Source organism: Impatiens glandulifera, chromosome 7 (assembly GCF_907164915.1).
Source record: "Impatiens glandulifera chromosome 7, dImpGla2.1, whole genome shotgun sequence".
NCBI classification, from domain to species: Eukaryota; Viridiplantae; Streptophyta; class Magnoliopsida; order Ericales; family Balsaminaceae; genus Impatiens; species Impatiens glandulifera.
In genome coordinates, this window is record NC_061868.1 from 10244680 (window position 1) to 10316768 (window position 72089).

A 72089-nucleotide genomic window follows, 5' to 3' on the forward strand; every position below is an offset into this window, starting at 1 on the left:
TGTCGGTCAGTAGCTCCTTGTTTCCGGTCATATGCCTTGAGCATCCACTGTCCAAATACCATTCAGAATTCTTTAACCGGTTGCTCCTCCTAACCTGCAACAAACAATTATTTACACCTTTTTGTTACCCACATTTAGTTGGGTCCATGGTTGATTAGTCCCTTTGGGATCCAGACTTGAATGAGTCGGATCACTTTCCTGGTTATTGTTTTGATAATATTTGGCTTAACTTCTTGACCGTTGCTCAAGAATGCCTTATGTGGTGATGGGCTTCTTTGATGTCGAGTTTTATTTGTTTTACTTGGTTTCCGGTTGGCTTTCCTTCTCTCAGGATGAAGCCATTTTTCAGATTCGTTAGGACCTACATACTTAAGCGTTTCTTTCGGTTTTAGGTCATTTTCGGTTTGTGAACTTTTGACAAATTTTATAAATGGAAGATTATTTTTCGTTAGTTTCATCCCGTTAGGTTGTTTTGTTTCATTTTGTTTACTTGGTTCATAGACGATACCATATCTACACTTCGGATGTCTTTTATAGTTACACATTTGCTTCACTGCTTGACGTGATCTCTCCCACGCAGCCGTGACGTACATTGCTCGTTCATCGGTTTCGGTTACCGGTTGAACTGTCTTCTCATTATCTGAGAATAGTTCATCCGGTTCATACGTTTCGATTTCACATGTTTTATCATATACATATTTTGTTTGTTCGGTTTTAGGTTCTACAGGAGTTGGTATATACGCAAATATATTTCTGAACTCAGCAACCATTTGGTTGAGTGCAGAAACTAGATCTTCTTTAGTAAACTCATCAGAAGAGAAATCAAATACCTCTTCATCGTTTGCCATGAAGCAGGTTACTTTCTCTTCACCATCTTCATTATCAGAGTATGCCCACTCGCTTCCACCGTCGGATGCAATAAGTGCTTTTTGAATCTCTTTTCCTTCATCAGCATGTTGATCATCGTTTCTTCGGTAGTCATTTCGTTGGTTATTGTTGTTTCCCCGATAATTGTTTCCTTGATAATTGTTTCCCTGATACCGGTTGCCTTGATAGTTATTCCCTTGATAATTGTTTCCTTGATAGTTTCCTTCCGGTTTTCTATCGTCTCTTCTTGGTTTTCTACACTCTGACCTGAAATGTCCAAAACCATCACAGTTATAACATCTCTTGTTTGATTTATCTACATAGTTATAATTAAAATCATTATTAGATGGTGGCTGGCTCTTCTTCAAGAATTTCCCGAATTTCTGGGCTAGCATCGCCATCACATCGTCGGTTATTTGATCAGTGTTTTTGACTGGAGCCGGTGCGGTTGATACTGGAGCCGCCGGTTCCACCGATGTGACCAAAGCTCTTGTTGCGGTTGATGTGGATGCTTCATCTTCGATCCGAGACTTGATCTCGAATTCGTAGGCTTTCAAGTCCTCAAACACATCATGCAGCTTCATCTGCCCAAGGGTACTTGATTCCCTCATCACCATGGTCTTGATATCCCACGTGCTTGGCAAAGATCTTAGAGCTTTGATGATCACTTCTCGGTTGTCATACTTCTTTCCGAGTGTCTGAAGCTCGTTTACTACGCTGGTGAACCGGTTGCTAAATTTCTTCATGTTTTCTCCCTGTTTCATCCTTATGTTTTCATACTTCTGCGTAGCCACCAAGATTTTGTTCTCCTTGGTTCTTTCGTTTCCTTCGTGGATCTGAATGATCGTTTCCCAGGCTTCCTTTGCATTTTCGCACTCTGATATTTTGTTCAAAGTGTTGTTATCTATAGCCTTATAGATATGCCTCATGCAGTGGTTGTCCAGGTTACTTCTTCTCCGATCTTCACTCGTCCATTGGCTTTCCTCCTTGTTGATCTTGATCGGTCCCTCTTTCAGGACTCGGCTCATCTCATCATCTAACGTAATCAGATGTAGATACATCTGTTTCTTCCAACTGCTAAACGCTTCGTTGTTTAGCATTGGCGGCTTGTCGCTGTGGGTCATGCTTCCCATCTTCTTAGGTTGCTTGAGTGCTAAGATCCTCGCTCTGATACCACTTGTTAGGATCGGGGACGCCCTTGGAGGACCGGGGTGTTTTCCGGTTTCGGTAAGGGTGGCCGCTTACAACACACAACTCTTTTGGTGATAGTCCGGTTATAGACTAAAACCTTTCTCAGCACTACACAACCTGTCACAGACTCTTGAACCGGGTTCAAGGGCGGAAATGTCTATTTCAGGTTGAAGCAACGTTTGCGACTGTAGATGATGTTTTTAGGAGGATTTGGTTTTATGGATGTGAGTTACCGGTTTTAGAAGTATGATTGGCTTTGAGGTTAAGGTTTAAGTAAACAAGAAATGAAAGCAAGAGAAAGAACACGAGACAAGAGTTTGTTTATGGATGTTCGGAGCAAACCCTCCTACGTCACCCCTTCTTCTCAGGTTATGAGAAGGATCTCCACTAACTCTTTAGAGTTACAATTACACTTCCGGTCGAGCCTAACTTCGCTACTCGCCGGTTACACCAAACTCACACTTTTGATGTAATACAACAACACAACACAATAACACACAAAGAACTTCCGGTTTTAGACACACCGGTTTTGGAATACAGGACTTTATCTCTCTAGAATTTAATGCTTTATGACTTTCAGAATTTATGATGCTCACAACTACAACTACCGAACTGCATTGAATGAAGACGTTTCGACTTCCTTTTATAGCTGAAAGTAGCCAACGGTTACTTTCTTCTCTCTCTTGCGGATTGGTCGATCATTATCACGCCTGTTTGCAGAGAGGTTGCTTGCACGCTTCAACTTCCTCAACACCTGGCATTCATGCAGGTGACTCTGAGCATAGGATGACATAGCCGTTTTTTCAGATTGAGACACGTGTTGAACATCCACTACCAGTTGTCAGCATCGGATCAACAAAGCATCATTGCTTTCCTCGCATGCTTCTGATCGGATCTGATCTTCTTTTATTCTTTCAAGACACGTTTCTTCCGTCATGGTACGTCACTCTTGAATTTGAATCTTCTGACTTTTGTTCTGAACCATCCGGTTTTTGTGTCTTGTGCAGTGTCATCCGGTTGGAGAGTATAATCTTTCTTCTTCGTTAACCGGTCGCTTGAGAAGGTAGAACCGGTTCCTCTGATCTTTAACTTGATCACTTGAGGCTGGTTTCTTTGAAGTAGTAGCAACCGGTTTTTGATGCCCCAATCGGTTCATACGGTTTTAGAAGTACCTGCACATGAAGATTAACCTCTGTTTAGTTCGTCTGGCCGGTTCCAAAATTAATCTACTTAATTTTTCTATCAATTTCTCCCTTTTTGATTATTTAGAATAAATATTCAAAAATTGTAATGTATGGCCGGTTCCAAAATTAATCTTCTTAATTTTCTATCAATTTCTCCCTTTTTGATTATTTAGAATAAATATTCAAAACATGTAATGTATGGCCGGTTTAAAAATTTGCTTAGTAGCCAGTTTAGAAAAATTAATTTACTTAATTTTTCTGTCAATAGGTTTACTAAACAAATTATCTAGGATAAACAAGAATGCAACAAAGATTATAAGCCAATTGTTGTTAAAAATTCTGAAGAAAACGTCGTAGAAAAATAGGGGAAGAAAGAAAATTTTTGGAAGGTTAGTTACATTGAAAGAGCAAATCTCTTTGGATTGGAAACTCAAATCACAATGTTTCTAATGCACTCAAAAAAAGAAGAGATTGTGCTCAACAAAGATAAAATAAGCAAATCACAATTTGGTGTTCTTTATTGCTAAAGTTATACAACCGTCCAATTGAATATAAACTATCTTAAAGACTAAAATTTACTAAAGAAGGAAGAGTAAGAAAATATAGTAAATTGGTATGTTGAAACAATAAGGGAGTTGATGAAGTCTTCTAAATCAAAGACATATATATCAGGAGAAATTCCAGCTAGAGGGTAAACGAAGTCTGAATAAATAATGTAGGAAAGAAAGCAAGTGATAATGCTTATAAAAGAAAAATCTACTTGGGCGATGTTAAAACAAAAGTGGAGGTACTCAATTCTCTTTTGGAATATAAACTGTCAACTGAAGTAGAAGAAATGTGTTAAGAAATGGAAAAATAAAGCGGTTAGAAACTACATAGAAAAGAACAGATTATCCTTCTTAGTCACCAAGGAAGCCTTAATGAAACAATGTGAGTAAAGGGATTGAAGAATGATTTCTGCAAACATACATGATCTCTATTTTCTGCAGTTTAAGAAGTGATCAAACTTGAATAATATTCTGAAACATGAGTATACTTATTGGATCAAACTGTTAGATTAAAATAGCTAATTAACTTAGGATAATTAACAACGATTATAAAATCACTATGTTTGAATACTTAGTTTAAATAATAAAAAATGGAGAAATTGTTAAGTCAAAATAGTTAATCAACTGTTAGTATTAATTAACTATTAGCATATAAATAATAAATTAATTGTGTTAATTTAATCACATGCAGATTAAAGAAAACCGGAAAGAAAAAGATGTCCGGTATTTTGTAAACTCCAGCTTTATAAAAGAGACGCGTCCGATAGTTTAAATAATAGGTTTTATATAAACACGCGTTCGGTATTTTGCATAATCGGTTTTATACTGAATCGTAACCTGTAGTTTGGATTTCGGTATTATATTAAATCGTAACCGGTTATTTATGCATCGACTTTATATTAAGGGACGCGTCCGGTATTTTGCAAATCGGTATTTTATGGGGACGCGTACGGCTTTATCTTCTGGTAATTTATAGAAACACGTCCGGTTTTATCTTCCGATATTTTTTGGGGATGCGTCCATCTTTATCTTCCGGTAATTTACAGAAACGCATCTAGTTTTATCTTTCGGTAATTTACAAAAACGCGTCCGGTTTTATCTTCCAGTATTTCGTGGAAACGCGTCCGACTTTATGTTCCGGTATTTTATAGAAATGCGTCCGATTTTATCTTCCGGTATTTTGTGGAAACGTGTCCGGTTTTATCCTCCGGTATTATATAACTTCGGTTATATAAGAAGCGTGTCCGGTATTTTTTTGAAATCGATGTTTTCAAGAAAATCGGTATTATATTGGAGCGCTTCTGGTCTTTTCTATTTCTTATAATTTACCAGCCTCGGTACCATATAAGGACGCTTTCGGTAATTGCAGACGTCAGATTTACACGTCCTAGATACTTGTTTCTATTTTTGTTTAAAGACTAATGAAGATATTTTGGCAGCGGAAGAGCTATGCCAAAAGAACCAAACACAAGTAAAACTTTTTGAGATATATGTTCCTCGTTTACCACATCCCATAAAAGATATTTTGGCACTATCTCCATTCAGTACATCCTCGTACATTGCAATCACATTAATGGATATCTTGGCTTATTATTATCCAAGTACAGACAAGATAAAAAAATATCTCATCTGATGTACTCTTAGAACTCAACCAATCAAGATTGAGACAAATGTTATATGATGTAGATATAATCGTTGAGCAGCAAATATGTCCGATGACATATGCATACTTAAGAAGAAAGAGGGTAACTTACTTAAGAAGAAAGAGGGTAACTTATTTGAATACCTTCTTTACACGAGTCATAAAACAAGGTTTAAGAATCCTTGAACTATCAATTGTATTCACAACTTTCTCAAGTTCCAAAAGTCCTATAAGCTTTCAAGTTTGTTAAAGTTGTAAATTTATATTACATACTACTCATTCTGTGTGAGTTGGTTAGCATTGTAAGTTGACAGAATTTGTTTCTGCTCAACAGAGTGAGTGTGTTAGAAGTTCGAAAATAGTGAGTAACTAAGTCCTGGTTGTTCGACTGAGTTTGTACAAGTGTTGTATTTAACAAAATCTTCTAGTGAATATCCTTCTCAAGGTTGAGAAGAAGGGGTGACGTAGGAGCTTTTACTCCGAACATCCATAAACATCCTTTGTGTCTTGTGTTCTTTTTTATCGCATCATCCTAATCCTGTTGTATTGCTTTAAGTCGAAACAAACATTTCCGCACTTGAACTTCTTTCAAGAGTTTGTGACGATTTGCGAAGAGTAAAAATAGATATTAACTTCTAACAAAGTTAATATCAAACGAAGTGTGTGTAAACATTCAACGTAAGCAGACCCTTCTCTCTATCGTTGATCCCGATCCTAACACTATATGAAGTTGGAGAGATGGTTTGAAAATTGAACATGCTAAACAAACCAAAGGAAACAACCCAAATATGGTTTAAGCTTTGGAAAATCCCATCACACATATAAAATGCAGAAGCTCTAAATCACTTTGCAAGTTTATTGAGAAATTATTATACATTGACTCAATTATAGATGAAGGAGAGCAACTTATCTTTGCTATAATAAGTATTGAAGTGCATCCTCAAAGTACGCTGCCAAAAAACATGACATTAGTTGACAGGTAAGATAAGTCTACAGTTATCGAAATCTCATATGAATGGAGACCACACAAGTGTGCTTTCTACAATATTTTCCAACATGTTATCACTAAATGTGGAAAAACAATTGAGGAAGAGTAGAAAATCTTGAAAGCGCAAGAAGAAGAAAAACAAAAAAATGAAACAGAAGAACTAAGGATTAAAGAACATATTGGGGAAGTTAAAAACAATTAATAAGGAAAAAATGCAGAGAAAGAAATCAATGAAGAATCGGAAAAGGAATAAAACAATTTGTTATAACTGATGCGAGAACAATGATAATAATAATAATAATAAAAGACGGAATGAAAGCGACACCCGATTTAACGTGGTATCCGGCAAAAGTGCTGACTAATCCACGGGCAGAGCCACTGAAAATATTCCACTATAATCGTTAACACGAATTACAGATACTGATAGTGCAAGAAAAAACTAACACACAAGGCCTTTATTTATAGGGCCAGGTCAAGACATTTTTCTTACTCACTTCCTATGTGGGACAAACACCAAAAAAGAATATTCTAGGCAAAGAAACCAACAAATCTCCACCTTGACTTGAATATTTCCCAGATAGCCAGATGCACCAGATGTACATTAAGTACCAGATGTGCCAGATGCATTACACTGAATGCCCAGATAAAAAACAGATGCATTACACCGAATGCCCAGATGTGACCTGCTCTGCCTCAGGCCTTGCCCCTTCAAGGGCAATCAACAGCTTCTAACATTGAGCAAGTTCAAACAGTGTTGAAACTTGCTCTGCAGAACCGGCTTGGTAAACATATCAGCTGGATTGTCTGCAGTACCCACTTTGTTTACCTTGATCCTCTTCTCACTTCTCAAAAAATGGTACCTCACATCAATGTGTTTTGTTCTCTCATGGTGAACTTGATCCTTGGTTAAGCATATTGCACTCAAACTGTCGCAGTACACTAAAGCCTGATCGTGGTGTAGACCCAAGTTACTAACCAATCCTTTCAACCAGATTCCCTCCTTAGCAGCTTCTGTCAAAGCCATATATTCTGCCTCTATAGTAGACAAAGTTACTGTCGGCTGCAGAGTAGCCTTCCAACTCACAACAGAACCACCAAGCGTGAATACATAACCAATCATTGATCTTCTACTGTCTACATCTCCAGCATAGTCAGAATCTGAGTAACCAGATACTAGACACTGACTATCACCACCATAACTGAGACCAATATCAGATGTACCCCTGAGATAGCGGAAAATCCTCTTCACTGCTTGCCAGTGTTCCTTACCAGGGTCTCCCATGAACCTACTGACAACACTAACAGCATGTGCAAGATCCGGTCTAGTGCAGACCATAGCATACATCAAGCTTCCCACTGCACTAGCATAAGGAACATGTGACATGTATTCCTTCTCCTGAGATGATTTAGGTGCAAATGCTACAGACAAATGTGCATTTGAAGCACTAGGAGTATCAATGGGCTTAGTAGTAGCCATTCCAAATCTCGATAGAACTTTCTGAATATATCTCTTCTGTGACAAGAATAGCTTCTTATGACTTCTATCTCTGTAGATCTCCATTCCCAAAATTTTCTTAGCAGCACCCAAATCCTTCATTTCGAATTCTATATTGAGTAGCCCCTTCAACTTTTGAATGTCAGACTTCTTCTCAGCAGCTAGCAACATATCATCTACATACAATACCAAATAGATGAAGGAACCATCTTTGAGCTTGTTGTAGTAGACACAATTGTCATACGGACTCCTTGAATAGCCAATCTCAAACATGTAGCTATCGAACCGCTTATACCACTGCCTCGGAGACTGTTTCAATCCATATAAGGACTTCTTCAACTTGCAAACATAGTCTTCTTTTCCAGGTTCCTGAAAACCATCTGGCTGAGTCATGTATATCTCTTCTTCCAACTCTCCATGTAAGAAAGCTGTCTTCACGTCTAGCTGTTCGAGTTCCAGGTCCTGATGTGCAGCTATAGCAAGTAGCACCCTGATGGAAGTATATCTGACTACTGGTGAGAATATCTCATTATAGTCCACTCCCTCTTTCTAACTGAACCCTCTAGCAACTAACCTAGCTTTATACTTGACCCCCTCAGCTGGTGACAACCCTTCCTTCTTCTTGAACAACCATTTACAAGTGACAACCTTTCTCTCTGGTGGTCTTCTAGCTAATTCCCAAGTCTGATTCTTTTGAAGTGACGCCATCTCATCTCCCATGGCAGCAAGCCATTGGACAGACTCAGTACCTGTAACAGCTTCCTTGTAGGTGGATGGCTCATGAGGATCCACTTCCTCTGCAACCTGTAAAGCATAGGCAACCATGTCCTCATAGCCATACATTATAGGAGGTACTCCAAAATTAGCTCTTCTAGGGCGATTAAGAGCCAGATTATGATGTTCTACAGATGATGATGGAGCAACTGGAAAATCTGCCTCTGAAAGTGGTTGAGAAAAACTCTCATCTGCTTCACAACTAGCCTCAGTCTTTTCCTGCTCCACCTGTTTCTTGACACCACAATCTACCGGAATGGTGAACTTCACAGTTGGGTTAACCATGGAATTTTCATCAAAGACAACATTCCTACTCAGAATAACCCTCCTCTCAGAAGGGGACCAGATCCTATATCCTTTCACACCATCCCCATAGCCTACAAATACTCCCTTCTTTGCTCTTGGCTCCAACTTCCCCTCATTGACATGATAGTAGACCGTGCAACCAAAAGTTCTCAAATTAGAGTAATCAGCAAGCTTCCCAGACCACAGTTCATAAGGAGTTTTTAGATTTATACCTGTGTGAGGTCCACGATTAATCAGATAGCATGCTGTGTTAACTGCTTCAGCCCAAAACATTCTTGTTAACCCAGCATTTGAGAGCATACACCGAGCTCTCTCCAGTAGTGTCTGATTCATACGTTCTGCTACACCATTCTGCTGAGGTGTATTCCTAACCGTATGATGTCTGGCAATCCCCTCAGTCTTGAAAAACTCATTAAACTCAGACCAACAGAATTCCAAACCATTATCAGTTCGCAACCTCTTGACCTTCTTCCCAGTTTGATTCTCCACTAATGCCTTCCACTGCTTGAAGTTCTTGAAAGCATCACTCTTATGCTTCATTATGAATATCCAGGTCATCCTTGAATAATCATCAATCAACGAAAGAAAATACCTGTGACCCCCCAAAGACTCTACACGTGACGGCCCCCAACAATCAGAGTGGATGTAATCAAGTGTGCCTTTTGTTCTATGAATCGCTTTGGGGAACTTGCTGCGATGTAGTTTCCCAAAAACACAATGTTCACAAAACCCAAGATCCTTTATCTTATGCCCACACAGAAGATCATCTTTAGCCAAAATTTGCATCCCCCTCTCACTCATATGCCCAAGCCTCATGTGCCACAACTTTGTCATGTCTCCTTGGTCAATCTCGGAGGAAGCAACAGCAGCAGAATCAGATAGCGTAGTACCTTGTAGAAGATACAAAGTGCCCCGCTTCACACCTTTCAGAATCACACCTGAACCATTGTAAACATGTAAAGCTCCACTTTCACCTTTGAAACTAAACCCCTTCTTGTCCAAAAGACTTAGAGATATGAGATTCTTCGTCATGTGTGGAACATGTCTAACTTCGTTCAGTGTACAGAATTTTCCATCATGAGTCCTAATCTTGATCGAGCCCATCCCAACCACCTTGCAGGTAGAGCTATTGGCCATAGAAATATTTCCACCATCCACCTGCTCATAGGTTGAAAACCATTCTCTCCTAGGACAAATATGGTAAGATGCTCCAAAATCCAGAACCCACACATCAGTGTAATGTGTGCGACCATCAGCAACTAAGGCAATATCCTCTTCGGAGTTTGTACCATTTTCAGCAACTGCAACAGTACCTGGTGCCTTCTCATGTTGTCTTTGTCTCTTCTTTGGACATTCATTCTTCCAATGTCCCTTCTCCTTACAGTAATTGCACACATCTGTTAGTTTCGGACCCCTACTGACTGGTTTCTTGGGGAACTTCTTTTTCCCCAGTTTACCATATCCCTGATGGTTGTTTGCTACTAGCCCAACAGCCTGACTATCCGAAACAGTGCCACTGCAGCTATGTCGCAATTCTCTACTGTGAAGGGCAGATCTAACTTCTTCTAGAGCCAATGAATCTTTACCACTAATGAAAGACTCCCTAAAGTTTTCATATGATATTGGTAAAGAAACTAACAGAATCAAGGCAGCATCCTCATCATCTATCTTAATATCAATATTACGCAGATCTAATAATATTGCATTTAATTGATCTAGATGGTCTCTAAGAGGTGTACCTTCCTGCATACGCAGACTGAACAGACGTTGCTTCAGAAGCAACTTGTTGGTTAAGCTCTTCTTCATGTATAAAGTCTCCAGCTTAGACCACAAACCATCAGCGGTTTCCTCCTCAGCCACCTCAGTAATGATATCGTCTGCCAGAGCCAAGAGCAATGTCGAGTGTGCCTTCTCTTCCAAAGACTCCATATCAGCAGGTGGTGGGACAGGTGCAGGCTTCATCAAGGGAGCCCATAAGCCGTGTTGTTTCAACAATGCCCGAACCTTGATCTGCCACAGACTGAAGCTATTCCTCCCAGTAAACTTGTCGGCTTTCAAACTTTTACTTCCAACCATCGTTCTTGCCTGAGCAGATCTGAACAACCAAGCTCTGATACCAGTTTGTTATAACTGATGCGAGAACAATGATAATAATAATAATAATAATAAAAGACGGAATGAAAGCGACACCCGATTTAACGTGGTATCCAGCAAAAGTGCTGACTAATCCACGGGCAGAGCCACTGAAAATATTCCACTATAATCGTTAACACGAATTACAGATACTGATAGTGCAAGAAAAAACTAACACACAAGGCCTTTATTTATAGGGCCAGGTCAAGACATTTTTCTTACTCACTTCCTATGTGGGACAAATACCAAAAAAGAATATTCTAGGCAAAGAAACCAACACAATTATGTAGATGTAGAAAGTAAGGTAGAATCAGATAATAAAGAAAACAATGAAATTGTTAAAACAGAGGATGTTGAAGAAGATAAACTGAAAGACGAGGATGAAGAAGATGCAGAAGATGAAAGTAAAGATATAGTAGAGGAGAAAGCGAAGAAGAAACTAATGTTGTTGATTCTCAAACATGTAAAACTGAAGTAGAGAAAAATAGTGACAAAAGCTCTGAAATCCTGAAGAAGAATACCTTTTATCATATTAGTTTTCTGAAAAATGTTAACTTTTATTAATAAGAGCGCAAGATGTGTTCAAACGTTACAAAAAAGAAAGAAAAAATAAAAACAATAAATAAGAAAACAACATAAAAATTTTAAATACTAATAAGATCAAAAAAATTTCATCTCGTACAAGCCCCTCTTTTTTGAATTAAGGCGAACGCGTGTAACATAAATCTTTAGAGACACTCGTATCTATAACTTTTCTTTCGAAAACTCTTCTATTTATTTTTTTCCAGATTGTCCACCACATGATGAGGGAAATTAATTTACAGTCGTCCGCGATTTTGTTGCTAGAACACAATTCAATGCATTTGACCCAGAAGTCAACGACTTTTGATGGTGTATCATATTTAAATTAAAGGAGGTTCTGCAGAAGAGCCCACATGCTCTTGGCAATGTTACAATGAAGAATAATGTGATTAATGGATTCTTCACTCTTCAAACAAATGTTGCATCTACTAGCGAGATGAAATCATTTCTTTTTTAGTTTGTTAGATGTCAAGACTCCTTCATTGATAACTTCTCAACCAACAAACGAGATTTTTTATGTAATTTTTTATTTCTTCACCTCTTTCCAAGGAAACCGGGTTGGAATTTTTTGGAGAGACGCATATTAAATGTAGCTAGTTTTAAAATTGAAAGAGCCGGATAGAGAAAACTTGTCGTTAGTCTCTAGTCAATCGAAACGTTGATAAGAGCATCTATGAGGAGATCTCGTCTCCCCTCCTCTTCGGTGAAAAGTCCTATATTTAAAGGAATTCTTCAAAAAGGAATGATAGAGAGCGCAACTGGGAGACAGCGACTGGGAGAGCGATGGTCTACGTGGCCGACAGGTGGAATTAATAAATAAATAAAAATATAATAATAATTAAAACACGTTGGTAGAATATTCTCTCTCCTTTTATTAATCAATTTCTCTCTCCTCTTATTAAATAATTTTTCTCTCTATCTCTACAAATTAATTTATCTCATTTATCCATATTCTCACAATTATTATTTTACTCAGATATTTATTATCTCTCATTTAACGGTTAAAATAACTCAATAATTTACAACAAACTCTCACATTAAATATTTTAATAATATGTTTAAATAAATTCTAAACTCTAAACCTTAAACCCTGAACTCTAAACCCTAAACTCTAAATCTTAAACCATATACTCTAAATCCTAAATACTAAATTCTAAACCCTAAACCCTAATTAATATCTATGAATTTATCTCTTTTATTTTTATTTTATTTTTATGACTTTTTAATTCATTTATTTATCAAATATTTTTTATAGCCTCTTTTTTCTTTTTTTTTTATTATTTTATAGAATAGAAATTATTTAATAAGAAGAAAGAGAAAATAATTAATAATAGGAGAGAGAATATTCTATCTGTCAATCCACGTAGGCATCGCTGGATCATTCGCTGTCTCAAGTTGCGCTCTCTATCATTTGTCTAGTTTTGGTTATTGACTCTCCCACTTTTAGGATTTCTTAATAAAATTGTATTAAACCGTTTTAAAAAAATAATATAATTGATGGATAAATTTTAATTTATTATAAAAAATTATTTAAATAATATAATTCAAATGTGAAAAGTTTATTTTTTCAACTATGACCTTATTCCATAAGAATTATTTGAATAATTATAGAGTTATTCAAATAATCTATCACATTTTCTCATAATTCTTTTTATTAATCAAATTAATCAATTTATAAATTAAAATATTTATTTATTTTGTAAAACAAATATTATTTTTCCAAAATATTAGTACATTTTTAATCTTTTCACTAATAACTCAATTTTACATTACTCATACTAAATAAGATTAAAGGCCTAAGCTTTTTGGAATGTTAATAAAATGTTGTTTTACCTTGATTAGACAAATCTTTCTAATTTTGTTAAAGTTTATTGTTCAAACCAAGATTCAACCTCTATAAAAAGCAAATATCTCTAAGCGAGCCATCTCATCCAAATACGAGGTTTTTGAATCCACATTAAGTATTCAAATTTTTTCAGAAAAAAAAAATCGATAATATTAATGTGTATATGTTTTGGACGTACAACCGAAATTGAAATCTTAAAATATCCTATAAAAGCGAATGTTTAAGTGAATGATTTTCATCAACAATGGTGTTGTTGCTGGCAAAAGAGACCGAAGAACCAATCCAAGGGCTGTCTAATGACATGGTCCTTCGGTCTCGAAATGATTGGGACAACGACAAAGAGACATGTGTTTGGCTGTCGTGCGAAAGCCTCTCAAAGGTCTTAAACCTCAGGTCTTCCTCGACCGAGTGTTTCTTCATTTGTGGTACCTCAATGAGACTCTTTCCTTCAAGCATGCTCACTACCGAAGACATCGATGGCCTCAAGGTGGGAGAGAAATTGCTACATAAAAGGGCAATGTTCAACATTGTAGTAACTTCTTCCTTTGGATAGTTTGGACCAAGATTATCATCCACAATCTCCAATAGATTACCTTTCTCTTGTAGGACATAAGCCTTCATTTCATGAAAAAAGACACAATTAAATCTACAATAATAACCTTAAACTATTACTTTTTTTTATTTATTTTTGTAAGAGCCACATAGAATGGGGATATAAATATGATCAAATAAGTGAAAACATACCATGACTTCCTCATCTCAAAAACACAAAACATTGTTGGATTGAGGTTATTTAGATAACCAAGAATAAGATTATGAAAACACAATTTGAGTAAAGAGACTTATAATTATTCAGAAAAAATCAACTAAAAGTATTGTAATAGTAAATGTGATTAATGAATGGAAGGATGAAAAATGATTCAAATAACTCAACCCAACAGTCAAAGGATGGTCTCATAATTAAGGACTATTGAAGCTCTCATGATATAAGCAAGAGAAAAAAATACCATTTTTGTTTACTCTTTATAAGTTAAATAAGTGTTAACATGAAATGGCCCAGGTAGGAAAACAAAAGATCTTTAAGTTATAATCTTTTTTTTTTAAAGTTAATGGTTATATTAAAGGAAATATAGATAGAAAGGATGAAACTCATTACCCAATCAAGAAGGTAAACACACTCCTCCTTAGGCAAGTAATTGGTGTTGCTTTTCCCACTAACAAGCTCTAGTGCTACCACTCCAAAACTGTACACATCTGCCTTCTCAGTTAAGTAACCTCTCATTGCATATTCTGGTGCCATGTACCCCCTAAAAGAAAGGGATAAACATAGTTTAGATATTACTCAACTCTAATTCTTCAACTAAAACATGTTATTCCATTCAAATCATTTTCAAATGATAAGTTCATGGAGATGAAAAGAGAGATGCTTACATTGTTCCAGCTATTCGTGTGCTAATGTGAGTGTTATCTTCTTCGTCCAGTTTGGCCAAACCAAAGTCCGATATCTTAGCATTCAGATCCTTATCTAGCAATACATTAGTAGCCTTAATATCTCTGTGAACAATTTTTAGCCTCGATTCTTCATGAAGATATGCCAACCCCTTGGCTATCCCTATGCAAATCTTCATTCTTGTTCCCCAGTCCAAATTCAATCTGTTTTCTTCTCTACCTGGATCATGTCATGACTTTAATCAGAAAAATAAATGATGGAACAAAGAAATTAAAATTAAAATAAAAGAGAGGCAAATCTGTTACCAAAGAGTGCTCTTGCAAGACAGTTGTTTTCCATGTATTCATATACTAGCAATAATTGGTTTCCTTCAATGCAGCAGCCATAGAGTGTGACTAGATTTGGGTGCTGCAAGGCAGATATCATTCCTATTTCATTTACAAACTCGCGATTTCCTTGCTTTGATTTGGAGGATAATTGCTTAACAGCGATTGTTCCACCATCAGAGAGCACACCCTAAAATCAAACATAAAATGTCGAAATGATCTTTTTAAGCAGTTCAAAAAGTAAGAGATCGAGCGTTAAAGGTCTTCAGATAAATACCTTATAAACAGGACCAAATCCACCTTCACCAATTTTGTTTGAAATATCAAAATTACCTGTGGCTGCTTTGATCTGTCTCAAAGTAAAATAACCTGTCTGCAGATCATGCAGCTGAAGTTCTGTAAAATAACAGGTACAAGCTATAAGAAAAAAACCAATCATGAAGGTCATAATCACTATCTCTTGAAGGAAAACTCACCTTTTTCTTCAGTCTGTTTCCCTTTAAAGCACCATTTCATCCAGAGAGCAGTCAATACCATCATAACGAGTGAAATTGAAGCGATAACAATACCAACAATATAGCCAGCTGATATTCCTGAGTCAATTTCAAAGTCTGCCAGCAAAAAATGGTACAAAAGAAAGAAAGTTTATGGCTAATGAAACTATGAAAGTTCTGTGTTCCAAAATTTAAAATATAAAGGCGCGAAACTTACTTGGTGTTATCGAGATAGCTGATATAAGAGGTCCATACACTCCCCTTTGAGGTATGGCATTTGTCCCTTTCCCTGACCAATATAAATGGATTTCTAGAGTGCTTCCATTTACATAAATATCATTTGATTCCACAATTATGACCTTCCCAACTCCTCCAGCTTCCTTAGCAATGTTAAAATCCTTTCGAATAACATTTCCCTGAAGAAGAAAAAGATGACAGATGACAGAAAACTCGATTACTAATACAAACATTGAAGATTTTAACCAAATAAATACTCAATTGTGATTTCTCACTTGGATTGAGATATCAAAAACTCGCTGACCAAGGCTGCTGAAAGTCTGATCATCAGAAAACATAATTTCGGCAAAATGGAGGCGAACTCTATAACTTCCCTTGCGCAAACAAAGTCCATAATACCGAAGAGAATTAGGGGCGAGACGAGCTGATTGGTAGAACTCAGGACCAGTAATGTTTAGCGAAAATAAATTTTTCCTTAAGTATAGGGCTTTATCTTCATTTATGAATGTTCCTCCACTGCTAAAAGCCCATTTTTGTCCAGAAGCAAAGAAATAAGAAGGTCCTTCTGTGGACAAGTCTTGTTCATATCTATTCCCCCCAAAACTCATCTCTTTCCCTCCACAATTGATGAACAAGGAATTATCTGCACAGACCAAACAAATTCACTAAAAAATTTGATTTTAAACTGACTAGCATGCAATAACAATGTGTAAAAAGGCTATAGTTATTACATTGAGCTTTCTTGGAACAAGGGAGATCTTTCCTCAAGCACCAAGCAACTCTACAGCATGAATCAAACATAAGAAGAGAGGACAAATGCTTTTTCTAAGAACATACCTTAAACAAAGATTAGGAAACTTACGAGTTGTTTGATGCTTCTGAATGGCTTGAAGCTAAGTTCCTGTTGAGTAAACAAGTGAGTATTTGGTTTTTAAAAAATTAATATGTAAATAGGACCTTGTTTGATGTGGGTTAGTTGAGATTAATTTCAAATAACCATATCAAAAGACCTTTTTTCTCAAAAAAAGGTAGCAACATACTGATGTATTTTTTTCATTATATATTTATACCACTAATGTCTTTTTTTACCAAAATTAACATGATTTTCAATAACCTGCGTCAACTAAGGTTATTTGAAATAATCCACCATCAAACAAGGCCTAGAACTAAATTGATAGAGAGGGACTTACACGCTTGATGACTGACAACCTGCTTGTGATGGGCCGGTAAAGTCGTTATAAGATAGATCACTGCAAAGAAAAAAATAGGAGTAATTGAACTCTTCGCTAATTGCCAATTTAAAGAAATTTAAAGTTTAAGGTTTGAGAATCACTAACATTTTATCATTGCTGCTCAACAACCACTCTGGTACGGTTCCGGTCAGGGAATTGTTGGCTAGAAGCCTACATCAAAAGTGCCAAAACCATATCCCTCAAATGAACAAAGAAAACATTAAATTGCTAGAAAGGAAACACAATGGTCCCAATCATATGATATCATAGTCATACATAAATTCATAAACTTATAGGTAGTTTCTCATTTGAATCTGGATTCAGATCCAAAAATATGAAGTGTCTTCAAACGGCCCTTGAAAAACAGGGGGTGGGGTAGAGCAATTTCCTACTCTTCTCACTTTTTTGTATATTTCAAAATGATTACATAAACGTCCTTTCTTATTTAAAGGATTGTAAACATAATATTTGAAGATTAACATGACTTCCTAAAACATATTCTTAGTTTGATATTTGCAGCATCAAAAGGAATATGCAAGCCTTCAAGAGATTTCCTATCTTGGCTTAAGTAATATTCTTCGTTTAGCTTTGACTAGTTGTAATTGCCTTGTTCAGATTTGACTGAGTTTGTATTTTCCTTGTTTAGCTTTGACTGAGTTAATTGAGTCAGTAGTTTCATTAACATTGTTAACATTTGATGTCAGTGAAGTTGCATATTTGTACTTACAAAAAATTAAATTTCAGATTTTGAAATGTTGCTGGAATTGGGCCTGACAAGTTGTTAAATCCCAGATCTCTGCAGAATTAAAGGAAATACTGAGAATGATGAAACTAGTAAATCAGACTTCATATTAGTTCAAATATAGGTCAAGTTGCACTTACAAGGTCTTTAGAGATGGAAATTCACTAATGTAATCAGGAATTGGACCATTAATTAGGCAATTTCGCAGCAACCTATTCCATAAAAAAAACAACAGAAACAACTTAATGAGATTATTGGTGTCGTCAGAAACATGTTGTCATGGTTAAATCTGTTTTCAACTCACAATATTTTCAGTTGCATCATGCCCATCAGATTAGGGAACGATTGGCTAGGTCCGTTCAGATTAGACAATCTCCTGAAAGAGTTCCATATATTTAAAAACTAATGTCCAAATAAAAATGTAAGCAATTCAGACAAAGAGTGATTGTCAAAAGCAAGTCTTTACAGCTCTTTTAAGTTTGTCAACTGAGAGATTCCAGACGGAATAGGACCACTTATCCCTGAGCCTTGCATATACCTGCAAGAGATATGAATCTTTTAATATGCAACAAATCAAATGAGGAAATGTACTAGGCATTGTTTGATATGGGTTATTTGAGATTAATTTCAAATAACCCATTATCCAATCAACAATCTACTCATCAATCACATCATTCATATCATCCACCCCAAATAACCTAATCTTCTTTGACCTACATTAAACAAAGTTATTTGCATATAAAAAGTCCTTACAGTTTTTTCAAATTTGTCCAATTTCCAATCAGATCAGGTATCTGCCCAGATAGGCTGTTGCCATCTATCCTACTGCAGTCAGCAAAATAAATCATGTTTATTATGTGATTTGAGATTCAATAGAATCCAAACAAATAGCTACTAAGAACTTACAATTCTTCTAAGTTCTTCAAATTGCCATAACTTTCAGGTATTCTTCCTGTGAAATTATTGGAAGAAAGCAGGCTGCAGAAGATCTTACATTATCAGTCTTTTTCTTGCATAATGAATACATCAAAAATGAATTTCCAATTGCATGCAAGGAATTTTTAGATGGTCACTTGATAAAAGAATGCTGTATTCTAAGGAGAGACATAAATAAAAGTACAGCAAAGAAAATGCAAAAAACAGAAACAAGCTGTATCCTAAGTATTTTTTAGAAGTTTGACATAAACATAAAATGTAAGGGACTTTTGCAATCTTACAGCCTCTTCAACTGACTTAAACTTCCAAGGTTTTCAGGAAGAGATCCTTCAAGCTGGTTATTTTCAAGGATCCTGAATAATGTAGACCATGTCAGAATCACTAATAGAGACTTATCAAACAATATCAAAAGCAGAGGATTTGTCCCAACTCCCAATACTTACAGATCCTCAAGTGTTGGAATATTTCCAATTTCCCTGGGAATTGAACCACTTATGCGGTTTCCTAAAAGAGACCTGCACATTGAAGATGTTTTTCAGCCAATCTATGATATCAAAAATTTAAATTATATGTCACAGATCCAAAAGCACAGATTCGTGAGAACTCACAGGTTTCTGAGAGGGAGTTGAGAAAAAACTGTGGGAATAGATCCATTTAGATAATTGCGACTAAGATCACTGCATGTGAAGAGATAAGGCTTCATCAGGAACTTTGAAAATCATAAATAGGTTGCATATACCGGAAGAACTAGTATCATTTGTAAATGCTTAACTTACATATCCTGCAAATGAGGGAGATTAATGAATTCGGTTGGTATATCTCCTGTTGAGTTTTGACCCTTCAACAGTCTGCAGTACATGAATTGAATAAGTTGAACTAATCATAATGAATAAGCAGAAAGTAGCACTATTGAATCTGTATTCAAAAATCAATGTGGCAAAAGTTTAAGGTACATCTGCAGATTGAAAAAGTAAAATAAAATTATATTTTCAATATGGCATCTTTACATTGAAAAAATTATTTTGCACTACAAATATAATAGCTTTTCATTCTATAATGGTGAACATAATAAAAGAGGACAGAGAATTGGAACCCACATGCGAGTAACATGGCAAACTGTATTGTTGCAGTTGCATATGATGTTGATAACAATCATATTTCTGATGGTCTCATTCAGGAAACTACTTTCACTATTACTGCAGAGGCTCTGGTTGATAATCAAGTTCTTGATCTGAAGCTTTGATGATATTGCTTGAAGAGCTTGAACTGGTGTTGCACGAGTAAGGATAGAGTTGTTCAGCACAAAATCAGTACAGAGAAAAGTAAGAAAATGAAATAAATTAATCAGTAAAGAAGGGTACTACAATCAACAATAATCTAGAAAATAATCTTAATCATGATCTAAAAATAATCTGATCATGATTCAAATATTCATATAACAAATGAAGCAAAAGATTACATTAAGTAATTTGTATACCAAACACATTATAATTTGCATCATGATTTACAAAGTAATTTGTATACCAAATGAAGCAACTAAAATCAAATTATAATCTGATTATGATCCAAAAAAAAACCAAGAATTTAAAATTTGATTGTGATTGGAACAAAAATTGTGACAAAATACAAGTTTTCAAATAGGCTCAAAACGGTTAAGCCACCGTAAAATCACATGGATGCTTCTTGCCCTGAACTCGATAAGATGTGAAAACATATTCCCTTCACCAAAGGTATGTTGTTCCTTTCCATTCAAATAGACCAAATAATACAAATAAACATAGTTATACTTCCTCATCTTCAGTTTTATACGATTATCAATAGTCTCAAAGTACAAAAAGAAAAGAGAAAGAAACAAACTAAACAAGTGCCAAATGTAGGACGGCATATAGAAAATCATGTTCGTGACATTTCTCAAAGAAGTATACTAACATTTCTTGATCTAAATCCCGAATTATACACAGGAAGGAATTCATATTCTCCTGTTGATCAAAGACTTATAACTTTGAGCTGAATTTAAGAAATTCATAATTTCAATGGTAGAAGAACCGAAACAGCCAATCATTATTTGCAACTTATACTGAAATTATAGTAATCGATTTTCCGTACCTTCACTTTCTGGAATAAGTTGAGCGGTCAATCTCAAATAACTGAAGCAACTGAAAACTATAGGAATGAAGAGAAACAGATTCATCATCATCATCATCCTCTTCTTCGCAGTCGCGGTCGCGAAAAGAAGTTCGATCCAGTATCGACGATTCCTACTGCTGATCAATTGAACAAGTGAATCACGTCTTCACACACAAATACGCTACAGGATGAAGGCCGGACGGCGAACGAAGAAGGCCGGACGGCGAACGAAGATGGCCGGACGGCGAGCGAAGAAGGTTGAAATACCAGCGGTTATTTTGACTACCAGAGAGAAGAAGAGAGAGGCGGGAAAGGAAATATCAGACTTTAAAGAGACAAAATAAATAAATAACAGAATCTATATTTTAATTTTTATGATATTTTATTACCTGAATAATACACTTAATTACCAATTAAGTTTATAATTTAATTATTTCTAAATAAACAATTGAAAAACAAATAGAATTCATTAGCCATAAAAATATACTTAAACAAACACACCCAAGAAGACCAAAAGTGAGTAAGAATACAAAGAATCATTAAATATATATAAATATGTAGAAGAAGTTATTTGTATTCCATTAACCTTATTATATATTTAGAAAAGTTAATTACTTCTTGAATTATTATTATTTTTTTGCTAGAAATTTCTTGAAAAATTTAGAGAATGGTTAAAACTTAACAATATAAATTACAAGATATCACAGTATATCATTTTTTTTTCTCAAATTAAATTAAAAAAAAGCCTATTATAACCACTTTAATTTAAATTAAGATGTATTTAAGTAGAAATTTAATTAATGATCTTTCATATTTTTTTTTGAATTAAAGAAGAACTAGTATAACACATTCCGTCGTGATTTCCCACTTAAACTCAAAACGTTTTCAAATGAAATCGAACTCTTTCATATTTTAAATAATATTTTTTCTATTTTAAATTGTCTTTATTTATAAAAGGTTAAAAATATTACTTCCATGAGAAATGTATTTCAAATGTAAAATCAAATTTATTTAATAGATTTAAAATATTTTAAATTAAAGAAAAAATTAAAATGGAGTTAATTGATATGATGTTAACAATATAATTGAAATTGGAATTGAATTGTTTAATTCAAAATTTTATTTTGGTTATACATTTAAAACTAAAAATTAAAAATGCAAATTCAAATGGAGTTTTAGTTAAAGTAATTTTGTAATTTTCAATTCTACTTTTTATTTTTATTTTTTTAGATTGAAATTATAATTATAATATATTTTTTCAAATAATATATTTTATTAATTTATCATTTACATATGGTCAACATGTCCAAATAATATATATATTTGACATTCTAAACTTAGACACAATTTTTGTAATTTGAAGTACTATAATATCAATATGTTTGTGGGATTTTTCTTTTGCTTTTGTTTTCATTTTTCAACTCCACTAATATTTTTTGGTAATGACATTAATTTTTTTTAGTTATTGATTGAAAGTTTATAAAAAAAATACCATAACATCCTAAATGATATCTTAATAACATGAATAATATTTAAACATAGATAATATAATTTTTAAGTATAATTTATACTTTTTCCAAATATAAGAAATTCAAAGTCAACCCTTATAGAATTGATAATAAAATTCAATTATAGTCATCCAAAAATGCACTAATAAAAACAAATTATATACATCCAAATTTTATGCCCTATTTTATAACTAAAATTTTGGTCTAATTTAAATAAAATAAAACTGATACAAATAATTAGGGGTGAGCATTTGAAGCATTCATCTGAAATCCAATCCGATTTAATTCAAAATACTAGTTCGAATCCAATTGATATCAGGTCAGATTATGTTCAGATTGAATTAAGATTATCCAAATTTTCCAAATAAAAATATATTTTTTAATATATTTTTCTCTAAATTATATTTCACAAATATAATATATTGTATTTATTTTCATATTATTTGTCAATATTTATTTTTAAAATTTTAATTAGTTAATTGAAATATTCGAAAAGTAACAAATTAGAGGTTTTAACAAAATTAATAAAATATTATTATAAATAAACAAAATTAATTATAATACTAAATATTAAATAATATTTTTTTATAATTAAATTAATTAAACATTAAATAATAAAATAAATTGAAATTTATTTATTGGAGTTTTCCATTTTATGTCATTGTAGGTAGGTAAAATTAATTATGATTAATAAAATTGAAGAGTATACATACATTCGAAATAAATAAAAAACACAAGGGTGAAATTTGTGTTGAAACGAAGTTGACGAGATAATCTTTTCGAAACATTAAAAAAATAATAGACCACTCGATTTAATTCATACAGACGTGTGTGATTTAAAACGAACACCAACACATTGTTGAAGCAAATATTTCATTAATTTTATTGACGATAATACAAAATATTGTTATGTGTATATTCTTAAAAGTAAGATGAAGCCATAGAGAAATTCACATTGTATAAAAATGTGGTTGAAAACCAATTTAGTAAAAAGATAAAGGTGTTATGAAGTGGTAGAGGATGTGAATATGAATCACCTTTTGTCGAGTTATGTGTTCAACATGGTATAATCCATAAGACGACAACACCTTATTCTCCTCGACAAATTGATACGGCTGAGAGAAAAAAATAAACATTAAAAGAAATAATGAATTTACTTATATTAAGTTTTTGTCTACCACAAAACATGTGGGAATAAACTATTTTGATGGATAATTATTCTTTAAATAAGATTTCACGAAAGAAGCTAGATAAGTGTCAATATGAGTTATGACATGAAAAAAAAACCATCATATACTTACGAATGTGGGGGTGTCTAGCTAAAGAAGCTCTACCATTACCTAAAAAGGTAAAAATTGGACAAAAAACTATTGATTGTATATTTATTGGATATGCACATAACAATAGTGCTTGATTCATTTTCTTGTGTTTAAATCGGACATTCCGAATATTCATAAGAATACAATAATGAAATCGAGAAATACATTTTTCTTTGAACATGTATTTCAATATAAGTATAATGAAAAACAACGTTCCCCAAAAAGATTTCTTGAACTAGATGAAGAAGAAAAAGAAAATGAAGTTGATGTTGAACTTAGACGAAGTAAACAAGCTAGAACGAAAAAGTCATTTGGTCCAGATTTTATTACTTTCATGATGGAAAGTGAACCTCAAACGTATAATGAGACAATTACCTCGTCTAAAGGGCCTCAATGAAAAGAGGCAATTAATAGTGAGATATAATCTATCTTGCAAAACCATACGTGGGAAACTAGTGGAAATAATGGAATCGAGAAATGAATTGTTCTTTGAACATGTATTTCAATATAAGTATAATGAAGAACAACGTTCTCCAAAGAGATTTCTTGAACTAGATGAAGAAGAAAAAGAAAATGAAGTTGATGTTGAACTTAGACGAAGTAAACAAGCTAGAACGAAAAAGTCATTTGGTCCAGATTTTATTACTTTCATGATGGAAAGTGAACCTCAAACGTATAATGAGGCAATTACCTCGTCTTAAGGGCCTCAATTAAAAGAGACAATTAATAGTGAGATATAATCTATCTTGCAAAACCATACGTGGAAACTAGTGGATCTACCTTCGGAAAATAAACCACTAGGTTGCTGAAGAATTTTCAAAAGGAAATGAAAGTTGATGGATCAATTGATAAATATAAGGCAAGACTGGTGATAAAAGAATATCACCAACGAGAAGGTCTTGATTATTTTGATACATATTTTTCGGTTATAATAATAACTTCTACTCGATTGATTCTTGTGATTGCTTCTTTGCGCAATCTAGAAGTTCATCACATGGACATAAAAATAACTTTCTTAAATGGAGACTTGGAAGAAGAAATTTACATAGATCAATCTTAAGGGTTTTCTGCTCAAGGGCAAGAACATAAAGTTTGTAAATTGGTTAAGTCATTGTATGGCCTAAAATAAGTTTCAAAACAATGGCATGAGAAATTTGATCATGCTATGATCTCAAGTGGATTCAAGATCAATGAATGAGACAAATGTATTTATATTAAAAACAAAAAAAAATGGTTACGTCATTTTATGTTTTTATGTAGATAACATACTTATCATTGGAAGTAATGATAAAATGGTTAGATTCACTAAAGATATGTTAAATTTAAAATTTGATATGAAATATATGGGATTGGCTGACATGATTCCTGGAATCAAAGTGATTAGAACATCATAAGGGATAATTCTAAGTCAATCGTATTATGTGGATAAGATTATTGAAAATTTTAACAAGGATGATTCTGCGTTGGCTAAGACTTCGATTGATACGAGTCAACATCTATCTAAAAAGCGTGGAGAGAGTGTTTCTCAATTAAAATATTCTCGAATAATTGAGAGTCAAATTTATTTAATAAGTTATACAATATCAAGCATAGCCTATACAGTAAGTAATTAAACTAAGTAGATACACGACTAATTCAGGTAATAAATACTGGAAATTCATTGTACGACTTAGATATTTGAGAGATACTCGTGATTATAGTCTTCACTACACGAGACATCCTGTAGTTATCGAAGGATACACTAATGCTAATTGGATTTCAGATATGAATGACTTTAAGTCACAAGTGGATATGTATTTATACTTGAAGGTGCAACTATATCATGGAAATATTCCAAACAAGCTTTTATTGCCATATCCACGATAAAATCTGAATTTATAGTTATTGACAAGTGTGGTGAAAAAGATGAATGGCTACGTCTATTCTTAGAAGATATTCTAATTTGGTATAAGCCCATACCGACAATTTCTATTCACTATGATAGTCAACCTGCGATCGAACGAGCTAAGAGCCATATGTATAATGGTAAGTCTAGACATATACGTTGTAGACATAATACCATTAGACAACTACTCTCTACTAGAATTATCTCAATTGATTACGTAAAATCAAAAGATAATATTGCGGATTCGTTAACCAAATGTTAAACAGAGAGTTGGTGTCCTCATAAGGAATGAGACTTAAGCCTATAATAAGTTAGTATGAAGGGAAACTCCACCTATGATGACTAGAGATCTCAAGAACTAGGTTCAATGGGACAACTTAACTATTATAAACTTGGTATATTACTATGGGTAAAAAATCCTACGATAAAATAGTATTTTGAGAAAAGATAAGCATAGAAGTTTTTAATGATTCTTTGTGAATAAGGAGATCACCAATGTGAGAGAGAAGTGGGGCCGCTTCGAAAGAATTGCACGGTTCAATTCTAAACACGCTCATTGAACTAGACGAGTGTATCAAGAACTAACATGTATCAAGAATAATTCTATGTGATAGTATACACAAAAGGTATAATAATTTAACGATATCGAGTCTACTAATCAGCTAGTAAAATTATATACTTTCATAAGGGAATGTTCAAAATGTTACACATACCTATCCTATGTAGGATGCAACTATTGAACCTTTCACCAGGTTAATATTTCAATTTTTATTAATGTGGGAGATTGTTGGAATCTATATATATATATATATAATGATGCTTAATTTTTAAAGTGTCCGGATTGCCGGATTGAGAGTTGTGGTTAATTTGGATATATGTGAGAGTAAATGAATACTTGGGTCGGATTGTGGGTTGACCCGCCCATAAACTTAAAACGGTTAAAAATAAAATTAAAAATGTTATAGGTATGGTTCGAACTTGCAACCTAACAAAACAAGTTCAACCTTTTAACTAACTAGGCTAATAACACTTTATATTTTAAATTCAACCCAAAATTTGATAAACGCGTGACATTTTAACAATATAAGTTCAACTTTTTAACTAACTAATATATATATATATAAAATGATGCTTAATTTTTAAAGTGTCCGGATTGCCGGGTCGAGAGCTGTGGTTAATTTGGATATATGTGAGAGTAAATGGATATTTGGGTCGGATTGTGGGTTGACCCGCCCATAAAAATTTTACCGTAATATTTTTTCACGGTTTTTTATATTATTAATCGTGCAAATGCACGAGATACATGCTAGTTAAACTAATTTCATAAATTAAATGGAAATGGTGATTTGGGCAAAATAAAATTCACACCAAATTCAAATGTAAGTTAAGGTGAAATTTAATCCAAATGAAATTCACACTAAATTCAATGTGAATTAAAGTGAAATTTAATCCAAATAGAAATGAATTTATTAATTGTTACAATTAACATTAATTTCTTGAATGAGACAATTAACAAATGTTGTTAATTGCTATTGTAACTACAAAATACTTATTGCTGGATGTAACTTGAATTCTTTTAATGAAGATGAAATGTCTATGTAATGAACATGAATGCAAGAATAATCATTGGATGGATGAATTAGTGACCATTGGATTAAAGAATTGATAAATAATTTTAGGATTTAATTTTCAAAATATATATATATATATATATATATATATATATATATATATATATATATATTCACTCTAATTCCTTTCTACACATCATCTTATTATTTCTCACTAAAATAGCCTTAGAAACAGTATATCTTTCACATAAAAAATTTGAACAATGTCACAATTTCATATATGATGGTTACACTACTAGTTCAGATTGCATGGCATCAACTATTTTAAAATTTTCAGATGAAAAATAAAAGGTTCATGTATAAATTCACTTGGGAGACATTTTTTATTTTTATCTTAAACGCAAAAGGCTGATATACTCTTACTCTTTGGGTTACCCTATTACATTAGAAGATTGAAACAAAATTTGCTCATTCCAAAACAGTTATATTCCTATTCAATTATAAATGTGAAAAGATAAATTAATAACTTCCAAAAGGCTTAGAGAAAATAAATTAACTACCTCAAAAATACATAATGAAAACTATTTATTCATACATTGTAAAAAAGCACACAAACTGAAATACTAGTAAGTACTTCTCATGTCAAAAAAAACATTGCACTAATACATAATATTATACATACCAAGACCAAAAATTAAATTGGTTTATGACTTCTTCATTAGTACTATTTTCACATTTTCGAACCACTCTGATAACGACGGAGGGGAAAGGAAACTAGATCTGGTACAAATGCTGCAGCTTCGGCTATTTTTTTATGCTTCTTTGGCCAGTACATACCCGATGATGTAGGTGGAGAAGAAAGGGTTTAAGGCACAACCATCCATGAAGCATCTCCAACATGACCAAGACATGTTTCTCAGTCTAGTTTATCCTCCAACAAAGATCATAAGCTTAACAAACAATCTGAGTCACTGCCTATACAACCAGTGTCAGCCTCCATTTTCAAAAAATCAAAATCCCACTAATATGAACTAATCAAACAAAATGTGTAAAGATTGTCTATAATATGAGCAAGGCCTTGTTAATTTGATGTGAGTTAGTTAAAATTTATTTCAAATAACCCACTGTCCAATCAAAAATACCAAAATACATAAAGAAAAATAAAAATTATTTGAATTATATATTTATACACTCAGTGTTTTTTATTTCACTAAAATAACATGAGTTTCATCAACATCAAAGAAGATCATTTGGAAATAGTCACTTGGTTAATCAAATAACTCTTGATCAAACAAGGCTAACTTGAGTTTATTTAGGCCTTGATTGATGTTGGGATTATTTGAGATTAATTTTTATATAACCCACTATTCAATCAACAATTTATTCCAAAAAGCATCTATTTTTATTCTACTTTTAAAAATAATTACATTTACACAATTAATGTCTTTTTACCCCCACTAACATATGTTTCAATAACCTAAATCAAATAAGGTTATTTGTATTCAAATCAATTCAAGATCAAACAAGACACTAATATATTTTTATCCAAATAACCTGAACTCTTCAATAATTACATAAAAACCATATTTGAAAATAACACGGTGGTTATTGAAATAACCCAAGATCATTAAAGCAAGTCAAACCCAATAAGTTAACATGATAGTTGGGCATGACTAAATCCATCAAAAGCAAGTAAAGCAACTAGGTAACAAAATCTGATACTTAAATCAACCTAGCTTTGTAATAACTCATAATTAAAAAACAAGTAAAAAAATTTAAGCAAACATGAAACTATAACCGGGTTGTCAACATGGTACCTTATAGGGCAATATAGGATTATACATTGGACAAGCTATTATAACCCATAAATCCATAAGTCTCATTGAATTCAACAGGTTGAAGATATTCATCCAACCATTCAGTGTCAATTTGAGATCCTCCATCTGATGGCAAAATCATTGGTGTAGAACTCCCACCAGCAACATCATCAACAAGAGTGGATATCGGGTTTGGCTGATTAGCCACTAGAGCTTGTGGTGTCCTCATATTAGATGGACCAACTTCAACAGAACCTACTTTCACTCCTGTCATTAGATACCTCTGATGAGATGACACTAAACTATTTACAGAGTGTATGGCAACATCACATTTTCGACAGAAGAGTGCTCGATCCTCCATACAAAAGAAATGGCCAACAGTTTCCTGTAAGTGACAAAGGAATTGACACCGTTGTTCTAAATTTAAGAATTGAACATAAACCTTAACAAATGAATAGATAATTGTACTCAAAATTATATGAAGTACCTGACATATATCGCAATTGGGCATCACAGATGATGAATCGGTGAGAGGCACTCTGTGATGGTTACTTGCGAGATTATTGAGGGAGTGAACATTATTGTCACAAGACCAACACAAGGCAGCATTGTCGGCACAACAAAGTACGTTTGCCTCAGCAAACTCGCATATATTGCACTGAATCTTCATAATCCTCTGATTTTGCATCATCGATTGCTTTCTCCTTTTACTTAAATTCACTGTAATTCTTGTTGTAAATGATAGAAGCTTTTGAGTTTTGATGAAAAATAAGGCGGTGAGGCGGTGATATGATATGTTCTAAAGAAAGACCGATTGAATAAAAATTTATTTCTTATTATGAAGGAAATTACACGTGGAGAATTCAACTTTGACTCACGGTCAATCCTCAATATGCTTTATTTGTACCACAATTTCTTATATATAAATAACTTATTGTCTAATTATTTTGGTTTATTTAATAAGATACAGAGATAATTCAAATTATTTGTTGTTAAGGAAATTTCAGACATTTTCTTTTAAATACCTATCTTCTAGGATTTTTTATTATTAAAATTATACAAAATAAAATTTTAATTAAAATAAATTAATGATAATGTCAATTACAAACACGGCTAATTTATTATTTACGTGACATTTATAAATTAATGATAATGTCATCCATCTAATTATAGAATTTTAGCGAATCGATAATTTTGCTACCGATTTTCTTAATTTCGATAGTTAAAATTCTCGGTTCGATAGTTAAATTAGTGAAATTAATATTTTATTTATTTATAAATGATACATAAATAATAAGTTAACGACTTTTAATACTGTTAGGATAAAAATTCGTTTGGTAAAATTTTAACAATAAATATCCAAAATTTTGAATTTTAAAATAAAATGTCTGAAATTCTCATTTACACAGATAAATTCAACACTTATTTATAGTTAAAGTTTAGACAACTTATGCAAAGTTACATTGTTTATGTCATGAAACAAACACATAAAATAAAATGTAAAATATACAAGTTTATTTGTTTTTATTATATAAGATTATAGTTTAGAAAATAATTCTTAGGAAGTGCAAACATTATTTTTTGTGTACTTAGATCTAATATTTATTTTCACTCTTTATTGTTTTTAATAAATTTTAACTTGGTTGTTCGTTTTGTTTAAACAACTCTCATTTTTTTTAAATATTTTTGAGTATTCTCAGAAACAAAAATTAAGAAAAATTAAAATATTGATAAAAAGAATAATCTTTATAATAAATAATGTCAAATATACAATTTTCTTGATGTAATCTAAATTAAGAAAAAAATATCAAGAATTAAATAATTATTTAGAAAATAGTAATACACCAAACAAATTAATATATCATTTTCAATTCTAACATTTGATCAGTTTTGATCGTGATTATTTGAAAGATTATGACAATGTTATATAATTATTTCCAAATATATATTATAATATTCAAATGATAAATAAATAATAGGTCTAACCGACTACAAATTCTTACTTATTTTGTTGTAGAGTGGGTCATGCTTAACTCATGCCGACCTCAACATTTATCATAAATAATCTGAAATTCAAATGTAATCTTATGCGAATTAATAATTTGGATGTTATTTCAGTTGGGTTGAAATTGAGTGGAAATAGGATTATTTAAATTAACTAAATAATATATAACCCAAATAATAATATATTTTAGCTTTATATGAGACAATCATTAATAATTTAATTTTTTAATTTTAAATATAAAACAACAATAAGTTTTTATTGTTAGATTATTATAGATATATTTAGCTTGTTTTAATTGTTGTTTAGTAAATGATTAATTAGTTGTGAGTTGAGTATGTTTAGTGTTATTTTGAACCTCGTGTTTTTTTAATTATTTTTGTTAGCAGACTTAAGCTAGTTTCATGTATATCATATTATATTGACTATTTAAAAATAAATAAATAATGATTAAAAAAAATTATAATAAAATGTCACTCCTACTATTTTGTTATCTTGATGAGTTAAAAAAAAGTGTGATTACTAATTAACTTATAAAAAAAATATAATAAAAGTTTAGCAGCCTAAAAAATTGACTAATATATGCATTTATTTATATAGTATAACTGAGATTCACTAGGTGAATACTTAAATTTGTTGTACCATAAATAATTATATCATAATAATATATTAATTTTATATTATCATAATTTTTTTTTAACTATCTAGATTAAGAGAAATCATTAACTTTCAGTTATTGTAATTGTTCAATGCGTATTATTCATAAAACTATTATTATGACGTTTTCTATTATTTGTTCTAAAAAATCAATGAAATTATTCGTTTTTTCTTTGAAAATCTATGAGTTCGATAACCTTTTGACTAACATGTTTTTTTTAATGTTTTGTGATTTTTTTAATGTCATGCTTTTGTTGATAAAAAGAACCTCAGAATTAGTAATGAGGAAAATATTAATTTTATTTTAGTGCTCCGTTTATAACCTATCAATCTTCAATCAACCAAACAGAATATAAAAGAGACGCGAGCTTTAACGTGTAAAAATTCTTCAACAAAAGTAAAAATCACAGTACCTTTAGGCCGGTTAAACCATCCATTATAATATCGCTTATAATGAGTTACACAATATTCTTACAAAATAAGGTGTTTATAATCTAAGAGATTACATAAATCTTCAAGAATAATATCATCATTAAAGATGACCGACACATATAAAATGAATCAATGTTAGTTTAATCTCCTAATTTAATTAGATAACGTTTAAAATAATTAATAAAGTGGTCCACATGTCATATCATATTTTAGTAGTAGGATCAAACATATCCCTACTTAGCCAAATGTCCACTTGTCCAAACGTGGAAATAACACATTGCAATAACTTTTTTTTGATGAAAAATTTCTAGATTACTTCCACCGTTTGGATATAAAAGGTTCATAGAATCATTTTTCAGTAAGGCTCATACACCATTTAAGAGCTAAAAACAAGAGCATAGAAGTATCAAAGATAAATTATATAAGAAGGTTTACAGGGATTAAGCAATGACTAGAGGTATGTAACTTAATCCGTTTTTTGTTTCCGCATTAATTGTATGATCTCCAAACTGTTACTCACATTTGGTATGAAAGTCTGATTTGCACTTCTCCAAGATATAGCTCCATTGCTAAGCATGAAAACATAACCAGATGTTGATTTTCTAGAATCAATACAACCAGCAAAGTCTAAATCGGAGGAGTCAATCACCTCCAAATTATCAGTTTGTCTGTATATGAGCATGTAGTTTTTTGTCCCTTGAAGGTATCTCAATACCTCTTTGCAACTCTCCTGTGGTCAAGACCTGAATTACTCTGATATCTTCCTAACATTCCAACAACAAATGCAATTTCTGGTCTAGTGCAGACCTAGCATACATAAGGCTTCCAACAACTGAAGCATATGTAATGTTTTTATTTGTTCCCGTTCAAGCTCATTTTTTGGACATTGGTTTAAATTCAACTTGTCACCCTTCACTATCGGTGCTATACTTAGTGAAGAATCCTTCATACATAATCTCTCAAGAAATTTATTTATGTAGGTCTCCTAAGACAAACCTAAAATGCCTCGAGATCTATCCCTATGAATTTTAATCCCGATAACATAAGATGCCTCACCCATTTTATTCATATCAAAGTTTTTGAGAGAAATTGTTCCACCTAATATAACAAATATTTATCATCAGTAGTAAATAATATGTCATCCACATATAGCACTAGAAAACAAATATGACTCCCTGAAATGATAACTTCATGGAAATTGAAAAACCACTTACGAGAAGCCTGTTTTAGTCCATATATGGATTTATCAAGATTGCAAACCAAAGAAGTTTAAGGATCATGTAGTGAGAATGGGACTTGGTCCCGTATTGTAATTTTCAAGTGTACGTACGTTTATTGTTTTTGTTAAAACTCTTATCCAATTGATATTTTCTTATTTGGTTTTGTATATAAATTTTTGTCCTGAAAAATATCATTAAAGTTTGGACCTATAATAAACATGGAGTTTATTCATTAAGTAATAAAGTGGTAATTAAGAATTAAAGTATATTGTAATACATGGAAGATAATACTCGTTCTAGAGGACCTATCGCCATGATTCATTTGCTATGTTTCTTGCGGTAATTATTTTGATGACATATGGACCAAGAAGGACAATGTTAATTTTATCTCTTAATTTAATTAGATAAGGTTTAAATTAATTAATAAAGTGGTCCATATGTCATATTTGAGTAGTAGGATCAAGCATATCCCTACTTAGCCAAATATCCATTTGCTAAATGTCCACTTGTCCAAAAGTGGAAATAACACATTGCAATAATTTCTTTTATGGAGTGAAGTTTCTAGATTCCTTCCACCGTTTGGATATAAAAGATCCTTATGCTTATATTTCAGTAAGGTGCATATACCATCTTATATTTCAGTAAGGTGCATAAAAGAATTTGTTAGATAAATTAGATAGTTAATTAATAAGTAATTAACTATCTAAAGAATTTAATTAAATTCAACCTTTGGTGCATGAAAAAGCTTGGAGCGGTCACATCTTTAAGATTGGTCGGTCGAACCGATATCATAGAAGCGGCACAAACCAGAACTCCCAAAATTAATCCATCCTATAAGTTTAATTAGAAGACTGGTTCGGCTCAAATTCGGGATCGGAGAACTTTCTCTTGAAGATCGGTTTCCCTTCCTCGGCGGTAGAATCAGTCAACCGGTCAAAGCAGCAAACCGATATGTTGTCCGATCGACTCAAAACATTCGCTCAATCTTAAATGACCGTACAATCCTAACGGGAAGATTAATCAAGATCAAATCAAAGATATGGAACTGCTCAAAGTTTCTATTTTGATGCAACAAGTTTTCTTTGAGAATAGGAAGAAAGAGATTTTCAAATATGCAGATTGTGCTATTTCCTATTTGATACAAGTCTGTTGATAGATTGTAAACTGCAGAAAACTGTCAAAGGATCAAATATACCTATTTTGGTATAAGTCCAAAAGCAGCCTCCAAGGAGCAGAGATCTGTCCAACCGACCAGTAGTTAAAGTCAAGTGAAGACAAAACTAGTCGGATGCATTGTTTCTTGGGAAGCATCAACCGCATTTAATGCATTGCAGATTCTTTTGACCAACCAATCAGATTCAAGGATTACCTTGCAGGTATTCGTTGAAAGAGAAATATGGTCGTTGTCATATTTCCATTATAAAAGGAGAAGCTGAAGAATAGAAGCAGAGGCTGAACAGTTACGAGAGTTGAAGTTACATACATACGCATACAACTACACAAGCTAAGAGAGTTAAAGTTACAATACAAACTTATTGTTATTACAATCTGTGTATAACAATCTCAGTGATTCTGTGTGAGTAGTGAAATTTTGTAAGTTGACAGAAGTTTTTTGTTCAACAGAGTGCTATTGTTGAGAGGTCAAGAACGAGCAGTAAATCAGTCTCGGGTCTTAGACGTAAGCATTGTAAAGTGTGATTGAATATTCTTAGTGAATATCCTTCTCAAGGTTTGAGAAGAAGGGGTGACGTAGGAGTCTTTATCTCCGAACATCCATAAAATCCTTGTGTCTTGTGTTCTTTCTCCATTCCGGTTATTCCTATCATCCGAACGATTACTCTCTATTCCAACCGATTCTTTCTTTATTTCATTCATTCTTATTGCTGACCGAGTTGTGTGTGTTGCTTTAAGCTGAAACAAACATTTCCACACTTGAACTCGGTTCAAGAGTTTGTGACGGTTTGTGTAGTGTTGAGACCGGTATTAATTTCTAACCGGATTAGTACCAACCGTTGTGAGTGTGTAAGCGTTCTCCTTTAGCTGGACCCTGGTCCCCTATCGGCGATCCCGACCCCCTATCGGCGATCCCGATCCTATCAAAGTATGATACTTACATTTGGTATCATGGTGAAAATACTTAAACCTATAGATCTAGAAAGTGAAGTAAAAAGTAGTTTTTCTTTGTTACCCTTCCTTTGTCTTCCCCTCTATGTCTAGTTTTTTTTTTCTGACTTCTTAATTAATTAAAAACTCATGCTTTAATGTCTATTATATAATATATAATAACAACTTTGTGAATAATCAATTCTTATTATTTTTAAATTAATCATTTTTAAAATAAAATAATTTATATAATAAATTGGATAAATTTAATACAAACTAAATTAAATGATATTTTTCAACACTAAGAAGGAGAATGGATCGATATCTAGGAAGCACGGATACGGGTGCGTGAGTGCGGGTGCACAGTGCGGGAATACGCCGATTCGGCAAAATTTAAAAAACAAGGATTTGAGTGCGGGGATACGTCATATAAAATATAATTATATAATTATATAAATTATAAGTACACAAAGTTACAATCTGACTTCCATATTGCCAACAGTCTTAATCATCTTGTAAAAACATTACTTCAAACTCCAGCTCATCTAGTACTTGAAGATGAGTTAGAGGAAGCCATTGATTCCATCTGCTATAATCTCTCTCTCTCTCACAGAAGAAGAAGAAGAACTAACCTGATAGTGGAAAAATGGTAGTGAAAGACAGACAGTCGAGAGAGAAGCATCGTAGAGATTAAGATTTTTAATTTGGGGGCTAGGGGCTCATAGTTATATTTAATATTTGGGGGGTTTTTTAATTTGGGTTTTTTTTAATATTTTGGAACTCATATTTACTGAATATGCCATTCCCGCACCCCTCACCTTCGATTCTGGGATACGCCACGTGGAGCACCCCGTACGCACTCCCAGCCGCACTCCCACACCTCCGAAGCACCCAGTGCGCTACAGAAACGAAGCACCCATGCTTCCTAGATCGATATACATGGTTTTCACCTTTTATGCACGAGTTACCCAACCCTTACAGTTGGTTTCTAAATAATAAATTTTTTATTTTAATATACTTTTGTGTTTTTTTAAGAAAATATTGAGATATATAATCTTAATTTTAGTCGAGTTCAAGCCGGATCATTTAAGCCGAATTCGAGCTCATATAATTTGTTCAAACTTTTTCAAACCAAACAATATATAATGCCCCGACATCATAACGCTTATTTGGTTTTATCGTCAAAACTAATTCCAAGACCCTAATTCTCTTTGCAGTCATCTTTGTCTATAACATTCTTTTAAATCATACTATATCAATCCATCTCTTTTTATTGTCACATTTACATGCTCTCATATTTACCAAATTAATTAAAAAAGATAATTTATTTAAAAAAATGTAAATTCACTTTTATGTAAGTTATATAAAAAAAAATAAAATAAAAAAAATTTAAATTTTTATACAGATTTAACTTAGTTTATCTAAATCAAATTCATTACATTCTTCATATAGTATTGTAATTTTCTAGAATAAAAAATTATTTCAGGAATTCTTTAATATATACAAAAATAATTCATTTTCATACTAATTCTCTTTAATTTAAAAATAAAATTAATTTTGTGCAGATGTTGCTCTCTAGTCTAGGGATATAAATGAGTCGAGTCGCTCGGTCAAAGTTCGATTCGAGCTCGGTCGAAATCGAATTCAATCCGAGCTCGAGCTGGTTCGTTTAAGATTCGAGCCGAATTCAAGTTTAAGTAAGACTCGTTTGATAGCTCGTCGAGCTTTTTAGAGCCTAATCATATAATTTATTTTTATTATATTTTACTTTTTAATCAAAATTTAACACATATCCATAAGACTATCTATGGGCTTATTGTTTATGGATCTCCCAAAATTCAGTTATTCACATGACTCTATTTTCTATCTTATTTTTCAAATTCCAAATTTCTAATACAACACATCATCAGCAAACAGTGTCCATAGTTCATTATAAGCAAGAAAGTTGCAATGCCCACGGTAAGCAAGAAGGGTTTATCGGAGTAAGATTTAGGGCTTCAAAACGATATCTAAGTTTATTGAAGAAGTATCAATGAACAGTCTCTGGAGTCTTCTTGCAAAATGGTTGTAAAAGTTAGGAGTCAAAGATTGTTGTGTGGACTGTAGAGTGAAATACAAATGAAAGTCGAGAGTCTTCTCAAGAAAGAAAATTAGAATGAGCTATAGACACTATTTGCTGATGATGTGTTGTATTAGAAATTTGGAATTTGAAAATCAAGATAGAAAATAGAGTTACGTGGATAATTGGATTTTGGGGAGGCCTAATAAACTCGTAATAGTCTTATGGAATGCTTTAAATTTTGATTAAAAAATAAAATATAATAAAAAAAAAAAATATATATATATATATATATATATATATATATATATATAATATAGACTCGAAAAACCTCGACGAGTCATCAAACGAGTTTTATTTAATCTCAAATGTTAAACAAATTGGCTAAATCTCGACTTGAATTCGATATTGACCGAGCAACTCGGCTCATTTACACACTTAGATTACCCTCAAACCGGCCCTTTGATATAAAAAAAAAAAGCCTCCCTTCTATCAACTGGAAAAAAGCTCGACGCCCAGGGATATATATAGAGAATATTAATATGTTTATATTTTTTTTTATTAATATGCATTGAATAGTGATGTGATATTTTCATTTTGAAATTTGATATTTTTTTTTAGTTTAGTTAAATTAATTCAAGTTTTTCGAGCAGGAAATTGTCAAATCAAGTTTGAGCTGAGCCAATAGAAAGTGAATCAAAGAGGCTGTCGTCGCTCATCTGGACTCATTTGCCAACCTAGTTTAATACAATCAATTTTTGTCTAACCCTATGTTATCATACACTTTTGGCAATCGTCCTGTTATTTGTGAACCTATTATTTACAATTACAAACAAACAAATATCTGCAGAAAAAGAGGAATCTATTGTTTGTAAGATAGATAAGTGTCTCAAACTTTAACTTTTAGAGTTCATCTACCTCTGCTAAAAAAAATTACAAAATTCCTACATGTTCTTTTACAGTAACCGTTGAGGCAAGAAAATTTTCAGAACAGGTGCATTCGAAGATAGTTCGATAATATCTCCATGTCTAACATTAAAGAAATTATTCGAACCATCTATGTATATTTTCCCCTCCTTACAGAACCATGAAACCTCCATAGATTCGTCAGGTTTTACAAAACCATGCATAGGTTTATCTTTTTTTCCTATACCATGCTTCAGTTTAGATCTACAGGTACTAGACAAAATGGGCTCTCTTACCATAAACTGAAGATCTTTTGAAAATATCGGCATCACAAATCCACCTGCTGAAAGCATCGCAGCCGTTGATCCTGCAGCTGTCGAGACTCTGAGACCGCTTGAACGACAATGCACCAGAGGAGAATGCTGTTTCCCATCTCTTTGTATAATTCTGCCACAAAGATGACAAGACTCAGCTATTTCATTTAACCCGCTATCTTTTTAAATAAATAACCAGATTTTGTGTAATCTACTTCGAACAATATTATTTGAAAATAATCATCAAGATGAAACAAGGTCTTAATTTCTATGATCTACAGCAAAGTGTCTATATACCTGAACGAGAATTGAGATACAGTAGCGGGACATGGATCAGCAATCAAAATATCGTTAAGTGCGTGTGTAGACAATAACTCTGAGTTAACAGAAATCAACATCCTTGATATAAGAGAAGGAACTCTCCTGTTTTCGAGAATGTCATCTAGTATCTGTAAGAACATTGCAACAATAATGAACCAAACATACTAAAGAACAATATTTAAATTTGCAACCATTGCTATTTAGATTATTAGTCAGACCCCATGCTTTGCAGGAGAAGAAGTGAAACTCCATGACGGGCATAACCTCATTTCAGAAAATGCAAACTAATCGTTTTTTGTATCTAGGTCTGGATAAGAAACATTCAATCAATTTAAGAATTTGTATCTAATTAAGTTTAGTTTGTAAATGTGATATCATATGGATCTAGATTCATATCAGGAAATGCAAATTAATATGAGGAACCACAATAAATGTGTTTGCTTTTGTAACTAGCTCAAGATGAGAAATCGTCAATAAGTTTGATTTTCAAATGTCATCTCACATAGATATGAATACACACGAGAAATATGACAGAAAAAGTATTTCCAAATAAATCTGCTACTATGACAGCATAGAGCTTTGCTGCCCTTATGAGTTTCCACCGGCTCACATTTAGATTATTGAGTTAGAACCCATAGTTCATAATAGGAAGAAGTGAAACTTCATGATGGGCACTCACTTAAGAAAATGAAATTAACCTTTTTCTCTGTATTCGGATCCTGAAAGAAACCGTCATTAACTTTTTCAACGATTCTTTCTTTAATTAAGTGAGTTGATGATTGAAAGAATATGTGATGTGATAAAGGCATTTCTAGAAAAATCTCAAATAACCCAAGATCAAGCAAGCTTCAGTGTCCAAATGTGATCACATACGCATTTGGATCCAGATGAGAATTTTGACCCAAAAAAATTGATTCCAAAAGAATCCCATATGAAAGCATTGAAACCCTAATAGCACCAAATGTATCTAAATCCATTACAAGGTAAAATTTCATTGAATACAGAGCTTAAGCATATTGTTTAGATAACGACAACTGCTATGATGGCTCATAGAAATATTGCTTATGCAAACATCTTTCCAAGTAAAAGAACTGGTTAATATGCTTTAAAATCGAGATGAAACCTAAATACTTAATGGAAAACTAGTTAAAGTCTTACATTTTCAAAGTTATTTACAGTTGCTGCACAAAGATGGCCAGTACTTCTTGAGGCATCAACCTCATCACTGAATTTTTCAACCTAAACAAAAGAAGATAACAACATAGACCAAATTCAGGTTCAACTAGGGTGAATTAAACAAGAAATTAGTGAAACTGACCTCTTGAGGTTGAGTGGGATCAGAATTGACTCCTAAAACTGGAATTGAATCATCCACAAAATGACTTGCATGAAGAAGAGTCCCATCACCTCCAATTGTAACAACAAGATCCACGTCTCTTATTGGCTTCAATAGATCTCCGCGCATAATAGCTGTCCAATCGACGAACTTCTTCCTTAAAACTTTCTGGCAGAAGTTCACCGAATCCTGTTGAACTTTTCGCCGACTTTCTAGATGTCTCAACACTTGCATTTCCTTCAAAAGAAACACCAGAATCAGGATACAGTTTCATATTAAGAAATAAATTGTATCGAAGGTGAGTGAATACTGTCAAGATATCAAATTTATTTTGGCATTTCATCAAACAGTTGTGTGCATGCAAATGAAATCAATTGGAATCGGAATAATCAATTGAAATACCTTAGGGTTGGAGACACGAGAGATTCCGCCATTAGAATGATGTTGGATCGGGTAGACATCCCAGGGTTTCAAGAGTAGCAGAAGTCGCCTCGTTGCCATTTCTCTCACAGCTTCGTTGCCATTTCTCTCGTACAAGGTTTTATTTTTGTCTGATATTTCTTTAGTTGAGAAGCACTTACAAAAACAAAATATATAATATAACTGAAATACATCTAGGGCTTATTTAATGTCGGGATATTTTTAAAAATTTTGAATAATTATGAAATTATAAATAAGCTAACTGATTTGAACGTATATATTAATAAAATATCATTTAGGAAAAAAAGCTCGTGTATATATTAATAAAATATCATTTAGGAAAAAAAAACTCAGCGTGTATATATTAATAAAATGTCGTGTATAATTAGTTCACTTAAAATATATATTAATAAAATATTTTAAATAAAAATTAATACATTTAACATTTTTTAATAAACCATAGTTAATTTTTATTTTTTAATTTATATATTTATTATTTAAATATTAATATATTTTTACTCTCCTTTTTTATTAACAAATGAATTCTTTGTTTTTATCTTTTTTATAAATTTATTATTATTTTTATATGAATATTTATTATTGATTATTTTAAATATATATATATATATATATATATAAACATTCATTATTAATTATTTTAATTTTATATTCTTTTATGTTTTTCTCTTATATTAACATTGATTATTAATTATTTTAAATTTATTTGGTCTAATATAACAATGACTTATCATTTCAACAATAAAAATCCTTCAACACAACACAAAAATAAATAAATTAAGAATTAAGAATTGGATAATAATAAAAAGTCATTCAACAAAAACCAAAAAAGTAATAATCAAATATTAGACAAAATAATATTTTACTATTATTATAAATCATGAATAAAAATTAAATAAAAATTATTAATTTTATTTTTGTTTATATTAAAATAATAAGAAATAAATCATTAAAAAAATATTAAGTAAAATATAAAATTCATAAATAAGTTACTAAGTTTAAAAAAAATGAGAATTTAAAATTATGAAAAATAAGAACCGGTAAAAAAAAAGGAGTATCAAATAAAAATGAAAAATTAATATAAAAATAATAAAAAAATTTAAAAATAAAATAAATTACTTAATTTAATTAATGAATAAATGGAGAGAAAATATATTAATATTTAATAAAAAAATATATAAATTTAAAAATAAAGATTAACTATAGTTACTAAGAGAGGTTAAATGAGTCAATTTTTTTTATAGTAAGTATGTTTAAATGCTCATTTAGTAAATACGTTTAAGTGAGTTAGTTGTACAAGTATATACGTTTAAGTAAGATTTTTTCCTATCATTTAAACATACTTACTATCAAAAGAGAAATGATAAATACAACGAATGGTCAGCAAAAGCAAGACCACGAATTCTACGTAGCCTTGCCAGCTAGGAGAGAGAAAAAATATATATAATTCACCAATAGGGCTTCATATTTTCCGGCTGGATTTATTTCTGCATTTCTTTCTCTCTCTGAAACGTCTTCGGCTTCATTTATTTATTTTCTCTAGTTGCATTTATTTCTCTTCTCTGGCTGCATTTATTTCTCTTCTCCGGCTTCATTTATTTCTCCCCCTGAAACTTCTCCATGGTATCGTTTTTAAGGATCTAGATTATTGTTTTTATAGATCTAGAGTTTAGATTTTACATATCTAAAGGTTTATAGATTTATTTCAATTCGTTTTTGTATGATTTATTTCAGAACTGTTTGAACTTTCAGGAAACTAGCACCGTCGAAGCATCGACCTTGAACAATACAGTAGATGAAGAGCTGAACCTGAACAAATTCACCCATGTTGAACCCGAAAGGTACCTAATTGCCCAATTGGTATAAAAAAATGTACATTTCAATGTGTCAAAATGTCCCGAAACCTACCATATCTGGACCTTAAATGATGATTTCGGGACCAAAGAGGGTCGTTTCAGGACCAGAAAGTTTGGTTTAAAGACCCTAAAGGGTCATTTCGAATCCCGAAAGGATGGTTTCTTGTCCCGAAAACATGGTTTAGGGACCCCATTGATTGTTTATGGTTAAAAATAGCTAGTATTGGAATCCATGATGGTTGTTTCGGGACCCAAAAGGGTGTTTTCGGGATACATTATGAATGTTTATTTTCCCGAAACCACTCTTTCTGGACCCATAGGGTACTTTCGAGTCCTGAAACTAATCTTTTAGGTCTCAAAATCACCTTTCTTGTCCTGAAACCACTCTGAAATGGTGCTTTCTTGTCTTGAAATGGTGGTTTCGAGACCTGAAAGATTGGTTTCGGGACCATAAAGAGTGGTTTAAGGACCCGAAAGAGTGGTTTCTTGTCCCGAAACTGTGTTTCTTATCTCGAAACCGTGTTTCTTGTCCCGAAACTATGGTTTCTTGTCTTGATACCGCTGTTTCTTGTCCCAAAAGGGTGGTTTCTTGTCCCGACAAGAAATGTTGGTTTCGAGACCCGAAACGGTGGTTTCGGGACCTAAAATGGTGATTTCGGGACACAAAAGGGTGGTTTGGGACCTGAAAGTGTATTTTCGGAACGTATTTCTTACGGTTACACTTAATTTTTGCAGTCACATTCCCAGTGTTGGAATGACATTTTCCTCCGAAGAACAACTTTTTTAATTCTACACATCATATGCCCACTTAACTAGATTCTGCATTACCAAGTTAGGGAGCAAAAATGTAGGTGGTAAGAGGAAATACTTCAGCATTGGTTGTGCCAAGAGTTTTATGAAAGAATCGAAAGCCAAAAATAAGTTTCATCAGCCTAAACCAATAACGAAGACAAATTGTAAAGCAAAGATTATTGTTGTTGTTCGAAATGAAGGGGAATATGTGATAACAAGTATTTCTCTTGAGTACAACCATACATTAATCCCTAAGAGGATACGTCATGTTAGATCCTACAAAGTAATAGATGGAAATGTAAAGAGAAGATTTAATACAAACGATGAAGCTGGAATAACTGTGGCCAAAACATTTCAATCACTTGTAGTGGAAACTAGAGGATATGAAAACATGTCTTTCGATGAGAGAACATGTAGAAATTACGTTACAGAATCACGAATGTTGAGGTTAAGGAGTGGGATGCTGAAGAACTCACTAATTATTTCTTAAGAATGCAAACCAGGAACTCAAACTTCTTCTACCTTATTGAGTTGGACAAGGAATCCCGAATTAAAAACGTGTTTTGGGCAGATGGTAGGTGCAGGGCTGCCTTTGAAGATTTTCACGATGTTATCTCTTTCGATACAACCTATTTGACAAGTCGCTATGACATGTCGTTCGCTCCGTTTGTTGGGGTTAATCATTATGGTCAATCCATTTTACTTGGATTTGGGTTATTGTCAAGTGAAGATTCAAATTCTTTCACTTGGTTGTTTAGAACTTGGTTGGAATGTATGGATGATAGACCTCCAAATGCCATAATCACAAACCAATGTTGATCCATGGCGTTTGCAATTGAGAAGGTATTTCCTAAAACTCATCATTGATTTTGTTTGTGGCATATAATGAAGAAACTTCCTATAAAACTTTGAAGTCATACTGAATACCATCTAATAAAGAAGAAGTTGAAAACATAGTATACAACTCCATAAATATTCAACAATGCGAAGAGGATTGGAATAGACTAATAGAAGATTATCAGCTGGAAGATAATGTTTGGTTGAAATCTTTGTATTTGGAAAGATCTAAATAGATACATGTTTATGTGAAAGGAAAATTTTGGGCCGGGATGTCAACATCTCAACAAAATGAAAGTATGAACGCCTTCTTTGATGACTACGTGCAGTCTAAAACATCCCTCAAACAATTCGCCGAGGAATATGATAGGGCTCTGTTGAGAAATATCGAGAGAGAAAAGAAATTGGATTTTCAATTGTTTAATTCTTTGATACCAACTGTCAGTCGATTTGCATTTGAAAGGCAATACCAAACCTTCTACACTCCAGATATATTTAGATTGGTTCGAGAAGAAGTTAGAGGTTTGATGTTGTGCGACATCTCAGTCATTGAAGAGGAAGGGTTAACTTGTATATTTAGGGTTGAGGAAATCATTTTGGGGTTAATGGAGAACATGTAAGATATGTTTCTTACAAAGTGCATTACACCGAAATGGATTGCAATGTGAAATGTCAATGTCGATTGTTTGAGTTTAAAGCTATTTTGTGTAGGCATATCATGGCTGTGTTGAAAAAAAATGAGGGTGAATGAGGTATCAATGTATTATATAATGGACCGATAGCGTAAAGATATAAGTGTGGGTATCAAAATTTCACCAACATTTATGATTCAGATATGTCTATGGAAGAAAAAAAACGTCACAATAGTCTAACTCGATTGATGCAAGAGGTTCAACAAGTTGGAGTAAAATCTGAAGTCAAATGTTCTTTTTGGATGAACGGAATAAAAGGCTTGATAGAATAGTTTATGTCACTTAATCATGGAAGCACTGAAGCATCTAAAGACAAAAGCACAGAAGTATCTCCATCTCCATCTCCATTTCAATCTCCCGCTACATCCATTTTGATACACTCTCCTAACAAAGTTAGAAGTCGAGGATGACCACCAACAAAGAGGAAACAATCTTTAATTGAAAAAATCCTCAAGACTTCGGGATCTAAAAAGAAGGGAAATACGGCCACAACATCTACAGTTTTAGATTCAACACAACAACAACAATGGAATGATCCACTTTCGACTCAATTATCCTTCACATAACTTTTGTCTTCTCAAATATATGTCGAAGATAATGCATGTGGGGATAACATTCAACGAAGATAGTAACTTATTTCATCATGTTGTTGTCACTTTGAATATTTTTACGTTTTTGTCATATTTTTAACGAAGATAGTAATTATTTGATCATCATGTTGTTATCACTTTGAATATTTTTACGTTTTTGTCATATTTATGTCCCGAAATCATGGTTTTGGGACAAGATGGTTTCGGATCAAGAAAAGTTGGTTTCGAGACCCAAAAGGGTGTTTCCAAGACCTGAAAGATTGGTTTCTTGTCCCGAAATCATGGTTTTGGGATAAGAAATGTTGGTTTCAGGACCTGAAAGGGTGGTTTCGGGACCTGAAAGAATGGTTTTTTGTCCCGAAATCATGGTTTCGGGACAAAAAATGTTGGTTTCAGGACACGAAAGAGTGTTTTCGGGACCTGAAATAGTGGTTTCTTGTTCCGAAATCATGGTTTTAGGACCTAAAAGAGTGGTTTCTTGTCCCGGAATCATGGTTACAAGACAAGAAATGTTGGTTTTAGGATCCGTAATGGTGTTTTAGGACCCGAAAGAGTGGTTTCTTGTCCCGAAATCATGATTTCGGGACCCGAAAGAGTGGTTTCCTGTCCCGAAACCATGATTTTGGGACCTGAAAGGGTGTTTTAATTGAAGACTAGAAAATACTACAATGTACTACTTATTTAAGAGACCTCCTTATGTGCATACAACTTATACGATTCAGGACAATCTACTTTTAAAATGTCTATAAAATTTTGAAAGATAGTGCTCAAATTTTGGTTTAAATGTGAACGGACGATGAATGCAGTGTATTTGACTCGTAAAGCTTCAAGCATTCCCCTTGCCTAAAAAAAATGATAATTCAGCATTTATTAAAGATTTATAAAACAATTAAAATGTGAAAATATGTAACTTACATTTGTTATGGTTATACCACAATCCCAATTTGCATCGCTCATGTAAGTTTGAATATGTCTCATACAGTATATTGCGCAATCTGTTTTATTTGAACTTTCTTGCCAAGTTAATTTCAAAACTTTGAACGGGAATTTAGCAATTTTAGTTTTGATCTTTAGGTCGATAGTTTTGAAGAACTCCACAAAGTTTTGTACATGTTTTACCAAAGAAGTTAATAAACACTTTATACATTAAGTGTAAAAAACACTTCAACATTACCCGTTTCCAAGTTGTGACATATTTATCTTCCCATGCCATAATAGTGATGATAACAAGATAATAGTGACTTTTGTATAAAATTGGAAAAAATATCTGCAAAAATATGACCAAGATTCAGATAATATATATGAGCAAGAATCAGATTATATAAAAATATTGGACTTACAAGATTAACATTTTTCATGTCTTCGGTTGTTATTATGTATTGTCTAATTTCTTCAATTATTTGTAGAATACAAGGTTCTGAATCATTCCAAATGTCCTGCAAATGAAATCAACATCACAATAAGACCATTGGTATAAACAACAATAAAAGATATAGTGACTTACAGAAACGATTATCGAAAAAACTATTTTCCCCTGGGAAGATAATTTACTATTATGACACGAAATGTTTGTCCACGCATCAATAATACCACTTTCAACATGGCATTGATTTTTCAAAGATTGAAATTGCCCTATGTTAATCTTGGTATGCTCGGTTACATACAATAATTCCTTCCTAAAACCACGTAAAGAAGAAAATAAATTAAAAACCGCCAGTTAGGGATGATGAACCACTTTTTCAGGTCCCGAAACCAACATTTCGGGTCCTGAAACTACCTATTTCGGGTCCCAAAACCACCCATTTCGGGTCCCAAAACCACCCATTTCGGGTCCCGAAACCAACATTTTGGATCTCGAAACCAATCTTTCGGGTCCTGAAACCAACATTTCAGGTCCTGAAATGACACAAAAGGCTGGTTTCGGGACCCGAAAACACCATTCAACTAAGAAATATAAAATTTGTTAATTACCTCGCATTCTCATCATCTTCATTTGCATAAATGAACCCCATAACAACTTCATCTCGATAATCTATTTGGGTAGAATCGAATAAAACTTGATTTATTTGTTTGTTCTTTATCATATATGCAAATTTAAAGCGTGCTGGAATTTTCATCTATCGTAGGGAATATTTTCTGAGTTTTTTTGGAGTCACCAATTCTCTTCTTTTCACCACCACTTTAGGTACTTCATCTTCGGGTACTACCTCTTCGTGTAGTCCCTCTTTTTGTACCACCACATCAGGTACAACTTCATCTCGGTAATTCTTCGTCGTATATGGAGATTGAAGGCGTGCTGAAATTTTCAAATGTCACAGGGGATTTTTTCTGAGTTTTTTTGGAGCCACCAATTATGTTCCTTTCACCACCACTTCAGGTACTTCCTATAAGGGTACTCCCTCTTAGGGTACTCCCTCTTCGTGTAGTCCCTCTTTTTGTACCACCACATTAGGTACTACCTCATTGTGACCCGCCTCCGCCTCATTGTGACTGGTCTCATTGTCACCCGCCTCATTGTGACTAGCCTCATTGTGACCCCCCTCATCGTGACCCCCTCATTGTCACCCCTCTCATCGTGTACCCCATCTTTTGCAGTGGTTGTTCGATCTTTGAAGTATATGTGCATGGCATCCTTAAAACGTTTATTCTTGTCCATTGTTGTGTGTATGATGTGGATTGCGTTGTCATACAATGGCGTTGTATCCCAGCCAGAACTTAAAGATGTCAAATTTTTCGTGGCTTTGTCAATCATCACTGTACATTTAGCAATTCACATCAAATTCTTTGTAAAATTCATACTTGTTGCGTTCCCAGGTCCTGCTGTGTTCAGAGGTGTTATATTCAGAGGTGTTGGTGAATTCATAGGTGATGCCTTCTTAGGTGTTGCCTTCTTAGGTGCTACATTTTGAGGCTCAAACACCCCCACATATGCATCCTCGTTCTCCCCCACATCCATATCCACCTCCTTGTTCGCCCCCATATCCTGATATGTCTCTTCGTACTCCCCATCATCCCCATCTATCTCCTCGTTCTGAAGAGGTGGTAGTGGAATTCGTCCAACATCGCTTCCACGTCTGAATCCTCCATTTTCCCACATCGTATCTAACCTAAAATTTAACGTCGTGTCATTCCAACATGAAAGTATAGGAAATCGACGCTCATTAACTCCTCCCAGTTCAGGTTTGCTCACCCTATACATGTAGCACAGCTGAAAAATATACATATGTTAAAACCATTTATTTTTGAAACCAGGGAAATTAATTAGTGATAACTTACAATAAGGAATGTCTGTGGTCCTTAGAAATATCGTTTTCATTACCGTTCCATTTTTTACATGAATTAACTAATCCTTCAAGTACAAATTTGCTCCAATTGAACTTCTTGATATTATCAACATCTGAAATAAATTTCAGAATTCTATACCTGTAAGTGAAAAAACAGATTTAAGGATTATTTAACAATGCATATACCATACATATATGTTGTCATGCAAGTGAAAATAACATAAATGAGATATACCTAGTAAGTTGACCTAAATGATCACACAAGAGAAAGCAGCTAACTACAAATAGTACGAAATATATCTTGAAATTGTTGTCAGTTGCTTTGTTCTCAATCATTTTCATTGGCATAGTAGTCACTAAAGGGGCGTCATTAACAAAGTTACCCCATCGAGTCCTAAATGCCTTCAACTTGTCATTGGTCTCGTTATTCTCGTATTCTACAATGTTCAGCTCCCCTCTAAGGAGACCCAATATGATTTGAACATCCTTTTCTTCGATTTTCACAAGCTCGTCACTCTCTAGGGTGAATGCACATTTACTACAATCAAACTGTCTAACTAGATAACGAGAGATCTCCTCGGGACATTTTGAAAGAGATAATGATAGTATAGATCCAAAGTCTATTGACTTCACAACCTCTTTTTGTTCATTAGACAGCAGTTGAAGAAGATTGAAAAAGCCAAAAGACGATGTCCTAGTTAAAAATAAGTTGGGGGCGCTGTTGCTTTTTGGGAGCTGTTGCTTTTGCTTTGGTTTCTTGGGCATTTCTTTCATGTTTATTTGCTCTACAAAAATAAAATATAAACATTTAAAAACCATGAAGTAGATAATCAAATAAATGAAGCATTCCAGGTCCCTAAATCACCCATTTTGGTCCCAAAACCACACTTTCGGGACCCATAATTCATCCAAAAAAAAATAAATCAAACTTTCGAGTCCTGAAACACCCATTTTGGGTCCCAAAACCACACTTTCAGGACCCTTAATTCAGCCAAACACAATATAATCATACTTTCGGGTCCCGAAACACCGTGGTTCTGATGGAAGTTCGAAAAACTCCGCATATGACGCCTCATTGAAAGAAATAACTGTTTCATTTACCATTGCCTTAATAGAATCGCCAACCATGGTTGTCGATTTAAAGAACACACGGACTTCCTTCTCGTAGAAGATAAACGGGCCTCCGAGATACTTCTTGAGACCGAAATATTCCAAGGATCTGAACATGTCGACCACCTCTTGTTGATCGAATGTATACACCGATGCGAAATCCACCTGCAAAGTACAATGTCCGAGGGTAATCTTCTTGTTGGCCATTTGATAGAAGACGAACAGACACAGGACGAACAAAGGTTCTTAGAGAAAAGTTTGAAGAAATCTAGGGTTCTTGAGAGATTTGAGAGTGAAAAACTTTTCAATCACATGCAAGATATCCTTAAATATACTTCAAAGAGTCGCATGGCTTAACCATCACTTTTCCTAAGGGTATGACCCATTAATTAATGTTAGACGTCTTTTCCCACAGGGTCATCATTAATTTTAGGGTATATTAGTCATTTTCTTTTAACTTGAGACACATGTCTTCATGTTATTTGAAGGTGGATGTTTTATGTTTGAGCGGGAAAGATAGATGACACGGCATGTATGACAGTTGTCCTTAATCAGTCTAATACACACGTAGTTAGACGTTTTTCTTACTTCTACAATCTATGTGGTCTAAGCGTCTATTAAACGCATGAGTATATTAAACGTAGGCGTCTAATCACGTATCTTATAGATGTCTACGTCTATTAGACGTTAACATCTAATTACGCGTGAACAACACGTATTAGACGTGTGTTTGATTAGACGTGAGCTTCCAATTGCTCTTGTCTTATAAACGTCTAACCGCGCAGGTTATTAACTAAGACATTTCAACTTAGATGCATAGAGTGTGTAAGTAAAAATACGTCTAACTACATGCTTTTTCTTTTAGACGACCTAGTCTAATAGACCGATTAAAGCTTTAGTCTACGCGCATCTTTATTTTATTTTTTTACAATAAATTTCCCTCTCAATATAGGTAAAAGAAAATGAATAAATAAATGTTTTGAGGTTCTTAAGATCAAAAATATTCTTAAGACAGAAAACACTTAGTCCTTAGGAATGGCAAGGGCTATTGTTGATCTTCTAGGATATATACTCAGAAGAGTATGCTCCAAGTTTCCTTTCTGCAGCTTCCTTGTACCACCTACACAAGAAAATATTTACAAACTTTGGTACCCACATTCACTTGGGTCATCGATCAATCAGTCTCTTAGAAATCCATATTTGACTTATTTTGATGGATTTCTCATTTTGTGTTGTGATTAATGCGTATGTTTTTGACATAGCAGACACCTTCCTTCTAGCTTCTAATCCCTTAGCTTTTGAAAATGATTTTCTTTTAAAAATCCTTGACTTCTTGTCAGGTTTTAGATTGCCTAACTTACTAGCTGCATCTAACTTAATTTTCAGTCCGCTAACAGTTGGCGGAACATATGTTATTTCATTCTTCAAAGCTAACTCTTCATGTATTGGATCAGTTTCAATGTTAGTTAGGCTCCCTTTAACAAACTTATTGGCTTAAGCTTGTTAGTTGTTGAGTTTAACTTCTTACAGAACTGAATTGGGTCATTGCTATCAAATCCTAAACCGGATTTGGATCTAGCAGGTTTCAACAGACTAATCTGATATTTGTCAACTTCTCCAGACCTTGTCCAAGCACTAACAATATAGTTTAACCTTTTATTTTCAGAAGAAAGAGTTTAAATATGTTCCTTGAGTATCTCATTCTTAGATGAGATCTCGATCTTGTCATTTTCAAGAGTTTTTGATTCTAGAGTTTGAGACAAAGCAGGTTGAGACACTTTAGAGGAAGATTTTATTTCATTTAGGGATTCGGCTAGCTTTCTGTACTCTATGATCATGTCATCTAGTGCGGCTACCAGTTGTTCCCTTGAAAATTTTTCAAAAGAGAAGTCAAATACCTCAGATTCTTGAGTTTCTTCTTCGCTTGCCATGAAGCAAGCCACCTCATCATCATCACTATTGTTGGATGAAGAGTAAGAATCATTATAGTTCCGTTTGTTCTTCCTGTCCCCTGCCAAGAGAGCCTTCAGCTCCTTTTCTTCGTCTTTCTTCTTCTCATCACGCTTTGGCTTTCGACATTTCGATTGGTAATGACCTAAGATACCACAGTTAAAACACTTAACATTAGATTTGGATTTCTTATTATCATTTAAATTTGAATAGTTTTAGTTAGAGTTGCTCTTCTTCATGAAGTCGCCAAACTTCTTCACAAAGAGAGACATGACATCGCTGCTAAGCTTCTGGGAAGTTGTCTTCACATCAGGAGCAATTAATGGCTCTTATGCAGTCACTAGGGCTTTGGTGATGATGATGGATGAGGGTTTATCTTCTTCAATCCTTGAGTTCAAATCGAACTCATAGGCCTTGAGATCAGTAAACAGATCGAAGAGCCCAATCTTGTTGAGGTCTTTAGATTCCCTCATTGCCATCGTCTTGATGCTCCACTCCCTTGGTAAATCTCGCATGACCTTGATAGCAATCTCCCTATTGTTATAGGTCTTGCCAAGAATGGACAAAGTGGAGATAACTTTGCTGAACCTTGCATCAAACTCGACCATTGTTTCTCCAGGACGCATTTTGAAACTGTCAAACTCTTGAGTGACAACCATAATCTTGTTTTCCTTTGTTTGCTCATTTCCCTAACACAGTTGGTTGGGTTTGTCCCAGAACTCCTTGGTAGTTTCACACTCAATGATGTAGTTGAACATGTTGTCATCAAGAGATATGTACAGAACGTCTATTGCCATGTTGTTAAGGTTGTTTCTCCTCTTGTCTTCACTGGTCCATTCGGATTTCTCCTTTTCAGTCTTGATGGGACCATCTGTGATAACACTCCACATGTCATCATGAAGAGAGGAAAGGTGAGCACAGGCTCTCTTCTTCCACACAATATAGTTTTTTTTAATGTGGGGATTGCGGTAGCATTAGCATCTTTGGATATGGTTGACATTCTTAGAGATAGCTTGAGAATAGAAACCTGGCTCTGATACCAATTGATAGGATCGGTGTAATCAATAGAGATGGGTGTCTAGCTATTAATGACAACTTCTTGCAAAAACGATTTGATAGAAATCCTGTCAGGGATTTATATCACTTTCTATTCTTCATAAACCCTTGTAAACTCTTGAAGCGATTCAAGTGCGAAAACGTTAGGTTTGAAGCTAAGAACCAATGAAAGAAAAAAGAAGATAGAATGTAAAAGATACAGTAGGTTGTTTATGGATGTTTAGAGCAAACTCTCCTACGTCGCCCCTTTTTCCAACCAATAGAAGGATTCACTATACTTTACTTTGAATCAAATACAGTTTCAGTGTTAGCTAACTGTTGAATAGAATAGACTATGTCCAACTTATAGTATGTTTAAGAATATCACTAAGCTAGACAATACTTTGATTTTATCTCTCTCTTGATGTAAAAACTCAGTAAGCAAATAAGCAATTCGTAAGATAGCGTGTAAGTGCGACTACTCGTCTGTTGTCCTTGAAGATCTTTAAATAGAAGACATGTACCAACGGTCGAATCTTCTACATTGAAACGTGGCAAGCACTCATTGGAAAGCCTCCATAGTACACGAGTACAACAGACTTTATGCACAAATATCGTGGTCGTACCAATATGGTAATGCGTTGAATATTCTTCTAGGATTGTTCTGCAAGGAACAAGTAGCGTAAATAATATTTACTTATGTGGCATTCATTCATTGGATGCAACTGGCTGTCGTACTATTCTGCACGGATTAGTGGAGCAGGAGTAGCGTACAACTAGTTGATCGTGGGTAGACGTATGCTGACTTCAAGCAACTGTTGAAGCAAGGCATTAGACGTGCTTCATTAGACTTCCAAGTCTAACGAAGTTAGACGCCCGCGTCTAATAGCTGGATCCATTAGACCGCTAAGTTTAATGGAGTTAGACGGCACGTCTAACTACAAGTCACTTCAGACTAGTCTGAAAGAGTTAGACTCCCTGCATCTAACTTTCAACTGTTAGACTCCACGTCTAACTACGTATCTGTTAGACTGTACGTCTAACTACGTATTTGTTAGACTGCACGTCTAGCTACGTATCTGTTAGACTACACGTCTAGCTACGTATCTGTTAGACTGCACATCTAACTAGCAGAGCGTCTAACAATCAATACGTCTAATAAGCATATTCCAAGTTAAGCATGTTTTGATGTACCTGCACAAAAACAATAGTTTCATTCTTATTTAAATTTTACATAAGTTCATCATCAAAATACCGTTAGTCAAAATAATTTGACCCAACAGGAAATTTCCTCTAGCGATTCAAGGAGAAAAAGAAAGAGAGGGAAATGAGAGCGACGATCTAAAGGATCAAATCGATCAAATCAAGGACTAGAGGAAGATCAAAGGATCTCTTTTAGAAATTTTAGACAAGGATGATGATGGAAAATAAAGGCAACTGACCGATTTGAAAACGAGTTTTTCCTTTTTGGGAAGGTCTCGAATTTATTATCACGGAGATCACATCAATTGATTTTCCCTCATGTCGTGTCAAGGTAAAGACCCTATCTTAGAGAAGTAAAAGAGGGATGCCTAGCTTCCAAAAAGGAGAAAAGGAAAGACTGGCAGAACCTTTTTCGGTTTTACCCACCTTTTCAAAAACAATTCCCAGATTACCAACATTTACCTTTCTTTTTCCAAATTACCCACATTCCCCTCTACATTATTAATTAACTCACTTTATCTCTTAACTCATTAATCATCTCTCTCTCAACTCATTAATTAACCATCTCTCTTAACTATTAATTAACATTCTTCTTCTCTAAACTATTAATTAACTTATAAATTAATCATTATATCTCAATCAACTAATTAAAATATATTATATAAATATTAAAATAAAATAATACATATATTTTATTTTTATTTAAATTTATAAAAAAAATGTATATAATATATAATTAAAACTAAACATACTAAACTAAATAATTTAAATAAATATTATAAACTAAAATAAAATATATTACATAAATGTTAAAATAAAATATTATACACTAAAATAGAATAAATTATATAAACGTTAAAATAAAATGCATATTTTATCTTTGTAATTTAATTTAATTTCTACATCATTGATCTTATCTTTTTAATAACTTGTCATCTAACTTTTGAGTTAGATAAATCATTATATTTATAGTGATTTGTTAATCAAACTCATGATATAATTAATATAAACTTTTAAGTTGAAAATTCAATTTTTTAATCTTATATTTGTAGTGAATTGTCAATCCAACTTTTGTCAATCTTATATTTATAGTGACTTGTCAATCAATCTTTTAAAATTTATATCAACTTTTATAGTGATATGTCAATCCAACTTTTGTCAATTTTATCTTTGTAGTGATTTGTCAATTCAACTTTTAAGATTTATATCAACTTTTATAATGATTTCTCAATCCAACTTTTGTCAATCTTATCTTTATAAGATTGGGGGAAGAGAGGGGGAGAGAGAGGAAGGGAGAGGAGGAGGAAGAAGGGGAGAGAGAGGGAGGGAAAGGGGAGAGAGAGAAAGAGATAGAAAGAGATAGAAAGAGAGGGAGAGAGAGGGATAGAGGAGAGAGGGAAAAATAGAGAGCATCAGTAATACACAAAACCTTTCCCCTCTTATTTTGTTAAATCTATATTTCACTTCAACAGAAAGCAGGCACTTGGGCAAAACACTCTCATATGCTTTCGCCCGCCCTCTTATCTAAGTAACTCTTAAAACGTGTTAATATAATTAATAAAAAAATATATTAATTTATTTAAAATATATATTTATTAATTAAATATATATATAACTAATTTTAAATAAATTGAAATATAAAATATTTTTATAATTTAAAATATATTATAATATTAAAAAAATAAATTTGAGAATATATATCTAATATTCCTATATTATAGGAAAATTTGAAAATATATAACTAATATTTCTATATTATAATAAAATATAAAATATTTTTATAATTTAAAATATATTATAATATTATTATAATTAAATATATAATTAATATTGTTGTATTATTCTAAAATTTTAGAATATATATTTATTTAATGTTATTATAATGTTACTTAAAAATAATATAAAAAAAATATTATAATTAAATATATAACTAATATTCCTATATTATAGAGTATATTATATTATATAATTATGAAAATGTCAGGACATGACCCGGCATAGAGGGCACTGCCCTCTTTTTGCTTTTATCTACAATGCAAAAAATGAAAAAAAGCAATGACCTGCCCTTTTCCACGCTGTCCGATGCGGGCACAAGTCATGCGCTGGAGATGCTCTTAATGAATTAAGTAATAATGTAGAGAGTGAAGATGGATAGTTTGAAAAAAAAATGGAAATGTTGGTAGTTTGAGAAAAAAATTGAAAGGTATGTAAGACTAGAAAAGATTTACATAAACAAATCTAACAGATAAAATAAAAAGGAAAGTCCAATAAATATACTTTTAAGTTTTTTATAATCTTTAATTAATAAAAATATTACATTTTTTATAATCTCCTATATTTAATTGGATAAATCAAGTGACAAAATTAGTTCGACTTTGGCATGGGGGAATAAAACAAAGGATATTAAGAGGGGGTAAGAGTTAATTCCTTTGGTTCGGAAGAGGAGTTGATCGGATTTGACATCTTTGTGTAATGTGTAAGCTCTTAAATAAAATCTTTGTTCGATAAATGTAATACATTTTGCTAGAGTCGGATAGTGAACAAGAATAGCATACTATTAACACAAATGTTTGTTGATATGTTTATGTGATACCTGTTTCATGAATGAATATGATGCATGTTAGATTGATTTGAATATTCAGAATGAATTGAATGTAGACTTCATAAAGTTTTAGAATTCAGTAGTGCGGGTCTTGTTCTTAAGCTTATTGTGTATGTCTATTCGCTCATAGTTCCAAGCATGTAATATGTGTGTCTAGATTAGTTTGAACATCGTGATTGAATTAGAAATGAGAACTTAATTTCGAAAACTTAGTATCTTGTTGTGCAATTTTGGCTATATGAGTAGGTTTGTATTTGGTCCAATTTAAATTTTTGAAGATAGTTAAAGTCTTGGTTCTAAAAAAGTCATAGTTTGAATGTTAAGCATGATTTTCCTTTTGACGTTTGAAGTTATTCTTATGACTGAAATCATGTTGGAAAGATGTATTTGGCTATGTGGGTTAGTGTAGAGCTTAGAGTTGTCAAAAGTAAGAAAACAAACTTGTTGGAATCAGTTTATGTCAATTATTATTTGAATCTAATGTAAAATGTATGTTTTTGTTTGAATACCATGTAGAAAAATGAACAGCATCAGCACCTTAGCAACCTGTGATCTTACAACCACTAGACTTCGCAATAAAAAATGAAATAAAATGTAGTTCCTAGGATTGGACCCATGACCTCCTTCCCCTCCTTTTCAACTAGCCTTCAGAACCATTGGACCAAGCTTCCCTTTGTGTTCAAACCCGAAAGCCTTAATTAACCACACCCGTGACCGCCCTGCCAACGTTAAGGTCAGTTTGATTTGCGCCCTTTGTCATTTTTGTTTTATTTATTTATTTAAAATGCTCTAACTAAATCTGAAATTTTCAAAAATATAATAATAAATATTAGAAAATAGTATTTTCAACAAAAACATATTTTTTTTTAATTTTAGGACATGTTTGGTTCTTTCTTTTACCTTCTCTTCTTTATATATATATAAATTAAAGTAAAATTAAGATATCAAATGGCTGTGCAAAAAAAAGTAAGAAAATAACAGATGGTTTATTTAGTTAACCAGTTTAGATAATTGGTTGAACACCCCACAAAAGATGGGCAATGGACGGTTCGGAGCGGGAAATTTTACCATCTTCATCCCGTTTTGATTTTGGGGATTTTTTTAATATCATTTTCGTCCCGTTCGGTTTCGGGAAATCCCCGCGGGACATCGTTTATAAAATATTTTTTAAATGATTAAAAATTTATAAAATAAAATTATATAAATAAATTTTTTAATATAATAAATATGGTAATATATAAAAAAATTATTTTATTATAAAGAAATAAATTTACCATTTTTATAAAATATAATGAATAAATAAATATATTGGTAATTTTATATATTTAATTGTGTTTTTATAGTGTGTTCGGGGTGAGATCGAGGCGGGTCGGAATGGGGGACACAAATATCATCCCGTTCGATTTCGAGAAAAAACTGTCACAAACGAGGTAATTCAGTTTGATTACTGCAAAACGGTTTCAAATTGTCTTTATTACTCTAAATACCTAAAATTAACACAAATTTAAAAAAAAAAAAATTATCCTATTATTAATATATGTGAAAGGAATATAGTACCTATGAACACGATAACATTCAAAATTCTATAAATATAAATATAAGTTTGCCCTAATATATTTTTGAATAACTTTGCATTTAATTAAGATATCATTCAAATATAAATTGCATAATCAATCAAAAGAGTAGTGTTATTATACATCTAAATATAACAACAATAATTATATATATATATCTATATATATATCTATATATATATATATCTATATATATATTAACACTGATATATATTATATATACTAACAAGAAAGAGCATGTACAAAACATATATTTCACTATGACAAACCATACTGAACAGCTCCCACCACCTCCCTATGGGCATTAAACTGAGACTGATCATGCATTAACCTCGCATTCATCGCAATCTGGTCCGTTAACATCGATACTTTTGTTTGCCTCTCATAAAATCGATCCTTATTCATTTCCATTCCCATCTGTGAAATTGGTTTCGAAATCGACATGCCATTCGATCGTGGTTTCTCTTTGCCTGTTGTGGAAAGACCACTCTTATTAACTGCCTCTGATTCTGTACCACGTTTATTGTGTAAATGTGGGGAAACTATTTGCTGGGAGGATAGATTCATGCCGTTGTAAATGAAAATCCGTGTTTCGTTTTTGTAACTTTCGTATGGTATAACTGGCCCAACAACCCTCCCCGGTTTTGCTGAAGGATAAAAGTATACGAAAAATTAGAATCATTGTTCAATTGAACAATTTTTAGAGGAACTTGAATGACATCTATATATATATTTAAAAGAGGTCTAAACATATTTGGATTTGTATCCAGAAATTCAGGTGCAAAATTGTTTCAAATATAAAAACCATTATGACAACATACCAGCAGGAATCCTAGGTGGAGGGCGCGATGGTCTGACGATGTTTCCTGAAATAGTATCCTCGATACCTTGTCTATTGGCATAAGGTATCGCCGCCATGTTAGCATTTGCTCGAGGAGCTATCATATTCGAGGAGTTAACCGTAGTAGACCTGTCCAAATATGAATCAACATCCGAATAATTACTCATTCCATCAACTAAAATACAAACATGCCTTAGTCGTCTGACCCAAATAATCATTTTATACATCAAACAAGCTCAAACTTTTCAAAAAATATAGATGAATTACCGAGGAAGAGAGACATGCTTCCTTTCTGGCGGAATAACTGGTCCACTTTTACCACTATTTTCCTCAAGATAGGCAAACTGCTTTCTGAATTGGCCTACAGCACTGCAAAATCAGTTCATTCATTTTGGGTGGTCAATTTTTTTGAAATTTTGTTAAGATAAAGAGACTAGATTTGACATAATTCGTCAATAATACAATTCACCTATGCAACAGTCTTGGCAGTATGAATAAATATCGAACCTAGGATAGAGGAAGTTTGGCCCGTCGTATCCTGACATATAATCGTTGAGCATCTGAGGATGATATTCCAATACCTCCCTAAATATTAGCTCTCTGATATCCTCTTTTGTCACCCTTCTTCTTTCAAACTCAAATTCTAGCTTTGAGATTGCCTGACAAGAAGGTTCTCTTTCAACTTTGGCTAGACCCTTGAAATATGGATCAGCCAGAGCCTGCATGTTTTTGAGTGTCAAAATAACTTCTTAACATAAGAAGAACACTTGCTTTATATATATACCTCTTGGGCAGTTGGGCGATCCTTTGTATCGAAAGCCAATAATCTTTGCAATAAATTGAGTGCTAAAGGATCTGCATTTGGAAATTTGTCGGCAAATGCAATGGCTTTTTTCTTCCGCATAGATGTCAAGTATTTCCTCGCCTTCTCGTTTCTAACCTGTACAAGAAGAACAAAGGGATTTTAAAAATTCAGTAGTCAGCAGCATTAGAAATTATAGAGTAGTATTCAGCATACTCCATTTATTGTGTCTGCTGATGGTGTTCCAAGAAGATCAGTGATCAAATCCAACTGATGAACGATACTTTTTCCAGGAAATAGTGGTCTCCCGGTTAGTACTTCAGCAAAGATGCAACCGATACTCCAGATATCAATGGCGGGTGTATACTGAAATCAAACAAGAAACAACAATTATAATTCAAGATGCTTTGATTACCCTGTTCAAATGAAAATATCTGAATATGAAGTACTTCATATATAGCTTTTATAGTAACTTAATTTGATGACTATAAAAATTGATGAGATTGCCTAAAGAACATGTATTTCAACGAAATCATACTCTTGACAATGTAGACCTAAATCCCCATAAGATTTAGACTTTCATAATTGAATCTAATTTCACTTATGGATATTAATATCACCCCACAAACATGTTCCTCCAATGCATGATCCAAAACAAAGTTCTATATACCTTTGAGAAGAACGATCCGCATAGCTCAGGAGCTCTATACCATCTGGTGGCTACGTAATCCTGCAACAAAATCAAAGTAGATTTAGAGAATCATTTGAAATTTCTCAAGACAGTAGATTGGTTGGTTGGTTGGTTGTCATACCGTCCAAAATATTGTTGTGGGTGCATCATTAAACGCAACTCTTGCTAATCCAAAATCACAGATTTTGAGCTTACAATTTGCATTCGCCAATATATTCTTAGGTTTGAGATCCCTATGGTACACATTTGCTGCATTAAACAACAACCAAGTATAGGTCCGGTTAACACTATATATACCTAAATTCAGTATTCAGATCCATATATGTATGTATGTATTACCTGTATGCATATATTTAAGGGCACGTAACATCTGATAGAGGAAAAACCGATGATGATCCTGCGTCAAATCATCGTTAGCTTTGATAACCTGATGAAGATCTGATTCCATTAGTTCAAAGACGACATAAATGTCCTTGAATTCCCTCCTTGACGGTGGAAGCATGATGCACTTGATCTCAACAATGTCAGGGTGTCTCAAAAGCCTGAGCAACTTGATCTCGCGCAAGATTCGGAGTGCATCGGATATGTGTTCGAAAATGTCGGTTATCTTCTTAATTGCAACTTTTTCTCCTGTGTGTGTATCAACAGCTGCACAAACAACTCCATAGCTTCCCTTCCCTATCACTTCAATAATTTTATATCTATTAGCCTCCCCATACTCCGTGAAGAACTCACACTCTTTTTGATCCTGTTCACAGAATACAACCATTTAGTGTTGCAATTACATTTCCATCCATAATTCAGCTAATCAATCTGATCTAACCACACTAAATGGATAATTTCAAGATAAATCTAAGTTTCCAAAATGAGCTTAATAGAAAACCTAAGTCCGTAATAGAACGAGGAAATTCATCATTTCTTCGATAAAATGTAAGCAATAATCGTATTGATTTTAATTAAATATTCATTTTCAATCAAATATCACTACGATAACAAGTTTAAGAGGTGTAAGAAGGAGAATAAGAAGATAGAAACCTTGTTTCTCTGATCTTGCTGCATATTTCAAATTCTTGTACTTGTACTACCACAAGTCTAGAGAAACTTAATTAAGCGTCTTCTCCTCCGATCAATTGAGAAGAATTTAGAAGTTCAATTTAGCTCGAGCGGTTGTTACTACATCAGCCGCACTTGCCCCACCGACACCAACTCCGGATAACTAGACCGCAGTCTCTCCTTCTTATCGTCTCCGCCACACTAGAAGTTACTTCAACCGCTGTACGCATTCAATTGAACTCAGATTCCACCAACGCGAAATTCGAAGCTTCTCCCCTGGCAATTCGACAAGAAACTCATAGAAACGCGAATAAACGAAATCCGTAGCGGTTGAGAGATCTGATCGGTAAAGTTGAGAGGAAGAAGTGAGATATATAGAAGAAGATGATGAAGGATGTGGCATATATGCTCTCTCTCTCTCTCTAGTCTTCTGCTTATCTAGATTCGACGAAGCTTCTCTCTCATTCTCCTCTCTCTCTCTTCTCTTGGTGCCGTTGGCTGCATGGTGACATACGGCAAGCAGTAATTTTCTGCACCGTTGGCCCTATTTTTGTCTTTTTTCCATTCAAAATTTGCTCCACATTTTAACTACCAAGCGCGTTCATATAGTTAGCTCTATGAGGGTTAGGTTCTAATATTTTTTAAAATGGTATCTAGTTATAATAACATAAACATGACATTAAAATTAATAAAAAAAAATAAGAATAAAAGTCACAAAATATATGAAGATAATAAAAAACATTGTTCAACCATCGTGATTGCATACGCGTTATAAAGTCTCGGTTGATCAACACTTATTTTTAAATCGACATTTCTCACTATCCCCCAATGTTATATTATCAGTCGGTGAACTCGTCAGGCGGTAAGTTCTGCGTCTGGTTAAATGATTAAATGTGTTTGCGAGCTACATTCATGCTTAATCTGTTGTCCCATTTTATATATATTATCGTCGGTGATCTGAACAACTTTATGAATATTTTTTTAAAATATATTAGAAATACGTCGATACGAGAATGAACATGATTTCATTGTCTTTACATCTCCTAAATACTAACTGACCACCTTTTATAATCGATTAAAAGTATTCTGTTGTCACTGAGAATTCACTCATTATGATATTAGGTTTATTAACCATTTTCTTTCGGATGGATCTAATTTTGATATAATTAGTTTAATTTAGTTTATAATAATGAATAAATTGTTAAGTTATTTTAATAAATAAGTTATCACAAATAAATAAAATTATATATACAAGTATTTAGCAAATAAGTTTGATAAATAAATAAAATAATTAAAATTTCAAGCACACTCAATGCTTAATAATTTAAGCAGTAAATTAAATCAAATTATACTCTTGGTACTTATTTAACTTTTGTTGAACTCAAACAACATTGTCTTTGTTAGATGTATTGAAAATTTGGTGTATGAATATGAAATGAATTAAAAAAGAAAATTTGTGACAAATTTATAAATTATAGATTAGAAAAAGTATTGTGCTAATATTAATCTATTGTGGGAGTGGTCAATGCTAATGCAGGTGACAAGTTACATCTTATAGTCCACGTGTTTGGTATTAATTATTTATTTTTATATAATAATTGAGAATTTATTAATATAATATTAATGCAGCTAAGTGACAGGTCACCAATCATTACTTGATTAATTAATGTGTTATTAATTAGGAAAAGGAAGTATATTCCCTTACACTCAGTATAGGTTTTAGGGCCTTGTTTGGTGTAGATTTTAATATTATCAATCCTAATATGACAATAAATAGTTGGTGAGCTTGAGGTCTTTGAAGCACTTGATTCTAGTAAGATTGGAAAATCAAACTAGACCTTACTATTAAAATTTATTTATTTTTAGATTTTTAAGTTAAAGTTAATTAAGTTTCATCTATTGTGAAAAAAAATATTATTATTATTGACAGTAATTCCTACAATTAATAAATATTGATTTGAATTATGAAATTTTGATTCTTAACATACCGAAAATTGACAATTCTTTGATTCATCGTTTTCTTGTGTTCTTTTGGGTGTTTTGTGACTTTTGTTTTCATTTATTTTCGGATCATAATTTTGTCCATTGTTTTTTTGTCGCTAATAATTGAATGACTTTAATTAATTGGTTGTTTGGGTAAATTATGTTTATAAAATATTTAAATATGATACGATATTGTATTTGGTTAAAACTGATAGAACTTTCAATACCTATCAAAATATTTGTGCTTTGTACATGATGTAAGATTAGTGATGTATAACATAATGTTAGTGAAATAACCAATAATTAAAGTGATATATGAATCTCTATCGAATTTTAAAAAAAAGATCATGTTAGTCACTTAAAAAATAAATTAAATATTATTAAAATTCATAATAATATTATAATATAAATGAATTATCAAATTATCAAAAGCAGACATTGAAAGGGAAAAGGACCTCTAAAAGCATAATTGTTGACATCAAGGGCTAGTTTGAATAAGAAAAACATATGTTTAGACTTTAGAGATTAGACATCAACCAAGCATCAAAATACTTAAATTGTTTATAAATTTAAATATTTTATTATTGTTTGTAAAAGATTGTAAAACATATGAGGTCATTTTTAAAATGAATAAACATATGATTAGAAGAAGAAGAAGAAAAGAAACCCATGTAGTTATCTAGGTTTTATATATTGTCATTTGTAAAACAATTATTTAAGCCTATATTATTAAATGTTACAAATCTATATCAATCAATGTTTAAACCATAATCAAATTATTTTTTAGCGATAAAAAATTAATATGAATAATGTATTAATAGTCACAACTTTTATTTCTAACTTAAAACGTCTTAAATAAAGAACGTGACTTTTAAACTATAATAAAACTATATTTTGAGAAGACTAGTAAAGTTATTGCACCTTAGGAACCTATGAATCACTCAAAGTGCCTTTAAAGTTTAATAACAATTATTTATTTTAATTATTTGTTATTGTGAGAAAGAGAGATAAGGACCATCCAACTTGAAGAAACAGCTAAAATTGATATTTTATTTATAATGTTTAGTCGGTTAGGATAAAATTGACATTTCATTGGGTAGGGTAGGTGCCCAATAATTTATGAGAGGGGGTCATTTAGGGTTTCATTTTGGGAGAGATGTGAATCATGTGGTTAATCAATTACCGACAATCTTTAAGGCTTCTTTGGTTTCTAAATTTATTCTAACCAAGGTCATATATTTAAATTATTTGAATAATTTTTATTTCATCTTTTTAAGAATTTTTTAATTAATTAAAATACTAAAATATTTTACATTTACAAATATATATTAATATTTTTTAAATATTTTCATCAAATAATTTGATTTATTATAATTTCAAATTCAAACATGCTCAAATCTATATATATATAATTATGCTTAATTTTTAAAGTGTCCGGATTTCCGGGTCGAGAGTTGTGGTTAATTTAGATATATCATATATGTGAGAGTAAATGGATACTTGGGTCGGATTGTGGGTTGACCCGCCCATAAATTTAAAACGGTTAAAAATAAAATTAAAAATGCTATAAGTATGGTTCAAACTTGCAACCTAATAAAACAAGTACAATATTTTAACCAACTAGACTAATAACACTTTATATTTTAAATTCAATTCAAAATTTGATAAACGCATGACATTTTAACAATATAAGTTCAACTTTTTAACTAACTAATCTATATATATACAATGATACTTAATTTTTAAAGTGTCCGAATTGCCGGGTCGAGAACTGTGGTTAATTTGGTTATATGTGAGAGTAAATGGATACTTGAGTCGGATTGTGGGTTGACCCGCCCATAAAAATTTAACCGTAATATTTTTTTAACGGTTTTTTATATTATTATTACTCGTGTAAATGCACGAAATACATGCTAGTTTTAATAAATTTTAAAAATAAATAAGCTACACTCATTTCCCTTGAAATAATCTAATATATGCTGATAATTAATTATTGAAAAGAGGTGAGAGATAATTTATTTTTCTAACTATAAACATTCATTATTTTTTTATATTTCAAACTTATTATTTGAATAATAAAAAATACATGTGAAAATTATAAAAATGTTTATATATAAATTTGGTCTAATTGATATTTGTGACTCAAATGAAAATTTTTATTAGACTGGTCGAAATTTGAGTTATGACAAACTAGAGTATAAATATATTTATTTATTTGTTTTTGTTATTGGAGAGTTTGTCACAAATAAATTATCAATCTCCCTACTTTGACGAGCTATATTTATTTTTTATCTAGTTGGTCATGTTTATAAATGAAAATATATTTAGACTTAAACATAAACAAAATATTTATTCACTTTTTAACTTCCCTTGCCTCACATACATTCACGATTCAACTTTTGAAAGTTGTGTGTGACATCTTCAATTCCGAACTAACTATTGAACCTCACTAAATTCAATCTCTCAAGATTTTGAGCAGACCTAATAGTTCGGAGAGGTTAAACATAATGAGATTTGATCGTTCGGGATTAAAGATTAAATCGTCGTCACATCAAGTAATTGATTGAAATGGCAATGTATGGATTATGTTTGAGTAAATCTATTTAGTAAAAAACCAATTTCTTTTTTTTAAATCTAAATATTCTTTCATATGTAATAGTAAAAAAAAAATTATTTAATTAAAAACATTATATTTTTGACATAAATTTAGTTAAAAACAAAATGCTAGTCAAAATTATGAAAGAATATATATTTAGTTAAAAACATTTTCTATAACACAACATTAGTTAAAAGTAAAATGTTAATGAAAAATTAGTTAAAATAAGATGTTATGTTAAAATAAAAATAGTTCTTAATACAAAATTAAACTCAAGTTATTAAAATTGTGATATTGAGTCTTGTCACCCAATTTCAAGTTCACATCTTATTTAATAAAAAAAACTAAGATGAGACCAAATAACAATACTGGTCATTTAAATTTAATTTAAAAAAAAGGTAAGTTCAAATTAACAGGATTTTAAATCATATAAAATGTTTAACATCACATCATATAATTTGAGATTATTTGAATAGTTACAAGAAGAAAACAACAAAACAATAACTTTTCTTTCTTTATTTATTTATTTATTTTAAATTAGACTAAAAGCTTCAATTATTTATCAACTATATAGCATCACGGGACAAAAAAAATATGATTCAAAATATTCGATTAGTTAATTCGACCAATTGTGATTTGAAAAAATTCGAATTGGATCGGATTCGGATATTGATCTGATCCGATATTTTTACCGGATTTTTGGATCGAATACGAATCAGGCAAAAAGAAATTTGGATACACAAATTCGATCCGGTGAGTTTTAAAATTTAAAAATAAAATAACATATTTATAAAAATTACAAACTCTAAATGCCTAAACAATAGTTAGTCTATTTTTATTATTTGTCTGAAATAGTATTTTAGTAATTTTTAACCAACAACATCTGCTAATTAAAATAATTCTCTGTTTACCCAAACAAAAATATTATTAAAATTAATTATCAAACAAGACCTAGTTAATCTCATTTTCGTCAATTAAAATAATTTTCTGTTTACTTAAAACAAATATTGATTTCATTTTGGCATTTCAATTATATTTTTTTGATATGTATTATCGTTATCAATTCATAAATGAGATCCTTAGAATATTTTTTATTTTTTAGCCTATGAAAAAAATTAAATATATAAAAAAAATTGAATCGACGGGTGTCTGACTAGCCGATCCGGTATTTTCGGATTGGATACGGATAACAATTTTTAAAAAATAAATGTGGATATCCGATTTAAAATACCGAAGTAGGTTTGCCCCCAACAGGATTCAAATTCTCTATCAAGATTTTTATTTATATCTCAACGTATTGAAATAAATAAAGTGACAAAGAGTTTTATTAAATAAATTTAATTCTACTTAAAAAAAACAATTTAAATTAAATTGAGAGTATGAATATGGAGCAACACTAATTTTATAAATAAACAAAAATAGAAAAGTTTGATTTTTTATTTCATTGAAAACAAGTTTACTGAAAGAAAACCGACATGATGGCCCATGGGTGGGAAAGGTGAAAAAGAAAATTAAATTTAAAATAAAAAATGGATGGCATAGAAAATCAAACACAACAACATGAAATATTATAAATTATCTCCATGAAATTAAATAATAACCTAAAATATCTCCAGATATTTAAAACATGACATAAACGTTAGTACATTGACAATAAATTAACTCCATGAAAGGATTATTATAGTTCATAAAAATCTGAATTTGTGTATTATAAAACAATAATTATGATTCAAAAAAATATGTTTTCTTATAACAAATAAAGTCAAACATCACATAATCTATAGATTAATTATATTATTGCTAAATAAAACAAAAAGACAACATTAAAAATTAAATAATAATTCAGAAAACAAACTTATACCAAACTAAACACAAAAATTAATTCTAATTTTTAACTTTGTAAATTTTCTAATCTAAACAAAAATCTCAACAAAACATCAAATTTTAAATAATTTAAATATTTTATAATCAATTAAAGATTTATAAGTTATAGGTTCGATTCTCCCTTAAAAACACTTACAACTGAAATGGACCATGAGTATAGTTCTACCTATTTATTAAAAAAAAAAAAAAGTAATAATGAATCCATTCTTAAAAGTCTAAACTCGAAGAACCCTACTTTCAAAAAACAAATTGACCACAAATCATCTTCCCTAACTATTTAAACTTATTTCATTTTCGAAATTACAACATATGAAAGATATTCAAATAAGCCCCTTTACTTAAATTATGTCAAACTGAGACCTTATTAATCCTTTTTTTGTGTTCTCAACTGGATTCTTGTGAAGGGTCTTATCTAAGATTGAACAGATTGCAAAAGATTCTGAACTGAGTTCCGGTCAGGCATACTTGGAATTGCTCCCATTACTTGAACACATAAGGAAGCTGCCGCGGCTGCAAAAGAAAAATAAAAAATAAAAAATCAAGAAGCAGTCGTTATAACAGACATTCGGTCTGAGGTTTGCTTAATGGTTACCTGCAAATTTCAAGCATTCTTTCTTCGTCTTCCCTTCAACTAGAGCCACTGCAAAAGCAGCTGTAAAAGTATCTCCAGCACCAGTTGTATCGATGACCTTAGAAGCTGATATAATGGGCTGCTTTATGGGCTCTTCTCCTTCAACGAATAGAGCTGATCCCTTTTCTCCCAGCTTTACGAGAATTTGTTTCACACCCTATAAGAAAAAAGTTGGCTTTGATGTTCTTACAATTTGGTGAATTCTGTTTTTCAAAAAAAGTAAAAAAGTTGTTACCATTTGGTGACATTTGGCTACTGCTTGACTGATCTGTTCAAAGCTGTCGGTTTTAATTCCTGTTAATCGAGCAAGTTCAGATTCGTTAGGACTAAAGATATCGACGAAACTTAGAAGCTCTGCTGGAACTGGCGCATCTACTCCCCCAGCATCCAAAATGACTGGAACACCAGCACTTCTTGCAGCCTGAAAGTCCAACAAAAAACTTGAAAATAAATTGAATCTTCGTCTACACTAAAGGTATATAGGTGTTTTTCAAGCTAAGATCGAGAGAGAAACACAAAAACTTCATAGTGATGTGAATCATGACGAATCTCTGTACCAAGAGAGTTATAGTCAACATTTATTCTCTGCAGTTTTATTTTGATGAACTTGTGACAACTTATGTCATGACTTGGTTTGTAATGGTTTTCTGTGTTGGCTACGGTACCTGTGATCTTCATGGGACCATGGTTTAATGATACAAGTGTCATTTTTTTCAAAAGAAAAGAAGAAGGTATATAGGGTGATTTTCGAAAAACACCATTTAGGTTGACTGTTTTCTCAATATACTTTTATTCACCCAGATCAGGACTACAAACTGGGATACACCTATGATGGGAGGAGAAAGGAAGACAGTTCCACAAAGAATTGGAGCTCAGCTCATTCAATCTAGAATAGACAACCCATCTCATGTCTCGACTTTTACTTAAATACTTGTTTTTGTTTGGATGTTTCAATGTTATATGCAACATTCGCGGAAACTGTTGAACAATGAAAATAGTTTTACCCTAAAGAAAATCAAAGGCATTACATTACTGATTTGGGTTCTGTCAAGCTCAAAAAGTTACAAAATGTCAAAATTTCAGGTTAATCAACTGTTGGTGGCATGATTTTAGGGTATCTTAGTCATCTATATCTCAAATCTGGATCCACATAGTGAAATGTCAAATGCAGAATCAATAGTTCTTTGCATATATATACTAATTTGAAATGGGTTTCATTTATATATAGATTTTTCTGATTCTTGTTACTCTAATATCAACTCAATCCTAAATCCAGAAACTATACAAAAATGGTTTGAAATCTGAATCATAGAGAAAGTCTTTCTTACCTTTGCCACTTGAATGTTCACATGATCAGGAATCTCTCTCTGAAGCAAAACAATACCAGCATTCCTCACAATCTTCAAATCCTCCTCATGCATAATATCCGGCCAACAAGCCATATTAGCACCGCCAACAATAATGATCGAGTTCTGTCCATTTGGCTGCAACATTACAACGGCATGACCAGTGGGAGAGCTGGAATCCGCCGTCAATCTATCAAGATGAACCCCTAGCACCTCCAACGCATCCATGATTTGTTTCCCATTGGCATCCGCCCCGATCCGACCGACGAAATAAGTAGGGTACGCAAGCTTTCCGCCACACGCAGCCTGATTCGCTCCCTTTCCACCGGCGAGAGTCTGACTTGTCTTCGCCGAAATCGTCTCGCCTTCTATAGGTAACCGATCGATCTCCAGGAATATATCGAGATTTGCGGATCCGACGACAACGAGAGGAGGGAGTACGGATGATTGAGTTGGGGATTTGGAGGCATTTAGGGCTAGAGAAGGAAGTGAATTTACTCGATTTGCAACAGATTGATTGGCAAATTGGATGGGGAATTTGAGGAGATTTCGTAGAGATTGTTGATTGATTAAGCTGCTGCAGATGTTATTGTCGTGAGTTGGTGATGGAGACCATTGGTTTAACGGCGAAAGTGCTGCCATTACACCTCTCATCTTTCCGATCAATTATTCGCCGGAGCTACGGCGAAGAATTTGTCAATTGAAAATAAGGGCCTCGATTTGCTCTTGATGAAGACGGCGGATGTTTTCTTCTTGCTTTCTCGGGAAATTGGATAAAATGATCATAATAATTTACTTGCGCATATGACTGACGCCTACTAAAATTGGCACAAATGACATTTTCTATTTTTCGAATAAAAATGCCTCGTCGTGTAATTGGAACGTGACGGAACTTAATTCGTCGAGTGTGTCGTCGCGTGACGCGACCGTCATTACGTCACGAGATGTAATGCGACGGGGTATTTTTGTCTGAAAAATAATAAGTGGTCATTTGTGCAATTTTTATTAGGCGTCAGTCATCTGTGCAATTAAGACAATTATTAGAGTCATTTTATTAAATTATCCTTTATCTGGAGGAAAATTTGATGAAATGGTTCTAATAAAATGTCTAATTCCAAAAAGGTCCACGCCTGATAAACCTTGCAAAAATGGTATTTTTGCCCTACAAAATGTCCGTCTTACCCCCAAAACGCCCACTTACCGCTCAAAGACACGATTTACCACAAACGTGTTTCATCTAAAACGTGTGAGTTCATAAACGCGTTTTAGATGAATCGTGTATGTGGTAAATTACGTAAATTAATTATACGAGATTTACCACAATCTCGTTTCATGTAAAACGAGATTATGTACTCACACGTTTTACATGAAACGCGATAGTGGTAAATTGCGTCTTTTATCGTATATATATACTTAATTTGCCCTAATTAAAAAAAATCATTTTCATTCACAACTTCTCTCTCTCCTCGACTCTACTCTCCAACCCACGAAACCTTATCCCTCACCCCACTCCCTTTTCCACAACGCTCCGTTCATTCAAGATCAGCAACTGCCACAACCGCTTCGTTCGTTCAAGATTAACAAAATGGTACGTACAACAAAATCGTTAACTTTTGTTTATATTTAGGAAACCATAAATCTTAAACTCAACCCTAAACCCTATGTATGCACAATGTCGTTATGTTGAAATGTTCATATTTAGGAAACCCTAAACCCTACGTCTTTCGTTACTAGTCATCGACTCTTTGA

General features: G+C 32.6%; 5 protein-coding genes across 5 annotated transcripts; all 5 read right to left on the minus strand.

Moving 5' to 3' along the window:
* Nucleotides 1-13691: 13691 nt before the first annotated feature.
* Nucleotides 13692-20459, minus strand: LOC124946303 (probable LRR receptor-like serine/threonine-protein kinase At1g53430). The gene is made up of 24 exons (XM_047486866.1): nt 20451-20459; nt 20071-20333; nt 19750-19821; nt 19582-19650; nt 19417-19488; nt 19255-19326; nt 18944-19015; nt 18791-18862; nt 18504-18575; nt 18342-18413; nt 18178-18249; nt 18023-18091; nt 17401-17466; nt 17254-17313; nt 16926-16964; nt 16795-16844; nt 16339-16706; nt 16044-16242; nt 15809-15943; nt 15610-15728; nt 15312-15522; nt 14988-15225; nt 14713-14863; nt 13692-14171 (listed from the first exon to the last, which is right to left on the minus strand). Exons 1-24 carry the CDS (start codon nt 20457-20459, stop codon nt 13761-13763), a joined length of 3033 nt encoding a protein of 1010 aa, XP_047342822.1. The 3' UTR covers nt 13692-13760.
* Nucleotides 20460-29219: 8760 nt separating this feature from the next.
* On the minus strand, nt 29220-29872 carry LOC124946304 (B-box zinc finger protein 22-like). The gene is made up of 2 exons (XM_047486867.1): nt 29688-29872; nt 29220-29585 (listed from the first exon to the last, which is right to left on the minus strand). The coding sequence occupies exons 1-2, from the start codon at nt 29868-29870 to the stop codon at nt 29220-29222; spliced, it is 549 nt and encodes a 182-aa protein (XP_047342823.1). The 5' UTR covers nt 29871-29872.
* An 8646-nt stretch (nt 29873-38518) lies between these two features.
* On the minus strand, nt 38519-41119 carry LOC124945881 (NADH kinase). The gene is made up of 5 exons (XM_047486401.1): nt 40953-41119; nt 40533-40787; nt 40373-40453; nt 39191-39342; nt 38519-39026 (listed from the first exon to the last, which is right to left on the minus strand). The coding sequence occupies exons 1-5, from the start codon at nt 41049-41051 to the stop codon at nt 38630-38632; spliced, it is 984 nt and encodes a 327-aa protein (XP_047342357.1). The 5' UTR covers nt 41052-41119; the 3' UTR covers nt 38519-38629.
* Nucleotides 41120-58587: 17468 nt separating this feature from the next.
* On the minus strand, nt 58588-62359 carry LOC124945091 (mitogen-activated protein kinase 15-like). Its single transcript, XM_047485463.1, has 11 exons — nt 61883-62359; nt 61187-61595; nt 60969-61096; nt 60827-60886; nt 60373-60522; nt 60139-60294; nt 59862-60073; nt 59622-59723; nt 59335-59483; nt 58716-59160; nt 58588-58671 (listed from the first exon to the last, which is right to left on the minus strand). The coding sequence occupies exons 1-10, from the start codon at nt 61904-61906 to the stop codon at nt 58772-58774; spliced, it is 1779 nt and encodes a 592-aa protein (XP_047341419.1). The 5' UTR covers nt 61907-62359; the 3' UTR covers nt 58588-58671; nt 58716-58771.
* A 6244-nt stretch (nt 62360-68603) lies between these two features.
* On the minus strand, nt 68604-71105 carry LOC124945155 (ribokinase). The gene is made up of 4 exons (XM_047485538.1): nt 70323-71105; nt 69230-69415; nt 68956-69151; nt 68604-68873 (listed from the first exon to the last, which is right to left on the minus strand). The coding sequence occupies exons 1-4, from the start codon at nt 70992-70994 to the stop codon at nt 68776-68778; spliced, it is 1152 nt and encodes a 383-aa protein (XP_047341494.1). The 5' UTR covers nt 70995-71105; the 3' UTR covers nt 68604-68775.
* Between the last annotated feature and the right edge of the window lie 984 nt (nt 71106-72089).

Excerpts from the sequence above, each read along its gene's own strand:
- LOC124946304 (XM_047486867.1), bottom strand. The coding sequence starts at position 29,870 with ATGAAGATTCAGTGCAATATATGCGAGTTTGCTGAGGCAAACGTACTT. Across the intron at positions 29,586-29,687 it reads CCAATTGCGATATATGTCAG|GAAACTGTTGGCCATTTCTT; the intron begins GTACTTCATATA and ends TGTCACTTACAG.
- LOC124945091 (XM_047485463.1), bottom strand. The coding sequence starts at position 61,906 with ATGCAGCAAGATCAGAGAAACAAG. Across the intron at positions 61,097-61,186 it reads CCTTAAATATATGCATACAG|CAAATGTGTACCATAGGGAT; the intron begins GTAATACATACA and ends TGTTTAATGCAG. Across the intron at positions 60,523-60,826 it reads GCGGATCGTTCTTCTCAAAG|TATACACCCGCCATTGATAT; the intron begins GTATATAGAACT and ends GTTTGATTTCAG.
- LOC124945155 (XM_047485538.1), bottom strand. The coding sequence starts at position 70,994 with ATGAGAGGTGTAATGGCAGCACTTTCGCCGTTAAACCAATGGTCTCCA. Across the intron at positions 69,416-70,322 it reads TGAACATTCAAGTGGCAAAG|GCTGCAAGAAGTGCTGGTGT; the intron begins GTAAGAAAGACT and ends TTGGACTTTCAG. Across the intron at positions 69,152-69,229 it reads TAGCCAAATGTCACCAAATG|GGTGTGAAACAAATTCTCGT; the intron begins GTAACAACTTTT and ends TTTTTCTTATAG.
- LOC124946303 (XM_047486866.1), bottom strand. Across the intron at positions 19,822-20,070 it reads GTTTGCCATGTTACTCGCAT|ACTGTTGAAGGGTCAAAACT; the intron begins GTGGGTTCCAAT and ends CATGTACTGCAG. Across the intron at positions 19,489-19,581 it reads CAACTCCCTCTCAGAAACCT|GTCTCTTTTAGGAAACCGCA; the intron begins GTGAGTTCTCAC and ends TTCAATGTGCAG.
- LOC124945881 (XM_047486401.1), bottom strand. The coding sequence starts at position 41,051 with ATGGCAACGAGGCGACTTCTGCTACTCTTGAAACCCTGGGATGTCTAC. Across the intron at positions 40,788-40,952 it reads CTCGTGTCTCCAACCCTAAG|GAAATGCAAGTGTTGAGACA; the intron begins GTATTTCAATTG and ends TTTCTTTTGAAG. Across the intron at positions 39,343-40,372 it reads CTGTAAATAACTTTGAAAAT|ATACTAGATGACATTCTCGA; the intron begins GTAAGACTTTAA and ends ATGTTCTTACAG.